The 67,143-nt window shown below is 37.3% G+C and overlaps 2 protein-coding genes, 1 long non-coding RNA gene and 3 other non-coding genes across 6 annotated transcripts; 2 read left to right on the top strand and 4 right to left on the bottom strand.

Moving 5' to 3' along the window:
• Window positions 1–4,100, bottom strand: LOC113496785 (splicing factor 3B subunit 3; the record flags this gene model as incomplete). Its single annotated transcript, XM_026876110.1, is given in 9 exon segments — window positions 1–81; window positions 387–694; window positions 1,141–1,317; window positions 1,518–1,675; window positions 1,917–2,391; window positions 2,565–2,759; window positions 2,911–3,081; window positions 3,434–3,683; window positions 3,951–4,100. Coding segments are annotated over 8 exon segments (1,791 nt in total), but the record flags the coding sequence as incomplete, so codon positions are not given.
• A 26,342-nt stretch (window positions 4,101–30,442) lies between these two features.
• Trnar-acg lies at window positions 30,443–30,515 on the bottom strand. Its single transcript has one exon. It is a non-coding gene; the product is annotated as a tRNA-Arg (tRNA).
• An 8,323-nt stretch (window positions 30,516–38,838) lies between these two features.
• Trnas-aga lies at window positions 38,839–38,920 on the bottom strand. Its single transcript has one exon. It is a non-coding gene; the product is annotated as a tRNA-Ser (tRNA).
• A 5,013-nt stretch (window positions 38,921–43,933) lies between these two features.
• On the top strand, window positions 43,934–49,047 carry LOC113496779. The gene is made up of 2 exons (XR_003400841.1): window positions 43,934–45,094; window positions 48,870–49,047. It is a non-coding gene; the product is annotated as an uncharacterized LOC113496779 (long non-coding RNA).
• A 539-nt stretch (window positions 49,048–49,586) lies between these two features.
• On the top strand, window positions 49,587–49,659 carry Trnar-acg. The gene has a single exon. It is a non-coding gene; the product is annotated as a tRNA-Arg (tRNA).
• A 1,170-nt stretch (window positions 49,660–50,829) lies between these two features.
• LOC113496769 (protein extra-macrochaetae-like) lies at window positions 50,830–55,919 on the bottom strand. The gene is made up of 2 exons (XM_026876093.1): window positions 55,444–55,919; window positions 50,830–51,661 (listed from the first exon to the last, which is right to left on the bottom strand). The coding sequence occupies exons 1-2, from the start codon at window positions 55,828–55,830 to the stop codon at window positions 51,620–51,622; spliced, it is 429 nt and encodes a 142-aa protein (XP_026731894.1). The 5' UTR covers window positions 55,831–55,919; the 3' UTR covers window positions 50,830–51,619.
• Window positions 55,920–67,143: the final 11,224 nt, after the last annotated feature.

The following is a 67,143-nucleotide window of genomic DNA, read 5'->3' as shown; positions in this document are numbered from 1 at the left end:
GGTGGCGACCGATCCCAAGGCCATACAAGATACATCAGATGATAATTTCTTTCTTTCTGTGTATTCATTGAGTTGACCAGTCTGCAATGGATGATAATGATTAGAAATTTATATCTGAAGATAGCATGTACATGTTAATAAATAGATGTGATTAGGTGTCCACGGCATGGTTTTGCCGCCTTCATCGCCTGAACGACTCCAGCTTGGCTATGGAATATGCCGAGTGCCGGTCTCTACCGCAAGCGGGAGACCGACATGCTCTGCGACGTTGTGGGCTTATCACTGCATGAGGCAGCTACGCACCACCCTCGCGTGACCACACCGGAAAGTACAGCCACGCAAACACGTCGGTATTATAATAAAAAGATAATAAGAGTTCAACTTACAGGATCCATTTCAAAGTAGACCAATTCGCCGCCTGTTAAGGCAATCACAACTTGTCTCTGATTAACGGCGCACTTAACGATAGACTTCTTCCCTGGTGCCTTCCATTCATTCACACGTTTGTCTGCACGAATGTGTCGGATACCATCGGGGTACACCTGCACTAGTGCGTCTGCACCGAGTGCGTGACAACTGAGTGTTGGTGTTGTTCCCAAGAAACCAGAATCTGTTACTTCTTCGACAGTTTCGCCGATAGACAGCACAAGTGTGGCATTTACGAATGACACAATGATGTAAGAATCATACTCCTCTGCAACCAAAAGAAAAGTTTTAAGATAAAAATGTGTCCTAACAGTCAGTGTCTATTGTAAATAGTAGTCTTCTCATGTCGGCAGCTTCCAGTTGCACATTATGGAGCCTTGGATGCCTACCTTCGAGTGTTTGTTGTAACCATCTCTATTTGTTCATCAGCCGAAAGTAGATCCTGAAAAGAAAAACCACTGGTGTTTATGTATGCAAACAACCAGGGTTTTATTAGTAACTTGTTGATAAAGAGGAGCATTCATAAGTGGTTATTTGTAACGTCACGGTATTTCAGTAACACGGACCAAAAGATTTAATCATTAAGCTCCTTTCATGTCTTCTTGTTTGAAAAGTTGCAGTTACTTTAAACTGATTTTGTGATTGAACTATTTAATTTTTACATCTGTTCAAGTAATATCAGTATTCTGAAATGTATTGGTTTGATTAGCTTACCATCCTTGTGCCTTCTAACAGTCCATACAGCATTGGGAGATCCTGGCAGCTCAGAAACAGCCATTTCAGCAACTTCTAAACCATGCCTAAGAGCTCTCAGTGATGATCTTGGCCCTCGGCCACAAGCTAGATATACTTGTGGAGTATCTTCAGCAGCCAAATCAGCTACTTTGCAAGCTAAAACAACAACTTATTTTTAGAAACTAGTTTCTATACTGTTAATAAAGATAAAGTAATTCAAGAAGCCTCAGATCTGGTTAAGTATTCGTCAATGTTTTTCAGATGAAACACGGAGCGATAAAGTTGACATCATTGGAATTTTGACATAATTGCCAAATTGAAAGTGTTCAGAAGTTAAAGTTATTGGTATATCTTACCTAATATTGGTGATAATGAGTCCAGCTCATCCACGAGGACCAGATTCCTCAATGGTCTTGGAGCAAAGAAGAAAGTGTCTCCCTCTTCTAGAGGCATGGCTGAACTGAACTCGGGTTCATCATCTTCATCACCCAAGTGAGCAATTTGGTACAGGTAGCTAAAAATAAAAGGATCCATTAATAAAACATTACTACAAGGATAATTGAGAAAGATCTTGAAGAATTATACAATTAATGTTTGTACATCTCACATCAGTGTGCATTTCCTCATAAGGAAGGAAGGACCTTGGTTCGGAGATTTCTGATCTAGCATGGTATGCTAAACAGAGAGCACTGAATGTCTCACTCCTAATATTACCATGCTTTCCAATAAATACAGTATTAATAGATGATACTTACTGGTTGCCAAATTCACAGGCCACAAACAAGAATCCAGTCTTCAACACACACATGGCAGTTGCTACAGGAACTGTATCAAAGTATTTAAGTTTGATCTCCGTGACCATGTCATCATCAGTTTCAATGGTTATCTTGAATATGTCTCCTTGCTCAGTTTGTGCTAAGAAGAAGAACATAGACTTTGTTTTGTGAGTTGCTGAACAGACAAAGATCATGCCTCTCTCTGGATCATCCAAATCATTTCTCCGTCTAGGGATTGGGCATCGGATATCATGTTGGTCTCCCAAATTCTTGTATGTAAGATAGTTTTCTGAACAAATGAGTACTCCTGAGGGACCATCGTTGCCTCCAGGTACTGTGATAAGGAAGTTGGCATGCTCTTCGAGCGGTTCTGAGTATTTTCTTACAACATGGTTCAGACCCAAATCTAATTCATAGAATGTAAGTGTTTGTTGTGTCTTTTGGGCAGCTTCACCTAAACAATAAAACACATGATTACTAAAAAGAATAGCAGTGTGATTACTATTTTAGCATTTAGCATCTGAACTCATTTAAAGAGGATTTGACGTCACTATCAATCGGAAACACGGACCTCAAAATAATCATAGTGAAAAATAGTTTACAGGTTACAAAATTGTTAAAACTTACCAGAAGGATCAGCATCAGCCTCTTCATAGTCAATTTCCAGACATGCAAACATTGGATTCTCAAAGCCAACATCTACTCCTACCATGTGGTACACCAATGTGTTGGACTTGTGAGCCTCCAGAGGGGAAGAAATTGTCAGTCTAGCTTCTGCATCTCTGTTCAAAATGTATACAAGCTTCTGCTTTTCAATGGCACCTATAAAAGAAATAAGTATTATCAACTTGAAACTAAGAAACAATTCTAGAAATTTAATTTCATGTCAATAATTGATTAAATTTTTTTAGGAAGTTTTGCTCTCAGCAAATATGGTTGAATGAGAGATACTTGAGGGAATAGGAAACCTTACCTATCATAACAGCTCTGCCTTTGGGGTCAATGGCCAAGTACTGACCCGGAACAATTCTGCGACATCCAGATTTACCAAATGTTTCTTGATGTACTTTTTCTAGAATGTTCTTCTTTGGAATATATTCTAGAATCACTATACGGCCGGAGTCTGAACCAATCACAATGTAATCTGGAATAATAAAGATAATTGTAGTTTGACTGTCCAAGACTTTATGGAACATAAAGTTACAAGTAGGTTTGAGTAATAGACTGTGCCATTGCGGTACATCTCGGTAACCATTAGTGATTACAAAGAGCGACGCATTGGCCATAGTTTATGCATCTAGTTATCCCAAGCACCCTGTGTGTTAAGTGCATGGAGCAAGACGATGCAATATGCGGCAGACATGACAATTTGTTAGGATCAACAGCAGTCTATAATAGGCAAATGTCTACATTTAGATAGGGGACCGCCGCGATGATTTAATCCCGCCCAACCTATAAAAGCACGTGGATAAGAATTATTTCATAAGTTCAATTACCTTTAGTGCCTCCCGTGAGACGAAATGACATCATAGATCTAATGACTCCGAATATTTCCACCTTCATGAGAGTGTGCACTTTGCCGGTATTTGGGTCAGGCCGCAGGAGTTCCAATGTTTTTCCACGTGATATCACTATCTCCTGCTGCTTAGTCCCGGAGAAATTGCCATGGACGGCATGCGTAATGCATGACGATCCTTGTAAAGTCAGGTTATAGAGATACATCTTGCCGGTTGAATTAACCTACACCTGAAAGTAAGAGTGTTGTTAGATCGCGCTCAGGAAGGTTATCACTGAGGTTATCCTAATAAAATGTACTTAAAAATGTAATGCTCGTAACTGACGAAAACAGAGAGTAGCTTGTGTTTTCGAATGGGTGAGCATATTTATTATAGCACAGTATAAACGACCACGATCGATATATTATCAACCGTGGAGATACCCAGTGCAAATATATCACTAAATAATAGTCTCGAACGTGAAATAAAACATTCAGTTCAATAGTTGGAAGCTTACCTTTAAGAAAATGCGGTCGATTACCGCAATGCTGATGGATATTCACAAAATATTCTTGGCCGCCACTTCTATGGCCAAGCGACACCAAAATGGCCGATGCAAGGAATGCCATTTCGTACCGGCTCGATCCACCAATCAAAAAGAAGCATTTTCCATATAGCATTCCGTTTTATATCGTCGGAGTTGCCATACCAATAAATTTAATAATTTCTTAACAGTGCCATCTGACGTCGAATAGAAGAACAATTATTACACTTTGTGTCAATAGATGGCGCTTTTTACAGTTGTTAACCAGTTAGCAGCGACATCTTACGATTAAAATTCCAAAACAGGTTGTGTACCAACTTATCTAGATGGCACTACGTTAAAGACACAACTAAAAAGTAAATAATGAAGAAGTGAGATCCAAAACAAATGAATACTTTTTTAAATTTTTTTGGATAATGTTTTAAAATATTTTCATGTTTTCTGGAAAAGGCCGATACTTATTTTCTAAGCGTAATAAGCTTTTTATGTCGCTTTAGTTCCGACTTATCTTTATAGTAGCGGACTGATTTTTAAAAGCCACTAAGCCAAATGAAATAAAAAAAAATTTTTTTGGCACATTTAATAAATTGTTGATTATATATTTTAAAACTAAAAAAAACTTTTGAAGCATGTCTCTATTTCTGCAAACCTATTTAAAACTGCAGTATGTACAAAGATATAATAGTGAATGAATGGTATCTTTACTCCTCTGAACACCTGAGGTATATTTCGCTGGGATTTAAAATTCCGATACGTATTTGTGCTTTTGAAAGGGCTCTGGTCCATTGTGGAGTGGCTTTTAATTCTATTTTCTGGCTTCGGCCGGCGCGCCGTCACAATGTATCTGTGCCGTGACGCGGCTCGGGCGCACCTGAGTATTCCAACTCGTTTCACTTTGAGACGCCGCATCTTTACGTACCTACATGATCGGTAATTCGGTTATTGTTGACCTACCTACTAAACACTGTATGTAGATTTGATTCAAGTTTTCAGCAATTCTTTGAGGGAAATTTGTTTGAGTTCTTCAATAGTGTGCCTATTGAAGAACTCAAACAAATTTCCCTCATTTTGGTAATAACTATTAATTCGGAGAAATTGAGTCTATTAAAGAAGATGAATACAGTCTAGTAAGTTTCCGAAAAAGGGTATTTTTAGAAAAATCTTTTTATCTAGTTATAAATTAATTTACTAAAGGTTCAACTGTTACTGAGAGTGCTCAACTACGAGTGTCTATAATATCGGCATCAGACAATTAAACGAGTGAGGTAAGTAGTGGACCGCGGGGGTGCGCAGGCGCAGGTCACGATCTGCGCAGGCGGCCGGCGATGTGCACGTGTGCCTTGAGATACACTCCGCAGATAAAAAACAAAACTGGTAGATAAGGTAGAATGTATGAGATTCGCTTTTAATTTTGTCTGTAAAATAAAGTGTTCTGTAAATAAAGGCTGATTTTTTTACTGATATATTATTTACTTGAAATTCGAAAGAAATCAGTGTTGTAGCCGACATGGCACTGAAAATGTTTAAATGAGTAGGCCCTATCAGAGACTAACTATTAAATCTTTCAGGCTCATTTCTCATAACTTCGTCAACGCGTTTTAGTGATCTTATGTCTCAAAGTTGTAACTGAACTCGCCGAGATAGACAAAGGAAAAGTCTATCTCACCTTAAATTAACATATTTAAGGACGTAGAAAGCTCATATTCTCACCTCCTTTAAACGAAGATTGGATAGTTAAGTAAGTTCAACGATATGCTATAAACAATTTTTATCAAAAGTTAAAAGGATTTCATGGTTATCATATTTTCTGTAAACAAAAACATAACCTAGTTTTGTGTTTATTAGCATGTGCGTCTGCCACCCACAGACGTGACTCAGATCATCAGTTATGAAACTATGCCTAAATACCTCTTTGATAGTTTATTTCCACTCTAGTTGAAAGACAAAATGCTGATCAGAAGGATATACTTAGTTAGAGATTATTCACTTATGAGACACTTGTTGAGTACTCAGTCGAAGCTGAAATTTAAAAGACGTGCTAAGTTTTATAGCTTCAGAATCCGTGTACTTAGTTCTGTCAGTAAAATTTACAGTTTTTACTACCTTAATTATGGAATGGAATAAAACAACAGGCAGGTACTATTGTAACACTCATATTAATTTGTTTACAGTTTTTGATGCATGAAAAAGTAAGAAGAGCATTTAAAAAGTAAGAATATACAAAGCACCAACGCGTCCGCGGCGGAGGCGTGATAGTGCAAGCTATCCATGAACTTGGCAACACCACAACACCACAACTCAGTCATGCGGATATCTCGGCCAATAATTTAAAAGGCGTGAACACTTTATCGATCAACCGGCAGCCGCTCGCCACGGGCACTTTATACCAATAAAAGTTTCAAGACTCTTTGTGTAAAGATTCTCTTAAGATTGCCGCCGAGCTAATACTTTGGATCTAGATTGGTCTAGCCCTGCATCTGCCGGCTGGCGGAGCTTTTGAGGTCTTACACTGAAGCCATTAATTTGAAAGCCATTAAAATTAAAACTACTATACCAAACAGTTTAGCTTGTTTTGTTCTACTTTGATTTCTTAGAAGCTGAGTTTAAAGATCTTCAACATCATGATTTCAGAATTGACGAGGTTGGTTAATATTGGAGTTATAATTTTGTGTGTCGCGCTGTCTGAGTAGGTGTGAGTCGGCCTGAGTCATTTGTGTTTGGTTACGGCGCGTGGCATTGTCTTTGTCTATAATGTTTTGTCAAACAGAGTTTCGAGGAAACTGCAGCCATTATAACAGTGACCGTGTTTATTGAACACGACTGTGGCTTGTTGATAGAGTCCACGTCGGTAATGTGTCACCGGTGCGCGGACGACGGACGGCCAGCGTTTGACAACACACCAGACATAACATATTTCATTATCGATTGTATTACGTTTAAAAAACTGTACAGGTCACCGATTTGATAAAAATCGATGAAAATAAGAAAGTAACGATGATGCTAAAATCATGAAAAAGCGAATACTTTGCCATAGATTATATTATGGGTGCGATAATGTTGAAGTTGCACCTCTGAAATAACTACTTAATAATGCACTATAGGGTAACACAGCTCGCAACTCGCAAGAAGTGGAAGTGTATGGGCCAGTGTTGCTAGATTTACAGATATGATAAGAGGATACGATGAGAGATATAATTCGAGAATAAGATGGTACAGGTTGTCAATAACAAATTGCACTAAGTGTTTCACAATCATGCACGGAGAAGTCGGGACGATTTCTCCGGGTGTGTCGGTAAAGTATAGATTGCAATCAGCCAGTTTATTCGACAGAGAGCTTGACATGCGGCCCTTGGCTGCGTATAGGAATGCAATACAGCCAGGACCAGCCCTAAATCCCAGTGTAAACATTCCACCCACACCTCGCCACCGGGTAACTCAATATATGACGCTCAGCTACTGCGTAGGGTTGCGAACTGCAAAATTTAAATTTGCAAATTAAAAGTGTTGGGTCCCTTTGACATGACATTTATTGGGTGGGTATAATATTTGTCATAACCGTCTGTGAGGGTATTTAACATAGTAATTTATCGAGTAATTTAATTCTGATTTATGTGACTACAGTTTGAGACAAACCAAAGCTTGGCTTCCAGTAGAACTGTCAAGCAACTTATTCCATGAATAAACCGTTGGATCATTTAATAATTTATCATTCCCACGATAGTTAATATAAAAATTTATTTTTTACTTGAGCTTTTACTTCTATGCAAATTTAAAAAAAACGAGCTTGCTTATGAGATAACCCTAGACAACCCTCCCAGACACCGACCCCTACTTTAATAAAACATCTCGATAATGAAAAGTCAGGCATTCGCAGAGGGTGGCGAATTAACCCTCAATCGCGAAGCCACCCCGTGCTCCGCGAAACTAGCTCCTCTGACGTCAACCCACCGCTAGAGCTAACCCATAGTTGCGTGTTCAACGTCGTGCAATAAATATCTTAATGATATGGAATCAGAAAGTATCTTCGCCTCTACTTGTTCTAAAAAGACATAAGCGTCTACAAGGGCATCGCGAATTGTGTTTTAAGTTTTTTGTCGAAGGTTCTTTATATGCGCAGTGGTAAGTGAAGTGTGTAGTGCGCTGTTCCGAACGCATTTGACATTCATTGCGTTTTATTTAAGCCGGCACGTGCGTGGGCACCTGTCGCTGATGCTGCACTTGTTCTAACTTCGCAAACTACCCGCAGCTATTAAATTTATAAATGCTAACGAAATTGCATGCGCATGGAGGACAGAGAACATTGATTAAATCTATTTGGTGGAACAGAAAGCTCTATTTCTTTATAGACATAACATATTGACATGTTTTATTTTCCATTCGGCATTTCTAGATTCGACGTCGTATCTAGATTTATATATTAACATTTTGAATAACTGATGCCGTATTGTTTGTGACTGTTTCTATGCACGTAGTTTTATTGAGGAAAGGCAAGTATAATGTAAGCTCGATTAAAAATTAATAGATTCTGTGCTCGTCTGATGCAAATGGCCGGCGCCGGATGGACCTCCCATCACTTCACCAGTGCACCGACAATCGGTGACAAATGACAATACGAATTCAAAATGGCGCCTGAATGGTTTATAGCTCAGTTGGCATGTTCGAACCTTAGGAGTGAAGACCAATAAACGCTTCCGCCCCCTACGTGATACGATTTATTTGATTGTTTAATGAGTTGAATACTTAATTAACTTTTTGTTTTGGTTGCTGCAAGGTTGGGACATGTTGCGAGCTACGTTTATCAGCAAGCTATAAAAGTCGATCTCACCATATTAACAAATCCATGATTGTTTTTGTATTGTCCTTGATGATTTATTTGGCAACATTGGGAGAGAGCATCTATTTCGTTCCACTCTGTCGATACCATAATTACAAAACAGTAGAGGTCTTTAGGTGGTGTTGTGTGAGTGAGCGTGATCAATGCTCAACCACTCGGCCTTTGCCCAGCAGTGGGACGTATATAGGCTGGTATTATTATATTTTACCTGTATATATTTATAGTCGACGAAAGAAACTATTTAAGCAACGAAAAGGCTTTGCCATAAACTATTTTTAGATCTATTCTAGATCCAAATCGCGGCAACACAGACCTAAGTATAGTTTGTGACATGCTGACGGTTGAACAATACGTAATAAGCTCGCTACGGGAGATCGTGACGCGGTCAGCTGATCAGTTAGCGCATAATCACCACTCACCGGCTTCTATGACAATCACCAGACGATCCAGTACAAGCCGGAGGAAAGTTTAAACATTTATTTAACGAAATCTAGAGGTTTCACACACATCCGTTCCTTATTCGAAAGTTAAAATTTAGAAATTAATTGTTTTTTTTTTCTTAACTGGAACCCCTAGTTTTTTTTCGGCTAGAAACTCTTTTTGTGTTTCTCGGATGAGCATGTATTTCGTTAGTAACTAGTAAAATCATAAGTTTAATAAAAACTCATTGTTTGTCAAAAAAAGAGTTTTTCGACGATGAATTCATTATTTTGTATCTGATTATGAAAGACCTTGGTAGAATCATAATTGAGGTGAGGAATTAAAGATTAGAAGAGACGGTCGAAGGCTAAAAAACAAATGCCTAAGATGAATATGAATTAATTAACTCATAAAAACTTCCAGTTAAATTATCTTCGGAATACCTGCAGAGGTAAGTTTGACGATAGAATTTTAAATGTCAGCCTAAACAGTAATTTTAATGGATTTTCTTAATTCCGATACTCAATGTATTGATTATGAGACGCTTATTAACAATTTAATTAATTATCTCATTTAACGAATAAAGTTTTTATTGGGCCACTTATAATAAATTTGATTGCCGCTTATCTATGTCTCAATTAAGGTAATGACTTATACTTGGAAATTCGAAATTGAAGGAAACAGGTGGGTCTGGTGAAATGACAGACATAGCTTACGTCGGCTAACTGAGGATGTCTACGATTCCAATAATTGCACATATCTGAGCAAACGGCAAACATTGCGCATCTAATATGGACAGCTAATGCCCACTAATGTTGTAACATTGAGTGCAAGACATTTTTCCAAGACATTTATAAACATGCTAATGGTTGACGATTAAGTTCTGACAGAATTCCATTCCGTTCTGATTCTGGATCACAGCTAGCATCACAATTTAGCGGCTCTCCGACTGATTGAAGCTATCGCTTAAGGGATTAAAGCGATCTCATTTGAATATTCCATCAAATATCCAAGGAGTGCTTTATGAATAATATCAAAATAAAATCTCGGAGATTACGAGACACCATTTCAGAATGTGAGCAACAAAGGAGCATTAAACACGTCTGTGTCCCATGGGCCGTCGGTATCGGGAATAGTAAATTAGAAGGTGAATGCACCTGTGTGGCCCGCCGACCAAAAAACTCACCCGCTACCTCTGGACTAAACGAATTTAACCACTACCTGCGACAAACACACGTGTTTCAGAGACCTTATCAAGACACGCTCGCTTTGTACCCCATCCATCGAACATTCCTTTCATACTCAAAATGAACAACTCCTGACCGACGGGCATTGTATCGAACTTCCATCGTTATAAGCACTTCACGGTGATTTGTAATAATCGAAATATTAGTCAAGTGGTCCCGCCTTCATTCTCAGGTGCATTTTTGTATTGAAGAAATGTTTTGTGCTTTTTTTCTTGTGTTTTAAAAGATCTTTTAACGTCAAGTTTCCCAAGATTTGTTAATAAGGTAATTTTTAGAGTTCTCTGTTGGTTTATTAATCGTAGAAATAACTTATCACGTCGTGCCTTTGTACTATGGAAGTAGCAAGAGGGAACAAGAAATCTTTATTCCTATTTATTTCTCTTTTTATGAAAGTAACAAGTGGCAATCTTCTTATTAAATTTTTCAGTTTCTGTTTTGTTGAAAAGAAGGTTAGGTGAATGGCGTCATTTGCTGTTATATCTAGGAAAATATGAAGCAAAAAGCTATTTATAACATTTTAATATTTCATATTTTCCCGTTGTTTACATTCATTTGACTTTATCGGACATTTTGGTTTACTGTTACTAAACTTCTACTTATTAAGTACTTTTATATGAACCCTATAGTCTAACAGAGGTCCACAATATAGATTGCACAGTTTGTCTGTTAGCATGAATAGGTTAATACTTATTACTTATCCTAACTACTGTAAATTAATTTTATATTAAAAAAAAGAATACTAGAATACTTGAAAAAGGATTATAATTTCAAACAGATTTTTTGTATGATGAGTGGTCATTTTGTTCAGGTATGCTAATACTTTTAAAATATGCTAAAGTATAAGGTGTACTTTTAAGATTGCTATTTATTGAGAACTCTAAGAATAAAGGCAACTCTAACTTGACCGTATTTCTGACTAGTCATTTCGGTCATTATAATTTTCTGGGTTGTTTCGGAATTTTTATTAGGTTAAGATAAACCATTCAGTAGTATGACTGTTTTTGTCAATACAACTTTTTCATAACCCAATTTTGGGAGTGTTTCTTAAGTTATATTGATGTTTGAATTATTCAGCACAATCACAGATGCGTCTCTATAATGTATATTGGTAAATTCCTCTCCGAAAGCTTGGTTCCTTTAAAAAAAAAAGTAGCTCCACATTTTTGTCTTGCCCTTTGACAATGATCAACAATAGCTCAAGGTGACGTCATGGGCATCGTCGGGCATTGTGTGTCGTGAGTAATGGTCGCAGTATGTGGTATGTGCAGCAGGTTGATAAGCTGCCGGCGCCGAGCTGCCGCCGCGAGCGCTGATAACCCTGCCACCGCGCGAGCCGCTGACCTGCACTCGTCGCCGCCGATCCACTATCGACTCACTGTTCATTAACGACACCCATATAACCCATGTAATACTTTCGAACAGCAACACAAATAACATCGCCTCGTAACAGGTTAACAGCAATGCTCCCAACTGCCATGTCAGCTATTGGGGTCGGAAAATTTCGTTTTTCGTAAACAGCTGCAAGTGATCGATGTCAATAAATTCTGAAGTACGCAAGACAGTTTCACCAGAAAAAAGTTTGATTGATCACTACCATTCTTTTAACGCATACTTACATATGTATTTTGGTTTTAATATAAACAAATTGTCAGGAAGAATGCCAATACAGAACATTTGTTTGTTTTTACACAACGTTTAAGGAACAGTTCCTCATTACGTAAACTCAAAAGCGGCTCTCTCAGTTCACCTGCATCCATAAGAGATTCTTATTCCTTTTATACAACAAACATAAAAATGTACATTTCCAGACCAAATACGGAGGACGGAATGGGCGATGGGAGGCTGTGATTTCTTTTAATAACGAGCCCGCTTGATTTAAGGCGATGTCAACTTTCCTTGCGGAGTTAGAAACAAAAACGAGCATCGTTTAGTGTTGCCTGCCTTACATACATGGACGACTGGATTGCGTTTAAGGTTAGCTAAGGGCACACGTCGGGGAATGGAGACCCATAACATTTCTTTGCATTAGGTAAAGTTTGCTTAACTAATGTGGCAATAGGTGCGCAGTCGCTATGCGTCATCAATGTTCGTATGCCTATGTTCTATATGTACCTCGCAAGGATATCATTATGTGCCTAATCATCGTGGTTGAAATGTAGATTTTATAGTAATTGCTCAGCGGGCTCAACAGAGTAGTTGATTATAAGATTCCTACTTAGCATACTTGAGATCAGATTTCATGATCTAAGTAGTTAAATATAAATTACGTTTACTACCGGACATGATTATTGTAATTTATTTAGCGTTTATAAGCAGGTATTGGAAAAATGTTAATAGAATCGATGAATTTATGCGCCGGCGCCGATGTCCGTATAGAGCGCGGTGTTGGTCGGTGCGGTGACGTCATCGCGGGGGGAGGCGCGCGGGCGCGGGTGCGTTGGCGAGCAGCGCGGGCGCAGGCTCGCCACCATTGGGTCGCGACCGCGACACCTGCAAATCGCGAGTCAATGATCTCGGCGTCGGTCGTCGCATCGGCGTAGGATTGCTGCACGTGTGTGGGCCCTCCACTAACTAGAAACTCGTTTTAATGTAACTGAATCTGCATAATGCGCACTCGACGTGAAGTGACAGCACAATTGTAGCAATCGTCTGTGCTGGTCTTATTGTGCATGACTATTGAGAGCCGAGCTATTGCGCCCGGTCCCTTAAATATCTATTCGATATACAGAAAGCCATTCGTACCTGACGCAAATTAAAACAATCAGTTGTCATTTATTGTAGTACAATAAAGCGTTGTTATGTAAGTAACAAATTGGCTTAGAGACAAGAGTGGGTCATTTCGACCGATTGTTTACCAGCGCATTGTTTGCCGAACTCATTTCGAGATAAGGGGCAGGTAGACGAATTTGTTTAGTTAAAAACGAATCAATTATTGTTATGATGCCTTTTGGAAAGGTAGCCTTTTTGTTTCGTTTTGTAAAAAATACTGCCATTATCAAAGTATAATTAAGCAGGAAGTTATGAAACTATACTCATACAGCTTCGAAAGTGTTTTGTGCTAAGCTTGTTCTTCAAGAGCCTTCAATTTGAAGAGTATTGCTAAGTAGTGGATTACGCATCATCTAATACTTTCAAAATGTCTCAGACTCCCACAGTCTTCAAAGACCAATTGATCCTTTATTAAGTGGCATCGACCAGTCTCAACTTATACTTGATCGTCTACAAAGGTTTTGTTATCAAAATGGACAGTGGCCATTATTTAGGGTATTTCCGCTAACACCACAGAATCATGCATTCAACATCTGTGTACGTCTGAATGCTGGACAAGAATTACTGCTACCCAATGAATGGATATTAAGAATAGTGTAGTCGGAGAGCCGGAGCAACGGTCGGTATGAATAGTGTTCGGAGTACTGTCGGCGGCGCGACGCTGCCTTATTGCCTATTGTTAGCGAACAAATGCAGGAAACTGTAAAGTCGAAAGTCCGCTGTGAGATTTCGCTGTACAGACAGGTAGGTCGCAGGTGTTTCTATTCTATGTCGACGAACACTCCGAGCAAACAACGTTATAAACAATGTTGAGCCTCTCCTCAGTAGGATGTCCATCGTATACGTAAATTACCAAAACTTTAGCATTTGAAGTACATTGTATCGCTAATTGAAATGAAAAAGAAATACCAATCGAATTGAGAACTTCCTCCTTTTAGACGTTGGTGATAGAACCTATGTGGTGAGTATATTCATATTTTAAAAAAAACATGATTCGTTTTTACCATACTGAACCACTGTTTAATTTTTCAATTTAAGTTTTTTAATTTAATTATTAATTTATAAAAAGCTTAAGACAATTTTCACAACAACTTGCAACAATTTTAAGGACGATAATAAAATCAATAGGGATATTCATTAAAATTAGCAAACAAGACCTTTTCATTTCCCAAAATGCAAAATGTCTCTAAATTCCCAAACCCATTGTCAGTCTACAGAGACTGTACAACACCGATGCGGTTTTACTTGTCAAAGGAAAGGAAGTTGTTTTGAAGAGTTTTGCGAAAGTATAAAGGGATATATCAATTAGCACAGTGTTGTGAGCATTGTGCTGCCTACAGCGGTGTTGGTACAACACTAGTAAGCTGTACACAGATACGCCTTTGACTTAAATGCACGTGCAAATATTTTACGGGTATTATTTCACGTTCACTCAAGAATGAAGATCAATAGAGAATGGAAACTTTAAGGGTATTGAGCGAATATAATGGTTGTTGAATGTTTTCACAATCACTTGTACATGTTTCATAACTGTACTTGTAAATCTTTTGAGGCTGATTTACATGGGAATGCAATTTGAAAAGGGATTAGTGTTTAGCAAATATCAGTCTTCAGACTCCAGTATCGAGAAGAAGACTGTGAACGTATTTTAAAATAAGTGAGTTGAAAAGCTTGATTGTCGGTACAATCGATACTTAAAGTTTTGACAGAGTAAATAGAAGCAATGCTTTTATATCGCTACATACGTCACTCTATTTTGCTGTTTAACTGCAATGTACATACAAATCCATTTCCAACAGTCGCCAGAAGCTCTATGTATATTAATTAATCGAAACGCATTCACACGTAGATATAACTAGTTATGTACATTCACATACCCAACATAGGTATAATTACAGCTTGCACCCTACAGTAAAACAGCACAAAACGTGTAAAAGCCTTCCCCGCGTCACTTTCCCCTTCACGGGTAGCGTGACTCGTTGCCATAGCAACCGCTTTCCATCCAGCCAGCATTGGTCGGAAAATTCAAAATGGCGGCCCGTATCGATCGCGAAGGGTGGATGGGGAGAGACGAGGTGGTAAAGAGAGGGGGGTTAGTGAAAATGATATTCACAATACGATCTATTTATAATACGGTAACTGAAATACGAGCGAATTATACATCTTAAAAACATTCGATATTGTTTATTTACGACTTTTAGGGATTTCAATTCAGTGCTTTTTGAAGTTTTGTGATGTATGGTACGTATGAAAAATATCGTAAACACAAATAATTGAAATAATGTAATATACGAAGTTAGCATTATCTTTAAAAACGACTGCCTGATAAGGTAGGATTATTTATACTTGATAACGTGAATCTTGTAATTGCGTTTGCAATGCTACAATAACTCTTAAAATCAGATAAAGATCATCACCAAACATGGTCGCTTTGTGGACTAAGAATTAGGGTACGCTAATTGTCAATTAGAAAAGTCAATATAAATAATGATTTATTGATAGGGGTCTAATAATTCATTCACCATTCAATTTGGGTGACTCAAAACTACGTCTCTGTTGTTCATTTGTAACTAGCAGAGGGTGTAGTTACGAAGAATTAAGAAAAAAGCAATTTGGAAATCTATTACATATATTTACCTAACAAAGCGAATAACAGACATAGTTACCGACTCAAACAATTAACTTCAGCCTATTATACGGCATAATACGGTACCTACATATACTTTATTTATTAGACAAAGTGAGACATAAGGAGTCATTGTCCATAAGTAAGTGCCAAGAGGCAGGGGCGACACGTGCGGTATATTTTTGAATTAGGAAGAGGCGCCCGCGCAGCGCCCGCGCGCCGCCCGCTCTCCGCCTTACTGTCGATCGCTGATTGACGAACAATGCGTGCTAAATATCACACACTGTTTAATAGTTAAACAGATCGCCTTTAACTTCGATTAAACTATAAAAATGTTTCTTAAGAAAGATGAAAAGTAGATAAATTTTAATGTAACAATTGAATACGACTGTGACTATGATTTGTTTGCAATTTCCTTTTTTATGTCTATACGTTGTAATATTAGACAGAAATGTAAGTTTAAATATCTACGTGATTTTTTTGAAAGATAGTCCAGCAGGTTTACGTATAAATTATTACAACTGTGGAAGAACGTGTTGAATAAAAAACTATTTTAATTTTCGAAATTTTATTCAAAACTTTAATTTCGAAATCACTTCACAACATTTTGTCTTCTTAAAATACTTGACCTTTTGATACTCAACAATTCCGTTTTAAATATATTCAGTAGTTACGCGATACATAATGTATTCGAGGCGCGGGTATTTGCATCGGTATGTAATCTAAGATAACATCGGTAACATAAGATCTGACATTTGAGAATATGTGATTTTCAAGTGACCATACCGAATACGGTAACTGCCTTGTTAAATGTGTTGAGAATTTAAATTTTATTGATTTCGAATTTTATCTTATTTTTAGTACCTTTTCTATAAATAGTTCATAGAATATCATCAGGACTGACCAAAACAAATAGTTGTTTTAGTATGATATTTGACCAAGACTGAGGTCGACATAGCAGTAAAATGGGGTGAATTGAAATTGACTAACTGACTTGGGTAATAGGAGAGATATAAAGAGTCGGGTTCAAGTGAAGTGTTTAGTCTTGTTGCATGTGTTTATTTTTGAATGAGCTTTCTTATCGTTTTTATTTGAAGTTGGTTTTATGGTTTTGTTATTAAAAAAATATTATCTTAAATATTAACATTTAACATTATGTTATTCATCTAGTTATTATGCATCATTTTAGATTAGATTAGATAAGAATATTACTTATTGTACACCATTCCAGCAGTGATTCTTAATACATACAGTGTTAGGGTACAATGGCGGTATTGGCGGTCTTATCATTTTGTTGCAGGGCAACGGTTTGCGGTCAGAAATTTGGTCAATGTATTTGTATGACATTTGATAAAAATTCATGAGAACTAGCTTTAACGACTGATAGTGGTTTCACGAGGGTAAAACTATGTGAAAAATACTACTTCTGTTTCTTAAGAATCTGTGGTCAAGGTAACTTGCCTATAAAACCATATCGCTATCCTACATGCAATTTGGAGGTAGTCCAAAATCGATTTACATACATTCAAATATGTTCACTGTCTGATACAACGTTTGTGCTAATATGACGATTGTTAAAACGCTTAAGGAGGTTCGTTATGTCTTAGCAGTTTGTGTCATTTAGTGACAGCCACTTGGAACTGTCAAGTAGTTATTGTAATTTAGATACAGCGACTTCGCGTAAGGAGCGGAAAGCGGAAGCATTTCGCGGCGGAAGCTCTATAGTCTTTTTGTATCGTTTTTTGCTGCGAAGACACCTCGTGGCACGTGCCGCAGTATATTTTAAATCTTAAGATGCATATTTTGATTAATATCACTTTTCCTTCAAATTTTCAATAAATCTTGGAATTTGTTTGTTGATAGTTCGTAAAATGGTAATCGTTACTGACTTTTCCAGTAAGCGAAAATGTTTACTTAGAGGTAACACGAACTGATGTGTCCACTGCCCACACATATTTTATATGTTGGCTTGTCAAAATAACACGCATATTGGCTTACAATCAAATCATTTATTAGTATATCGGAATTAGAGGAGATTTATTTACATAGCGGCTACCACACCAACATGAAAGCGAATGTTGATTGTTGTTTCGATGCGATTTGCTCTGTTCAGGAGGACTACCAACACATCTCGAAGAAATGTAAAGAGAGACACCGCTCTACTTGTTGTAGAGCATTTTCTCGCTTCCACAACTGAAAGAGTGTTATTTGAGGAGTTAATGGTAGGTCTCAGATGTTATGACACCGCAGGCTAACAAATAAACGTGGATTTTACTGTCGATATGTTTGATGTGGTGTTTTATCTGTCGGTGGGCGTGGCTTACAAGACAATGATCTATTTTTACGCGAGCGCGTAAAGAGCGGCCACGTGGCGGGCAGCTGCGCCGGCGCACGTGCCGCGTATTTATACTGCGACGCCGACGCCGGCGACGCCGCCCGCCCTTAGCGATGCGTATTCTTGACCGTCAAGTCGATGCAACAGGATAAAGGCTTGTTTAATAGCTAGCACTCTAGAATAAAGAAAAACTAATCCCATATGCATGACATAATGTGAAGTGTGAAGTTGTGAATAATCTTTAGTCTAAATATAATTATGCTTTGTTTACGTGGGACAAGTTTGTCGAGACGATAATTTATATTGGCCATTTCCTAAAAGTCAATTACTTACATCAAATAATTTTAAATAACCTCAGCCACATTTTAAGGATTTCAATAAATTAAAACGACACTTAACAGTCGCAGAATACCCACAATAATAGCGACATCTTCCATATTACATTAGCATTACTTAATATTTTTATTACAGCGTGCTCTTCGTTTAGCATATTTTTAATTTTATTACGCTTTTACTACTTAAATATAATAACATGGAGAGAACAGCTGGATCCGTGGGTGTGATATAACGAGTCGGAAGAAAGCGACTGACGGCGAAATATGAACACCCTGTGGGGTTATTAATCTGCTCAATTATTATGAAACTGACGCACACTGCGACATACGTCTTCTTTGTCGCATCCGCTCTGTGTAGGGGTGACACTACACTTTCTAAACTGAGGTATTCCAGTCACAAAGTTAGATTATTTTTCAGCTTGATAGTTTATTGAGCCAGAAGAAACAAAATAGATTTGAGTATTTATATTCAGATTGTATTTGTGTATGTGCTTTTGTATTTTTAAATAAGTCATTTAACAACAAAAGAAGATGCAAATTGAACTTGTACATCATACGAAGGGCTGTAATCTTGGTTGTTAGCTTTTTTATTATTTTTAGAAAACACCCAAGATTGAAAAGGTAATAACTATTCTCTATTATAATTACTCAATTAGTCATCCTTCAAGGCTTCAACTATCATCGTCATCCTCCAACAGCATGCGTAATTAATTACAAATTTATCAATTCTATGCATAAACCATGCATGGAATTGATGGTCTTTCTATTGTTCTTCCGTCATTTACAGTACGATCGTGTACTGAATATACGATGATCTTTCGTTAGTAATGTAGAGAAGAGTGATTTCTGCAATGGTCTGCATTTTACTATCAGATTGACAGAGCATGATAGAGCAGCCCTAGGCGTCGCGTCGGGGCGGCGGCGCGGCGAGGCGCGCTCGCCCGCGCAGCTCCAATGTACGCGGACAGGTGTGACCGGCTGCCGCGCATTTTCATACAAAACCAACGTTTCAGATATAAAAGGCACTTCCTTTCATCCCACTACCCACCGTCGGGAATGCCCATTAATTTGCCAACACAATATTTTTAGTGCGCGGCTCGCGTGTAATATATCGTGGCCACGTGTCGCCGTATGTCGCCCGCCGAACGGCTGCGTCAAATTATTTTCGTTCATGTCACAAGATACAGCGTTCATCTGGACCTTTCTCCCTTAAAAATCACACCATTTGTTTTGTTAATGTAGTTACGCGCATAATGCATCCGGTGGAAAACGCGCGCCGCCTCACTGCGCGAGGAAATTGTGGACAGGATTACCGCGTATTGCGGCCGCCTCTGTCGAGCTATGTCTGGGAGGTATAAAAACTCGTCTAGGTGCTATAAATTATTTTACATATTTACTTTCATAATTCAAAAATATTTTAGGTTAATGCGATGTTGTCTGTATAAATCGAATTGTCACGACACTAGCTGGATTTTTCCGAATACTCTGTGTCCAAACATCAGTCCTCGGTAAATCAGTGCAATTTGGTATTTAGAGTTCGTCTCGAGTGGGTAGTCGGGCACTGTAATCATTCGAGTATATCTCATGGTCGTAAGTTATATGCAAATCATCTAGCAATTTTCATGGAAACTGACCGTTTCGCTGGATGATGGATGAAGGCACGGGGGCGAGGCCGGCGCCGGCGGCGATACGCGTTTCGCGCTGCAATTTTTACATTATCGCACCATTTTATGCTTTTCTCGCCGAAACCATCCATCAAAGAGTATTATAAAATCTTGTTAATATCATTTATATTTGAGCTCTAGTCTATTTCAGAGTTTTGTTGCCACGACTTGCCGAATGTCCGTCTATAAATCTTATAATATGAGTCTGATATTTTCCACATGCCAGATAATAGTTCTTTGTGATATATGATTTAATACAATCCTTTTTATTGCCATTACGACTTATTAATGGTGACTTTATCAACACGGGATTTACTTCAAAGGTGGTCCATTTAGAGAAAGATGTAGAGCTTTCATATGAAAAATTGAAATGTAGCAGAAAATCAACTTTGTTTTTCTTCACGCTCCGCTTTATATTCAAGCTTTAAATCATGTTCAGTTTCTCAAATATGTGTTGAAAAGACTTATTACCTAGAAGGGCAAATATAAATTAGCATTACAAAAGGGTAAAGAAAAAAAAATCACGCCGATTTTAAGTGACGTATTCTAGTCTTTTACACTTATAAATAATGCGCACACGACGCTGCAATACAAGTACTAACAGACGTAAAATTGAACGTAAAGAAATACTTTTACATGTCGTGTTTAAAAAGAAAAATAGTTAAGAATGATTAATCTGGTACCGGTGGTTGGATTCGTTGCGCACGCGCAGTCGAAGACAAACGCGGTGGACAACTGTTGTCTGCTCGTCTCGACAGCTGCGCTCCACTTGCGAGCTCAGTTGAGGACATAGATCGAATATAACGCGATTCACTTAACAACTGTATCACGTAAATATTAGATACATTTTAACTACTAAGGGACCATCTCGTAATCGTACCTCCATAGCTGTTCGTCACGAATTTGACATTTCAAAATGCCATTATTTAAATGTCAGTTTAGAAGTTTTCTCTGTTGCCGAATAGAAGGTGAGATAATATTTTTAATGCAATCAGGGATCAGAGTGTTAAATAAATATTTATTTAGACATCAATAAAAGAAATGCAGACGTCCCCTAAGCTGTGTGGTCTTTGTCTATTTTGTTCACATGAAAAATTAAACTATATAGTAAAATGGTCTAGTCTTAGAAAATGGTAGTCACAAGTCCATGTTTTTCCAAGGCAAGAATTTCATTCCGAGAACTGAATACCATATTTAAGACCTCTTTATAATTATGTAACATACACAAATGGGTAAAACAGAAGACTAAACTAAAATATATAAATCAAATCGCTCCATCCAATCGATGTGTCCTCCACCTAACACGCGAAACAAGGCATAACGAGGATCAATCGTGTAACATTTCTTATTCAACTTTGAACCTTATAACTATGCAATACTTGAAATCAGTGGACATTATCAATATAAAGTAGGTATACTATTGTAATTAAATGTACCTGTCAAAGTACCACTGTTTGCATTCATCATGGAAATCGCACGGCTTTGCATGTTATATTAAACGATACATGTTTTTGCAAAAGTAAATAAAGGAGCCAAAAGAGAAATAGAGAATTTGGATGACAAGGCTGGTAATTTTTTATTGTAATTAGAAATTGAATTATCGGGATTCGGAAAATGTATCCCTATATATTTAATTTTGTTTTTTTTTTTCATGTTGTATTTTTGTGTTCGAAGGGGCTACCTCACCAATGAACCCTCGAAACTGTCCCTCTCACTCTCACCTTCCATAACGCTGCTCAGGCTGATAATAGACCATAGAAAAGCAGTGTTCGACATTCCATACGAGCATGATTCAATTTCATAGGAACAAACACTTTACCGTCAGTTAAATGAAAAACAAGTGAAAGTTTACCCAAAACATGAGTCAGCTCATAGATTCGATGGCAGGTGAACCTGAATCATGTTACGGACTAATTCTAACTATCATACACATTGTAAAGTATCCGAAGCTCGTCAGTGGTGAGCGAGTGAGTCATTTGGACGTGTCAGACGGTGTCAGCGTCGTGAGAGTGACGCCGACGCCGACGCCTGCGAGCTCCGTGATTTATTTACTTGGAACTTGCGACGTGCGCCCGCGCAGCGCATTCGTTGTTCATTACTATGAGCTATGAGTGTTCCTGTGGTAGGATATTGAAATCTTAGAACTTCAATTAGTGCGTAGGTATTTTAACTGAAGTGGTTAGCTTGGGAGGAAATTTCTTATTACTTCTAAGTATTCTATGTTTCTTTTGTTATTTTATTACCGATTTGTATCAATATAACAAAGGAGACTTGTGATTGTTGTTCGAGTTTTTCTCAAAGACAATTATTTCATAAAAAAATTATCTACCAAAATATCTCTTAGCTTCAATAAAAACTCTCAGACACAAAGGATACATAAAACACGTTTAGTAGTACTAGTAATGAAACATCTTCACAAGTTTCAGGCGCACATGCGTGCAGCGTCGCGTCGCTGGCGTCCTGCGCACGCGCCGCTGCTAGGCCGCTATTAATCACGATCCACGCGCGATCATAATCTCGCGGTCGGCGCCGCACGCCCTCAGTGTTTGGATAACCGTTTGGTACAAGCGTCTTGACTGACAGATTTAACACATATGATACTAACATATTATTATTGTAATGAGAATTGTTATACTGATCATGTTGTATAATTTGAGTCCATATTGAGACCACATATTTTCTTAGCCAATCTGAGGTAACTCGAATATCATCGTTAAAGAACTCCAGAAAAATGTTCTGTAAATCTTTAATAGGAGCTACAAAAGACATTAATTAGACTCGATCCGTTTAAAAGTCATCTTGATAAAAGACCGGTCCATAAATACCCATTTTGAGTCTACTTTTTGTTTTAGAACGTTAATTGGCAGTCTCACGTGTTGCATTCGTCATTCTTCGGACTCGATCTAATTTCGTAAACGAAATGAGTATGTAGAGTATGTGCTCTCGAGTTTTCACTTAAACCACTCGTTGATTGCACGTGTGTGTGTATATTTTCACAACATACCGAATTATTCGCTTCTCTTGCTTACGATAATAATATAAAGACTATAAAGAGTATGTTCTATGACGTGTTAAAAAGTTTCCAATGTTATTGTTTACAGTGGAGTGTATAAGCCGAGCGGCGCTGACTGAAGCTTTTAGTACGATCTAAAATGATGTAGGCGCCATGTTAACATTGCATCAGTTTTGTTATTGATTGTCTATCATGATTTTAATTGTGCCCGTTTGTTCTGATTTTGTATTTTGGTATTTGTTGATCGATAGTTAGAGAGAATACTAATGTGTAATGGATTTAGTTCACTTCCATCAACGCATTCCATTAAACTTAATTAAAGTGACAGTGAATGTATTTCGTGTAGCAAAGTAAACAGCCATGTTTTCCTATAAAAACATGGACTATTTAATTACGTGTTGTAATGTAATTTCGTTGATGGCACGGCGCTAGGGAGAGGCCTCTGATACAAATTGGCGAGCGCATGTCACGTAACTTAATCAGCACCCTTCATCAACCCACCCTAGTTTTATAGGCAAATATGCATCGATATATTAGACTAGCTTCTTCTCTTCGACCGCGTATATGAAGCTTTGACTTATCAAAAATATTGCCCTCCTTATTACGCAGGTAAAAAGTAGTGCTTTGTTGGCTTGGGTATCTTACTAAAAATAAATTATCTTCAAAATATGAAAAGTTGTTAAAACGTAAAGTTAAAATGTAACAAACAAACAAACTAGCACTTTCGTCTCTAGAATATTACTGCTTTAAAACTTGAAACTGCTCTATTTCAAAAATCGTAGTTAGAATACTTTAATATTAAATGTAGTCCTTTATATATAGGGATACTTAAGATCTAAAGACATGAGAAAATGATTGCCAAACGATCACTTACGAAGTGAATTATGACCGATTTGCACTTACACATTACACGAAGCAAGTCCACACTTCATAAAGTTTAACGAACGAATAGTATTTGGGTTATGGGTTCGTTTATGTACTTCTTATATGTATAAATTTTACTACAGTGTGTTATGTACAACTTAAATAAATATTACTAAGTACTCGGCATGTAATTCTGTTTTAGCGTAATAGTTGGTTATCATCTCAGCGAAGAGTGAAATATAAGTTATGATAGTATTTTGTCAATATATATTTTTTTCAGTTTCAGTAGAAACCTCTGAATGTTTAAAGAGATTGATTAAATGAACATGAAAATGTAATTTGTCACAGGCATAGAAATCTAAATTACCTTATTATTTAGATTTCTATGGTCACAGGATATCCGATGACTTTTCTAAGGATCATTGTAGCTCGCATTGTAGATCGTTCCTCAGTCGTTAAGATCCTTGCCTACTAATGAATCATTAAGCAAAAAGAAAGATAAAACTCATAAAAACGTATCCAACAACCTGACCTGACTTAACACCGCCATAACAATCTGTAACACACAATCGCCGCTGTTACAGCGACAAAGTGAAACCAAAGAAAGTTATATCGCGCGTTCGCGTCATCGATTGCAGTGCGCAATAACACCGCACGTGCATCACCATCGCTCATAGAGCAGAGGGGGTTACTACGAGCCTACCGAACTCTAAAGGAAACCTTTTTATTAAATTGGATCGGATAGGCTGACAGCTGGTCGACTTGTATGGGCTCGTCCCTATGATTTATGCAGTTGATTTGTTTAAATTAATTTAATTACTTGATTGACGAAACGGTACTAGTAGTAGCCGCATGTTATACTCGTACCTATATTGAGATTTTTTAGGGATCTGAAAGTGTGAGCTTAGTTCAATCCAATATTTTTACTAATTACAACAGCAAATAAAAGCATGTTTTATAAAGGAAGTTACTCGTTTAACTTGAATACATTGTAATAGGTAGAGCTATAAATGTGTTTTGGTATAATCCACGAAGGAAGGGCTGAGCGGATATTTTGTGAATTGCGAGCACGTTTCACGTAATTTTGTCGACGCGGGACGACTCGGGCCGAGTGGAAAACGTTGTAAGCATTACATGGGCCAATAATGCACGATCGCAAATACCCAAGTGTCAATTTGGAACGAAGCGGAAAATGGGTGTTGCAATCTTTATGCCTTAAGGTTACACAACTTTAAAGGCCATAAATAAATAATTCAACATTGTGTTACGATCTTTTATTATCAATTGATAATGTTATGACTTGATCTACTTTGTGATATAGTTTATTTAAGACACGCGTTTGAATGTTATATTGTTTTATGTGATGATCCTGCTGGCCTATTGTTAAGAGATAGATGTTCATCTTGAAATGTATGTAGGTCAGACAACTACTGACATGTTACATTAGTTTTGAACTTTTGATGGACTGGCAGCATTGAATATATTTTTCGGCTAGATAAACATTATTTTTTATTTATGAGTTGTTTACGTCTGCAAAAACAAACGAAGAGCGAATCTCTTATTTGTTTAGCTAACAGTTCGATTGATGTTGTATATTGTAACATTTGTTTATATTAAGCTGAATCATCAACCCTTCTGTTGCCAGGCGCATCCCGCGGGACTACGCGCCGCGCCCCGCCCGAGCCATTGCAAGCACCATTGAGTACACCGTGTTAAAGTAGGGACAAAATACTAACACGCTACTGTTATGTTTGTTTTTTTAGTTTAAGCTAGTGTTATAACACTCGTAACACATGACGTCTGTTGTTTGTACTTCGATTAGCTTTTGTTTAGATTTTGACCAATTTTAGAATATTGGATGTCGGAAAATACCTTATATTATAAGGTCAACATAATACCTTGTCCGATTGGTTTCGAGTAGATCTGGATAAGCTGTAGTATTCGATGATCCAAGTATCTTTAATTTGAGAAACTTAACTAAATTCGCTATTAGACGTTTTTAAAACAGATGCATTATCTTTATTATTTTGTTTCCGAGTGGCCGTGGTTAAAAGCATTGTTGAACTTTTTTGTAAGGTCTGATGGTTAACAAACACAATTAAATGTCTTGCAGTGGAGTGCCCAAAGCATCAGGCCAAAGCCAGTAATTCAAAAATATTTGTATAAATCACCGGGGTGACGTTTTCGACACAGAAAAAAACTATTTCAAGTACCAATCAGAAGACAGTATGAATACTTATTGAAATTATTGAAAATATCGATCGAATTAATTCACAATATATTAAAAAATGTATTTAACATTGATAAAAAATTCACCTTTACATTGCATATAATGTAAGCGGCACGTGTATGCATTACCGGATTGGAAAAGTCGATAAGCTTTTCCCACAATGTTTTACACTCCCCAAGTTCAGCGCGAGACCGGAACCACGGCCACGTGCCGGACCGGAACCAGCGCCAGTTTCCGTACAATTGTAATCAGAACGGTTATATACAGGATGTATGATATACAAGTACATATATGTATGTTTCAAGGATACATATAATAATACTGTTTGAATATAACGTTTGCGAGTTTGGAATATAAGAAGAAAACCTTTAATTTCAAATGCCTAAATATATTTTTTGTTTGTTTGTCTTGGTTAGAAAACTAAGGTAAATTTTCCGGAATTCTACTTTATAAGAATACAGTTCATATCATTGTGCGATCATTACATTACATCGTAATATTATGAGTGAAAGGCTTTATTTTTATTGGCTTTCTCATGACTAAGTATTTATTTGTTAGGTTTTTTTGTTTAAAAATAAACTATAAAATATATATTGCTATACCGAAGCTTAGGCTTGAAACAATTTCTAATTTTCATAGACTTGAGCCATCCAAACCTCCAAATATCCTATTACCGGATATACAACGCACGATTTAGGCAAGGCATATGATAATATATTTCATCCACGGACAGTTCCACCATGGCTAGTTAAGAAGCCACGTGTAAGATAAGGCGAGTCGCACGTGTCAGCGTGAGGGGTGGACTGATTGCGTGCCGACTGCCGACGCAACCCCGAACAATACGCTCGTAATGATCGCTTGATCTTCAAACTATTATATTCATACAACACTATTAGGTTATTAATCCTGGAATTACAGAGGCTTTGATTGCTCATGATGTTACTCAAAAATGACCTTGATAATTTTATGAAAAACCTAAAATATTTAAGTAAATTTTTTTACGTGCTTGTGGTATTACCAGCTTCTGGAATCTATCTTAAGTTTTTCGATAATATTATCTATGATTCGTATGTAAGATGTTGTTTGATTTTGAGTAAGATACAAATTGTGTCTGCTTGTACGAAACTTATCAATTTTCTTTTTTCTTGAGCTCTGTATTTGTCAGCCTTGTTAAATCTATAAACGACTGAAATATGAGACTAACTACTTTAAACAAATGAGAATTTCTTTCGAACTTCAAGTCAAAATAATAGAGTCGGCTTTTCATCAGGAGCTTTCCGTTTAATTTATAGCTCTTCTTAACAATGTTATACATTTTGTTACTTCTAAAACTGTTATGATGTCTTTGTTGCGCTTTATAATGATAAATGGCCGCCATAAAACCAGTCATCAAAAAGAAATCTCTGTTATACACTATGGTTTCATCCCTTTTTAATAGCGACAGATTTTCCTAGACCTGTGGTATTATATGCGGTATTCCATTATAATTATGATGGCTTTAGATTTCAGGGGTTCAGTTATGGTGGTTTATCTTCCCTCCGGTTTTCCTTTTAGCCTCCCTAGGGCGGGCGGAGCGAATCACGAGAGTGCACTGCGTATTGTGCGTAATGACGACGCGCTCGTTCAATAGTGAAAGCCAGCTTTAATTAATAATTTTACAGAGTTTCGTTATTACTTTTTTAGCTTATAGAAAGAGATAGAAAACCTACATACTTATTGAGTATTTGAAGTAGCAACTTGAAACTGTTGTTTCTATTTTTGTTGTGCTCTGTAATTTCTGTTGGTTTATAGTACTCTTACAATCTGTCCATGAAACTTAGCACGATTATTGACGCCAACAACAACCCATCTATCTACACTTTACACCACACAAAGGAATATGAATAAGTATAAGTTATCATTAGTCATGGGCATTGTTGAGTGAGCGCTTAATGCAAATCAAATGATTCGCATCACCGCTCTTGAGAGTTGAACGGCACTCAATCTGGGGTGCGTCTGCGCATGCGCGGACACTTGTCCTCCGTCAAGTCGACACGACACGACACATCTATTATATCTGGCCGCACAATGGATGATGCGTTAATTATTGACGCACTTTCTTTTGTTTGGAATTGATACTTGTCATATGTTAGAAAGTACGTAAATAGTCATATCATACGAGTACCATTGCATAATATGTAGTAGCAATAAAGTATGAGAATTTATAATTATGAGGTAAGTAATTATAGAAACTAGCAGCCTATTTAGATTTGTCCATTCCTTCCAAAAGACTCCTTAAAGTAACGTTTTAAGTTTTTGAATATCTAGGAGCAATAAATTAAGAAGGTCTATTGGGGAAGTGTCCTTTGAAGATTTCTGATGAGTGGGCTCTAAATGTACAGGTAATAAGGGATAAGATACTTGTTTAGCGCGTGTCCGCAACGTCCGCTGCGCCGTGAGTGTTGTGACAGACTGACAACTGGCGAGATGAACCAATATTGACCAGCCAGCCGCCAGGATGTTTGCGGTACATATAACGACGTCCAACTAAAAGCTAAGAAAATATTTAAGATCGGAAACTTCACGGGCAAACACACAACAAAAAACTTGATGTTCCAAACCGAATAACCACGAAAAAGTCCAATAAGTATCTTATCTTTTACAAAAAATTGTGACAGAAATACAGAATGCTCTATTATCGGGAATGTTTTTTTGTTATGGCAATAAATATGGTAGGGATGCTGTGACGATTATGGTCGTGTTTATCGGGCTGTTATCAGCCGGAAAGCGCGCTCTTGACCCCGAACTGATAAAGCTCACACCGAAATAGCTCGCAGATGATAACGTGGCTCACGTCCGTTTGTTACGAACCGAGTAAAAATGAATGTACCGTTTATTAGTATTGCTCATATATTCATGTATTTGGAAGTTTCAAACATCGGTTTTACGAATTCATTCACAGATTGTCATTGATAGCGGACTTCTAGATAATAAATAATGTTTTGGGCTAAACGTAGACATTGTATAAATTAAATCTGTAAATAGATAATATTTTCCTTTAAGAATAAAAACGACAACATTTGAGACAGTCGAGTAGCTAAATACCAGAAAATAATAGCGCAAAAACAATTGCTCGCGTAAATCAAAATAGACTCAAGTAGGTTATATTTGAACCTCGACTGTTTAGCACTATAGAGCATATTTAGAGCCCATCAAATATTTTGACACTTGGCTGTCGTCAAGATAAAGTGTCGCAGTAAAGTCATCGTCGGCTTCGCTCGTGACACTTGTGACTTTTATCGCTCTTAACTTTTTGCGCGACGTCGTATTATTTCTTCTTCGCATTTCCAATATATTATGTTATTTTCGTTCTGTTCAGTGTACATTCTCGCTATAAAACGTGCAGGTGTTGCGTTATCGTTAAGTGGTAATTTAATGTATGTTTTCCCAAGTTTAGAGCCAGCAAATTGTGTTGATAGTAAACTGTAATGAAAATATTCCTTCCTTGTGTCGATAATTTGATTTTGTTAAGCGAAAATCTTTTATGGTTATTTTATAATGTCATGGAAAATGAATAAATCATACTTTTAAACTGTATTCCTTATCGATTTATGGTTTCAATAAAGTTAATGGCTTCTACATAAATCTAAAGTGTTTTTATTTAAATAGGTTTTGTGTAGGTAGTTGGAAAAAAATCTTGGATGTAGTTTCATTATAGCAAAAAAAAAATGTTGTTTTCATTTCTCGACCGGTTGTTTGATGTTTTAGCTATAAAATTGTTCAACAAGTGAACAACTTGAAGCTCATTACGAGATACAGAGCGGGGATAGGCTCGCCGGAGAAAGGGACGCGACGGACGCCGATCAATAAGTCAAGACGCCATACAAAGCTACACCAAACATACCTATGGATAGACAGACGGTATATTTTTTCGTCTATTGAACGATGTTTCGATAAAACCATGTTTATTGGTAGTACCTACAATAGTCAAATCAAAGGGTGTTTTGCTTCATGGATGGTCTATAATTTTTGAAAATAAATAGCAAATTAGGCTCCAAAATCGTTACTTAAGTAGCTTATATACATAAAAAGCTTTAAATGATTCAAATAAAGATGAAAGTGAATGGAAAAAGAATAAAAGAGAATGTGCGACCCTGCCAGGATTCGAACCTGGAATCTTCTGATCCGTAGTCAGACGCGTTATCCGTTGCGCCACAGGGCCTATATATGTGTTTACAAAATTATACATTACGTGGTATAGATAAATTATACAAAAAAGCTTTGGTATTTTTTGTCATATAATTGTTATAAAAATATGCTTCTTAAGTATTTTTTACAAAAAAAAGTGCGAGAGAATTATGTATTCAATTTATTTCGGCTATCATTGTATTTCGATCCAATTAAATGTATTTCTTTGATCGTTACATAATGGGGTTCATTAGATAGCGGGCACGTGAACATTTTACTAATTAACGCTAACAGTGAGGTCGTGTGCGAGCCGCGTGCGCTCTAGTACCCACAGCGGCCGCGGGGCGGCGCGCGACGCCATCAACGCGGTCATTTGAGTTTTATTCTAATTTGACAGCGCATAAGCTTAGAAACAAGGTTGTTTGCCTGCTCGTAATATATTGACTTAACACCGATACACAATATTGAACATGTCTAGAACATAATGTTCATCTCAACATTATTATTTACAAAAGAACATTTCTATTAAAATTAACAGGAAAATCTGAACTCAATAAAAACACATTTTATGTTCGCATAAATCATCGCGAAAATATACATAACATCACTTCAAACTCAGAAATGGACCTTAAAAAAAGATTTTAATATCATTTCATTTTACGATTTCCCTTGTCGTTTCACGTGTTGAACGACTTCGGACTATTTTTCATACTATAAAACATTTCAAGAGGAACATTATGCACATAAATTAGTGTGACAAGGTTCCTATGGCTATCAACACTTCATCGGGTGGTCTGTCGCAATGGCGCACACCACAATTTCCACTTCCCTCATAAAAACACCGTATTATGAAATTTTATTACACAAATAAAACTAAATAAAAATACACGTGTACACCAATAGAGTAAGAGACGTAATTGGAATAATGAATATCGAAACGAGTATTTCAAAAACGCATGAATATTAATGATATGCAGAGCGGTAGACGAGCTTAACATTGCATAACTTGGAATTGTATTTTACGTAAGAGTTTATGTACATTTCTAATGAAGGTAGCATGGTGAGATATTGGAGTTACATGAGCAATTTGTTTAAATTTCGTAACAAAGTATTTAAAGATTAGTGAGAACTGTGAAGTGTCAATAGAGAGGTGACAACGAATGTGTTATGAGAGGTGATTTCAACACCCGTGAGGGCTTAAGTGTGGACTTCTTATCTCAGTGAACCACTTCAATGGTGACGTCATGGTATGCATGATGCAGATGGTTCTACTTAAGGTACATTTGCTAATATGTAGCGTATAATCCAGGAATGTTATCTGTTTAACGGTGTTTAAGTTGATATGTTGTAAGAAGTTGTAAGAAGTGGGTTAAGAATATGAAGTAGGTTTGGGACTAACTCAAAAATAAAACTTCGTTCGCTTTAATCATAATCAAATATAAAGACCAAGAAGACAAATTGTAAGTGCTCATGTTATGTTTGTAACCTCTTCGCGCCTAGATGGCGATGATCCAATTTTGGTAAAAAATATGGAAGTATCTGACACCTTGGAGTCTCGAGTAACACAGGTTTTCATCTGCGAGTAACAACGGTGCGGTTATTTATTAGGCGAGATATGTGTTTTACATTTGATGCCGTCCTAAGCACAATACAGTAAAGATTTACCGAAATTCGTTCTTAAAGTTTGCATTAATCAAGCACATACCTTTATAACCTATACAATGTTATAAATGCCACTCGACCTACAGGACGATGACATTTCTCGCCTGTTCACCTCTTGCACAGGAAACAACCGAGGTCAAGGATATTAAAGGCATTAAATAACTTACACGATCAATATACAAGGTGTTGTCTGCCTTTTATGGAAATTACTGCAGCGAATTTCTTCAATAAACTACTATAAGTTAAGTATTTAATTTCTTATTTAACTATTATTCATTACTGATGCTGTAGAGTGCTAATTGTTAGAAAAGATAATATTTTGTTTACGCTTACAACATTTGGGATAGCAAGTCTACTAAAGGTTTATTTATTCACAACTTTCTAAAACTATGGTTGTCAGTTTCATAACTTTAGCACCTCTTTCCTAGTTTGGAGTTAAACAAAACGACATTTGTTAGTTTTGAGCATCGGTGGCACAAGGGTCGGCATGCGGCATGACCACCACAATGGTCAAAAGTACATGAATAATAAAAAGAAAACTAAAAAAAAATCCAACATAATTTTGTAGGACTCAAATACATAGAATAGGCTAAAAGAAGGAAGTGCAACTGTTTCGAGAGTTGCCTACAAACTTACTGATTCGTCGTCTGATTCATGGAGCTTATGCCGTCTATCAAATGCACTGCAAAGTAAGATATACGCGTCGCTTTTCAGACTTTACATCGAAAAAGGTATTAAAAAAAAAACGTAGCTTATCTTATTGTAAGGTTGATCGTCAACTCCTAATAGTGGCACGCTTGCAATCAGTCCTACCTTCTTTTATTTGTCTACATTCCATGTTCAAGTATAACCGGGTACGTCGGGGCGCGAGTAAATCCCATACATCAGCGAGGCCGATTCGCTTCCGTTCAAATAAACAAGTTTCATAAAGCTCGCTCGATGACGTCTATATCTGCTTCGCACTCACCAATCGCTCTTTATAACCCGCTATAAATACTACGTATACAAATATGTAGCACATATTTGTATACAGGGTGTAAGGAACACCGTGACTTTTCCGTGGGACCTGAGTTCTAGACATGATTCCAGACCCCCCTGCGTTGGAATTTTTCATCGGTCTTTTCATGAAAATTGCATTTTTTTTTCGCGTTTTTTTAATTTTATGTGTCATAAAATCATTTTTCCTACGTATTTCAATAATATTTTCATAACGAAAGTAATTATTAAGCCGATTTCACGAAAAAAGGCAATGTAAATGAAACACTAAAAACTGCTCCCGATCAGCTGATTCGTAAAGGTACTCGTCGGTCATCGCTCTCTCGCAAATCTAACCGAAAGTGACGTCAAAACCGAACCAATACATGAGCGTCAACCGTAAGAGATAGCGCAACTATTGCGCGCGCACTCGCACTCATTATTCGTAATCCTGCCTACTATTCCTTTAAAAAAGCCGCGCGCTTTGTAGGCACCGCTAGCCGCCTTTGTTGACACCGCCAGCGCGCCGACAAACACCTACAGCGGTATCGGCGAGTGACGTACCTGTGACACTGGATAAAATAGTACATCGATTTTTGTTACACGGGTTCCATGTTATAAAATAAAAAATCACTTTCTCAGCGTTTATCAACTTATCGTACTACGAAATTTATTAAAACCTTTTATTATTAACAGTTTGTTATTGTTTAGAATTCTGTAGTTCTAAAACATGTTGTTATAAACAATAATTTATTTTTTCTAAAATTAAACTCTGTTTTGTTACTAATATCCATCATCTCCTAATGAAATTCCTGCTTAAAAATTTTTATTTTTTTTTTTGCTACGAACTGCTGAATAATTATTCCAGTCACATAAAACAATTATGTTCTTACACAAAAGTACATTTTGTGATTAATCAATTTTAAAGGTTTAAGTTAAGTACTTTATTGTCAAGAATAATTTTACGATATTCACTTCGACCTCATGTAATTTATCGATAAAGAATCATAGGTACCTAGGTCCAACACTACTCAAAGGTAAAACCGAAAGTTCGGCTTTTTTCAAAATAGTACCTATTTTTACTCAGTTTGTTCCTTACGCTAATCGAATGTGCATGTGCAATCGGGTAATTCGCGGACTAATTATCGTGTAGGCAGACAATTTTATTGTGTTAAGTGATATAAGTGCGTGTGTTGTGTGTGTATTATTTAAATTACGATCCTAGTAGCTCGATAGGTTATTTTACCGCCCGGGAGAATGGCAACATGCTAATGTGTTATGGCGAAGCACGTGGCAATGCAAGTCTCGCGATGAACATTTACTGGACGCGGTACTTTTTGCCCTGGGTTCAGCAGCAGATTTATCTGGTTAGAAGTGAGCGAGATTAAGGTAAGAGTAGGTTTGATTTAATAATACACAAGACACAGATTGAAGTCAGAATAGTGTAAATTGATTGGTATTTTTTTGTGATTGTTTTTCGTTACATCACAACATTTTTATAAAATGCGCGCGCGTTTCGAATGTTTCGATCGTGTCGCCGAGTGTCGCCCTCCTACCACATTACAGTTCGTGTAAGTACGTACGCTGAGCGTAAGGATCGCGCGGTAATTAATTCATTGCGTGCTCAAAAATGACTAAATCTATAAATATTAATCTCCGACGGTAGCGACTTCTTTAATATTAATTAACACGTTATTTTAAAGTCATTATGCGACTTTGGTGGTACGGTGTTCCTTACACCCTGTATTACCGTGAAATTGTTTGTGTTTTATGAGAATTATTGGGTTTTGTGGTTGGTATTATGAGAAGTATATTTTTTTCCATTTATCTATGGGAGAAAATGAAACTGTACATAAAACGATTCTATTTCTAAATAAAAATGGAAATAGGTTTTAGCATTAACTCAGTTTCATAACATTACCGTGATATATTTCTCAAACAAACCTAAGTCGTAACTCGAATACTTTGAATGTCTGTATATTTCTCACAGCACTCGTTTATCCACAAGTAATCGATTCTGTAATGCGATGCGTCTAGAAAAAGTGGAATCTGCCTTCGCATTGCTCAATACTTGTATGACGTTTGTTTTTGTTTTACCTGGACAAGCTCATGTAGTAATGTCTTACTAAGGTGATGTGTGTGTCTTGTGTTTGTAGTGAGGTGCTAACAGCGGCCTGTCCGTGGGAACTGCAAACACGGCATTTTACTTAGATACCTCATTCAGCTCTTTAAAGTTACAAGAACGTTCATTCACGTTTCGAGTGCCTTAATTTGTTCCGTTCCTTGTAGTAAACTATTACTTACGTCTCTTATGTGTCAAAGAATTTTGGAATATACAGAGTGTTGTCAGAAAGTTGTCTATTTCCGTGCTTAGAAGCGATGTTTAAAACATCATCGGGCTTCGTCAAATCATGTGTATATGAGTTTTTTATGACATTATCATGAATGTAAAGTAGTTCCAACATAATGCTACATTAAACATTCAAAAGCTTTTTTAAATATTCCCAACTTCGCCGTCTACGTAACGTTTCTCAGCCGTTTCCAAGAAGATCGCATTGCATTGTTTATCACACGATTATTTAATACACGGAACAGATTTATAAAAGGAAGTGACACTTTTATTAAGCGTGTGACATTTGTATTAGATGATGATCAACCATATTAACACAGATATAAAACCTGTTTTACTTTATAACTAAACAAAACATATACTTTCCTTTCTAAACTACTTTTTTAATTCTGAAACTGAACAATTTAGACGACAAGCATTGTTGAAATAAGCTTTACCAAACAGGTCTACTGTTGACCTGTTTGGTAAAGCTTAAGGCACTTCCCTCTACTATTATATTCCGTGATTTAAATCGTTTGACATAAGTAGGTGACACCAGTGAAGTCGTGAATAGTGCCGAGTGGCCGAAGCTGCGAAGGTGTCACCTGACCGGCGCCAGACCGACGCTGGTATATGAGACCGTCACACGAGAACATGAACGTTTAAGAATTTAATGCTTGATGAGCAAACTCTGTTATTGCAGTTATTATTCAAATACGGGGAATTGGATGGTCGGGTTTGTTAAATGTACAAATAAGTGCTGAGCTTGGTTGCTTAGGCTTATGTTTATGAGTCTGGATTTTGTAAAGTAACAGTTATTTAGAAAAAAAAAAACAAATGTTTATTAGTATCTAGCATTACACGAACGGAAAGTCTAAGTTAAAACTATGGCAAAATTTCGCTTTGATATTTAGAGTACTAACTCCGAAAGGTCCATATATTGTATCCTTTTTTAAATCAAACTTAATCTTGTAGTTTTCAGAATAACAATAAAGTTTTAAACAGACAAACAATTATTATGTTCTTAAATATAGCAGACAATTTGTAGATTATACACATTATCCACGGCACATAAAACAAAACTAGCAGTTGTACAAATTAAGTGAGTGAACTACTAATGTCGGAATTGTCTCATCATACCTAATGCATGCATATGTCGTTGCATCAGTTTTTCCGCCCCAAACTACTAACGATAATAGACAACTATAACCAGACCTACCCCGCCCCCTCGCACCCCTTTAAACTAAAAGATGAAATGGGGGTTTGTATGAATTCTCAGGGGTCTTGATTGTTTGGTTGTTTATGAATTGCGCATGGTGTTACGCCATATGGAGTATTAGCGGGACACTTGGGACCTGCTGGATGCGGGATTGCTTCGAATGGTAACAACTGGCTACATTCGCGATCTAATAATGTTTTATGATCTCTCATATGAATAAACACCCGGTCAACAAATGTACATAATAGAACGACAGTGTAGGAAAAGTCGAGGTTATGTTATACACAAACAAGTATAAATTAACAGGCAAAACAATGTATTTCATTACTTTATACATAGTTGTACCTACAGCTGAAGTATCCTCATACAAATACATAATTAAACTAGCGATTGTCTCAGCCAATCATGCATAATTACTTTACAATGTAGCATGAATAAAAGACTATTTATAGATAGAATAATTAACTAGAAATAAAGATATAATCCATCAATTCATGTCGTCGTCACGAAATTCTGCCATAAATTCATATGACGGGGTGACTTAATCAAAACGTGCACTTGTACCACTTGCACAGCCCTCGGAGGGCGCACAATGTCGAATATATTCATTTCCTCCGCAATATTTGTACATTAGAGGTCTCGCCTCGCTACGCTCCCCATTGCTCTTGAGTTTGACTCTATAGCTTCAGTTTTCTATAGGGGAAAACTGCCCCTACTAACGGTGCGTCTTCTATCATTCGACTTTAATCAAAAGAAAATTGTTCAATGATTTTTCACAAATTTTCTTTTCTGGATTTTCAGCATAACAGAAACAGTGCCAAAAAAGGTGAGGTCCGTAATACCCAATAGCGGATGATTGCATGCAGATATGATCATAATAGTATTTAAGGTTTACTTCGCTTCAACTGAAATTAAAGACAAATAAAAGCCTATTGTTAAAGCTCACGTGATACTGTAAAAATGTGTCATACTTACAACCAATGGTTATTGATGTCAAGGATATTTGAATTACCATTATCGTGTTCAATGTTCACTCTATATTTAGCATGTCTTATCAACTTCACACAGTGTTACAATTCTCACATTTTCGACTCGAGTTTCCCGAGTAGGGGTATGAAGGCATGAGACAAGGGAGACGGCCGCAGCCGAGTAATGAAACCTTAAATCCCTGGTACGGACTCGTAATCCCATGACGAGAAGTTAGTGTAGGGGTGTCCCGCGCCAGTTGGCCGCACCTAATGCGGTTTAGTGTTTCATTTCCAGCGCAAATTGTGTTTTTATACAATCATCGTGTTGTTTTTTTATCTAAATCTCTTTCGCAACTGTTATCGGACTTGCACTTCGCTGAGTTAAATGACAAAAACTCGGGAAGTGATTTACGAGCTCATGTAAAATCGTACTTCCTCTGCCTACAAAAAGTATATTATAAAGCAAACAAAATTAACGCCTTGCTTGGTGTGTTTATACGAAGAAATAAATTACTTACCTAATAGGGACTATTCACTTGACATATAAGATTTAATTTATAGTGCTCATTTATTTATAGATGATCGCCATAGAATTGGTTGTAAATGTCATTGTTTACGTGGGTAAATGATCTTGAGAATGACTATTTATATCGCTAGTTCCAACTTAAACTGTATCACATAACCTTGATGAAGCCGATTGACATTGATTCAATATTTTCCTTATAATTTAAACCTTCAACATTTATGGCAACGTTTGTTCAGTGTTAATGCAACATTTACATTGTATGTTCTTGATTTAACGCAAGCTTTGTGATACAATCGGTAAGATCTGCTTTTACTGCGAGTGTCGAGTATAAAGTATCGCGATAGTGCGATGGTGTCGCAAGCCGCAGCCCTGGCGCGATCGGGCCGGCATCGCTCGGTCGCTCCGCCGTCGGCGACGCACGTGCACACGGCTTAATGAGACCCTGCCAGCCATCTTCCGATCGATGTTTACGCTCGTTACTTTCCACGATGCTGGATACTGATTTAAAATAATGACTGCGTTAATTAGGGAGGGGATAACACAAGCTTTTTCAGTACCTTTTATTTTCCGCTTCTGATAAATATCGGCCATTGTTATTTTTGTAAAGAATGGAAAAATACAGTTTGCTATAAAATTCTTTAAATTACTTGTGGCATATCATAAAAATACAAAAAAGTCCGCAGTCGGTAGGATTCGAACCTACGCTCCCAGAGGGAATCTGATTTCTAGTCAGACGCCTTAACCGCTCGGCCACGACTGCCTTGTGGAGAGTGTCGAAATTATGTATCTTGTGTGTAGTGACGTTATATTTAAGAAAAACTAGATTAGATAGCGCAAAAGTTGTAGTCATTAAGCTTTTGCAGCTGCTTTTAATTATACAATTAAGTATTGATTACTCCGGTTCTTATCGCTGTTTAAGATCGCGTAGTTTGACGCGCTGCTCTTAGAATAGCAAGAAGAGAGTGTTCGACGCGTAGACTTACTCCATCGGAACTGTAATTAAACAAAGATAAACTGATTATAAATTGAAAGCTTAAATCGGAAGCGATGGCAATAAGTATTGGTTATTTGTGGAATGATTGTACTTACAACAGTGACCGCCTATTTACTCAGCTGTAAGTCAGGCACTAAAACATAATAAATGGAGCGAGAAATCCCCGGTCTGTTCTCAACACAAGTGCGGTTTTATGATTATGAGATGCGCACGCGCCTGTAAAACAGCACGAATTAATCATTGCCCTGAACATCGGCTTAACTATTTCAGATGGTTTGAGAATAAAGAGTTTTAGTTTATTATCATTTAAATTAGGAACGTTTTCTTGCACGGCTGTCTTTTGTTTGCGATTGCTTTTTGTTTTTTGCCTAACTTCTCTTTATTATTTTGCTAAAGGTAAGATAGATCCAAATATAGCCTCAAATACGTCATTGTACGCCATAAAATCGTTATCCCTTGTTCACTAATCCGCCTCGTTCACGATTTTACATTATCATTGTAATCTCGTTGTTTGGTCGTTTGCTAATTGGGAATTCCTATAAAGCGTTTAACAGCGAACTACTAAAGTTGGAAATGTAAATACGAATATGTTCGGTAATTGTCATTCGACATTTGTATTGCCTTTTTTGGTAGACAATGTAGAGTATGCGGTATTGATTTGCGATGGAAAGTTTATTATTTTATTTCTGTGTCAGTCAGAAAGATAAAGAAAAATAAAGAAAGATAATAAGAAAAGTGTTTAAACCTCGAAAGTTCTTCTTTCGAGGTTTAAACACCTTCATGCAGGTGACGCTGACGAAATATATACCACTAAATATTGTCTTTCTTATTTCGTAGTAATGTAGTCACACGCTTTACTCCAAGCAGACTAATCTTTCCTTGTTTTTGTAGAGTTCCGAGTACGAGTTGTTGATTTTTTGAGCTTATGAATAAAACATAAAAAAGCAAAAACATGTAAATGTAATCCATCACAAATATACCACAGTGACGTGGTTTCAGTATCGTGCATACAGCGTGACGTAAACAAAACAACGCTAAACCGGTGTGAACCGGTATAGGGCCGCCATACTCATTGAGGAAAATGGCGGCTAATTATTTGTACATTGAAATTAATGACGGATTTAAATTATTTTTTTAATGAATACTTAAGCGATGCATCTGTTTTATAGCGTGTTTTGAAAATTTGTTAATGTTTAAATTAAGAATTTTTATTGACATATATTTTATTGTGTGCCAGGATAGAAGTTTTAAGACAGATTTGTATTTTGGTATCCAAAAAAGGCTGTAAAATATCGTGAATATTACGAGTGAACTGGCTCCAATCGTGTCGGATTATCGAAGCGAGAGCACACCTGTGTTTGTACATAATTAGAAAGATAACCTTATTCTGTTACACTGAGTGGGTAATCCTCATGGAAATCCTACTAATATAGTCGCTAAACACCATTGGACAACAGATAGTAATTTAATAAAAAAGGTAAACTAATTTTACCAACGAATACAGTGCAACATGTCACAACCTTTTAGAATTCAGAATTTCAACTAAAAAATCGTTTTTGTTGGAGTAGGTACTGAAGACTGAACAAAGATGTCTGCCAAGCCATATCTTCATAACAAACGGGTCCCAGTAACAGAATATGATTGTAGCTATGACTAGCGCACTAGTTTGACATTGACACGCGTTGAATGCGCCTATTAAGTACTGCGTGGCAACCCTAGAATACAAATTCACTTTACTAGACAGTTGCATTCTTTTGCATGCGTATTTTAAACAGTGCTGCATTGTGAGGAGACAATGCTAAAGCGTGAACTAAGCGTTTTATATTTAGAACGAGCGGTGAGACGCCACATACACAATTACACATTGTCATTACATTTTCACGTTTAGTCGCGATTTGTCTCCATTGGCGGCGTCTCACAGTATTCACATTGAAATATGTTACAGTTTGGGTGTTAATAGATGACATGTATTACATGCAGGTTTACATGCATGGTTTACATGCAGTCTGTCTTGTATGAAATGTTGCTACTGGTTGAATGGTAGTTACATTTTCTGGGTAGGGCTTGTGAGGAAATATTATTCCATTATTTAAATAGTGTCGTAAATAATATAGTACATATTTAAAATAATTATTTATTTAACAATGGTTTATCCCGAGAATTACTGAGTAAACCGTTTTTTAATAAATAATCATGAATCTATCTCACGTTACCGAAGGTTATTTCAACAGAATATTTTTTTTTTCAATTGTCTTTAAAATTAATTGTAAGTATAAAAAATACTATGCAAAATAAAAATTAATAATTTATATACAAAAGGTATTAAGTAATTTTCTAGCAGAATTCAATTCAGAACTTGTAATTTCGCAACGACGAGTGGTATATAACAAGCAAATTATCACGAGTGGAGCACACTTGTATGTTCCAAAGTGCTTAGTCCGCAGCCAAGTACTGAGGAAAACGAAGCAAATAACAATTTAATTGTTTTAAAACCGTTCTCTTTCTAACATCTTTTTATGTTGAATAGCTAAGGTAACCGACACATTAAAAAGAGACGAAAGGCTTTGAACTGTCTTTACAACTTCCTCCGTAAATCCGAACTATATAATTAGTTGATTTTATTGTTATTTAAACGACAATTTTATAGTCAGATTACAAAATCACCTACAGCAATTGATTAGTTAATCTGACGTCATCATTCAGTATTCACTGAGCACCAAGTACAAACCCAGCGCAAAGCTTGTTGAATAGAATAACAAATTGCATTTAGCATTATCGTGAATAGGCTAAAAATAGAATACTATGTCAGAGTCAGTGTAGGCATCTAGTGTTTCTCTGTGGGACTGTGGGTGCTTATTTCGTATACAATGCACGAGGTGACCGGGCCATCGCTTCCGGTGCAGCTAACGCAACGACAGATACGCTGTATGCGTTTGTGCGGCAATGTATGTAATACACACCTATTAACTGTTACTTCTACTGCAAGTGACATTAGTGCAATCGGTAACGTTAGAAAAACCGCTCAAATGTATGGAAATTCCATTTTGTTTCGATTAATCACGTGACTTAGACCTGTCATTTTCATACGTTTGTGCGTTTTTTGTTGACGTTAGCTATTGTAGCCGCTTGGTTAGAGGTTTTTTTTACTTATTGTACATATATAGTAGGTAACTGGTCGTACATATAGTCTTGTAAGAGAACATTCAAAGAAAACAATGAAGGTATGATTGTAAAGGGAGAAAGGAGACAAGTTATTTCCGTTAGATACAGAATTGTAGAGACAGAAAGTGTTATGCGAGATTTTTGCTTCACATATCAATAATTAAGTGCTATTATGTAAATAAACAACTGCTAAAATCACGGTCCATAGTTTAACGGAACGTAGAAAAGTTCAAATAAGTTACCATATGTTAAAATAGACAGTCGTAAAGTAATCGGGTATGGAAATGTCAGCAAACTTATGAAATGAAAATGAGTTGTAGGGGTACGGAGGCTCAGGGGAAATATGCGCAGTGTTGCCCTTTACACCCGATGAATATTTAACTGAGGCCCTACCACCACTATATAAAGAAAAAAGGTTACAGTTGTTAAACAGAGAGGCTGCTCTACGCGTTGAAGAGTGCTGTCTCTTTTCACAACTATAAAGGCGGTCCTATTTGGCAATGGTGGCAACCTTTTGTCCTAGTGTTAGTACGTCAGTTTCACTCACGTTTGACCCGGGGGACTCACGGTACATTATTGTTTTGTTAGAAAATTCTATTTACTCGGAAATGTTTTATGAAAGACGGTGTAATGTTTGTTTTTGCATTTCGGCGTAAGGTTATTGACCTGTAGTTCATGTCACATTCAGTACGTACTTCTAATGAATAAAAATTAATGCAAATTCAGTGTAAATTGTTTTCTTTACGTATTTTCAGACTTATGCCTAAACAAATTACAGGTAAATTAAGTTAAGCTTAACGCTTAGGACCTTATCGAAAATATAACATTTGCTGGAAATGGGTAATACCTGAGATTTATTTGTTATTCTGCACATTTGTCCGCTGAAGTCAGCAAACTAGTGGAATTTGAAAACATTAATCAGCGAAATGTGGCTTTTAGTCTGATTTGATTTCTGTAGGTTAAAGAATACCATTCCTAAAACTACGTAATTTTAACTGAGATTTCTTTGAGGCATTATTCAAATAAAAAACCTATTGTATCAGAATAAAAACTAAACTATAAGATTTGTGAATAAAGCATTAAGATAAACTGATATATATTTATCAGTCTGCCAGATGTTGCTTGAAATTCTACGCATACATTGTCCCAAAACTGTTTACTTTTGCGTTCAGAATTTCAATTTCTTATGAAAATTTAATGCGATCACACAAAAAAACTGTTGTTCCGATTTACTATTATTGTAATATATGATAATACACTTCCCATTATCCTAGGTGAATGTTCCACAAACACCTGTATTCTATGGGCTTACGATGCTTTGATGGTAATCGGGTATTTTGAAGAATTCGTCAGTTTCTTTCAATTATGGCATGAATAATATATCACGTTGAGTGTTCGTGAAAGGTTAACTAGTCACCGTGCCCTCGTACTTTGTGCTCCACCAACATTTTATACGGATACACGAATTTATAGGTATAGACTTGCGGTATTTCATACTAGCTGTTGCCTACGGCTCCTCCCGCTATAAATCGAAAACGATGTGACAGGAATATAAAAATCCATGTTATGAACTATCTGTGTACTAAATTTCGTCCACATTCGGCTTGTGGTTTTTGAGCGAAAGGGTTACAAAAAGCCTTCCGTATAAACAAACTTTATCAACAATATTCGTAGAACTACGTAGCTTATAGATAGGTAAGCATTTGTGATATTTAGTACTACGCAGTTCCGCTTCTGTTTTTGTTGGTAATGTAATCAATTACTTAACGTTAATCCGATTTTAATCGATTTAGCACATTGACTTATATTGATAAACTTATTTGTGGTACGCGTACCTAACATTAATTGCATTGAGGAAAGCTGTATCTATTTAAACATTTTTTGTCCACGTCACTTCGAATATAAGAAGATCAGAAAACGTGAAAGCATGAGGTTTTTTTTAAAGTTTTCTTATGCGTTCTTTTAACGAAGAAAAGGTGTATTACACCGGCCCAAACGATTTTTTGTTTTAGAACAAAATACGCACCACGCGTTTATTGCTGATTTGTCCGTTTTTTGGATGCCTGATATAGGTACTAAGACTGTTATAGGCAAAGTTTTAACGTGCCTATTTTAAAGTTATAATGAACATATGTTTTTAATTATTCTAAGATACCACTGAAATACGGTTAATACATCGTGTGAAAAACTGAATTTCACATATTGTACCTCAAAATCGCCAACCTGCAACGACCTAGCGTGATGAAGAAGTTTTGCCAGCAATGGAACATGTAGGGACTGGTTTTATTTTACAAACCACACTGACTCATTTCCCGACAATCGTAAAACAACAGGATTATGAATTTACGCCGAAATTTATAGATGTGAAGGAGATAAGAGTACTTACAAGTGTCCACATCCAGTGCATTCAGTACAAACTCAGTTCAAACACCTGTGCACTGATAACTCTTATCATGTGGACTTTGTAGAAGTATTTTAAGTGCTATCACATCGTACGATAAAAATAAATTCAACGGTAATCGTTGTATCAGTGATTTAATTTTGTTTACGACGTTACGAATTGATATACAGGTGCCGCAGAAAATACGTCAAATCGGGACACGTGCATATTTTTGTAGATATTCATAGGTGTATTTTACCTATCAAAAGTTATTAGTTACCACAGTATGGTGCGTAATGAATTGCATTGCATTGCCTCGCAAAGATTAAATGTGGGAGATGTTTGCATAGGTTTTGGTCAGTAAGAGTTCTGACACTACCCGCATCTTAACCGAGAAGGTGAGTAGCCTTGAGGATTCCTCTGCTTAACTAAATACAAAAAAAAAAAACGTACTGCAGCGTAGGTTATACCATGGAAAATTTTATCAACATCGAGTTTCCCTTCTATACTTACATCTAAACAGTTCTTACGTACTGAATGTTGCTACTTGTATAAAAAGTATAAAAACTACTGAGATCTAAAACATCGTCTCAATAAATATTAAATCATTTATAGAAGTTAGAGAAAGCTTTTGTGGCACGGCAACATGCAATTCAATTAGAAATTCAAATACAATTTATCTTTCAGAATAGTTTGTGTAAAAAAATATCTTTCTTATAAATGTGGAATAATGTAAGTACGTTTAATGATGTTCAGTTTATCACGTATCTCAAATATGTCGTTTTACTAAAGGAAAACAAACACAGGACGTGTGCGAAGTGTTTATCTAGTTGTGTAAGCTGTAACACTCGACTGAGGAAAATTACTTGTGGTTTTGTACATGATAGCTATGCTATATACTTCTGAAACTGTGTGTGTTGTGAAGCTGCTATATTATTTCGAAATACATAGTAGTTGGTCAAGAGAATAGCTATGTTTGACATTAACTTAAGGATAAAATGTCTGCAAAGGTTGTTTGAAAGGATATAAGAGCATGATACACTGAGTGATACATTTGGCTCATGTTAAATCTTTGTACTATATTGCACAGGATCACGGGAAAACGAGAATGTAGCTATTGTAGCTAATTGTTCTTTGAAGCGTTGGAATTTCAGTTGTAAACCATATTTTGGCGGCCGCGCACAGCATTCAAACAAGTGAAAGAAGCAAATGCGCAGTAATGGCTGCCTGCGGTGTGTTACCTCGAGGTCGATACGAATTGATGAGCTACTTTGACACTGATGTATAAACTGGACAATCAAGTTCTTTGTTCTTCTAAGACGTGTGGGACGTAAATTTTACGTTGTAAATCAACATTGTGCAAGTTGTTTGGCCGTTACGAAGCAGAGTTGGTATTACGGAGTATTGTTTAGCCACAGATTGCGTGTGTAAACTTATGTAGCCGACCGTATCGTCGGCTAACAACGGCTTATTGTTATGGTTAGCATAACCGCGTTGCCTAGTTACGCCTCTTGTTGCAATAATTCGCGGTTCGTGCGGTATTTTGCTTACAGCAGACCTCGGACCTTATTCATTATGAAACAACTTTATGTCTCTGTAATAAGAGCTATTTTTCGTTGAGTTTCTGTTTATATTGATTTGTAAAAGCAAATACCTAAAACAATTTGACGCGACAAGCAGTCTTTGTGTTGACTTGTTTACACCGCTAGGTACACTGTAGAATTTCATTTCAATAGTCAGACAACGCAGCCGAGTCAATAAATGTTTGTATATAATGCGTATTATGTTAAATTTCTGCAAGACTGTCGGTGTTTTGAAACCTTACTGCAAGTTGCTAAGCGCTGAATACTGTACCTGCTGCCTACGTAAGATACTGAAATGTTATGACTGTTCAGCAACTCAAAAATGCGGCTTTTATTTCAAATAGTCACTCGATTTTAAAACAGGTGGAATAAGTTTAAATACAATATATTTATTATACTCAATAGTAAAAGCAGTTTTACTTCTATATGCTACGAAACCCTAAAAACCGCACACAATATCACTATCCTTGAAGAAAACGTACGTTTACTGATAAGACGAGCAAACTGTATGAAATAAATAGCGAAGTCTTAGTACATTAGTACTCAACGTTACGGTGCTTCAGCGTGATTAAGTGTGTTATCGTAATCTTATCAGTGAGGTGCGGGCACACCGAGTCGGTGCAAACACCTGCCTCGCCCACCTGTCCGTACACTATCGCTATCACGCCGATTGTGATACCCTGATACCTATCAGATTATCCGCACATATATCAATTACCTTATTTCCGTGAAGCGTTATACGTATTTTAATTATTCAATGTATTTGTGAATGTAGAGTTAGGTAAAGGTAGGTGTTATAAGACCTCTTTGATTTGATGTTTTATGGCAAGAGACATCGATAAAAATAAATAATACACCGTTTTTATGATACTACACTGCTAATTCTATACAATTCTTTAGGAATGTCTGTGGTTATTCGATTCTAAACTCTAATAAATTAGTCGTTAATGAGGAATTTCGCATTTTAATTACATTCTTTATCGACTTTGATAACATTACTTATTATATGAGTACGTTTTCGATTCAAACTTTTTCTATTTGCATTTTTGCAAAAAAAATCCAAGTAGAGTCGCTTGTTTAAACGCATTCAATGTTCATAAAATTGAATTTAGCGAAGAGGTCTTATTTGCCTAGATTAGACTGTTATCCTCTTATAAAGGACATATTCGAATCTACGTAAGTTGGAAACTGTATGTATTAAACTTACTTAAGTATTATTGACCAATTACTTGTTATCATACAGTGAACTTGTGCTGAGCAACACATAATCTTGTACGCAGAAAGATTGGCGAAAATTTCAAATTGGGTAAAATTACTCATCGCTTACCTATATCCTGTTACACTTTCTTAGATCCTCCGCAGACCACTTTTAGCAACCGAATTAGTGATATCATAAATTAAGATCATCAAAATTATAATTTTTGGCGTGTACTTTGTTAAAGGTTCTTACAGATTATATAAATTTAGTCGACCGATAAAGTCTATCTGACGGGCTCTAGTCATGACATCCAGTAAAAACGTTACATTTTTAACAAGTAACAGTATAACTAAAGAGTAAATGGCTGGCAATCTGCGCAATTCTCGGGTCGTTATCTGAGCCAGACTCGGGTTTCGCACGGTAGATTCTTGACGTTAATGCGTGTAACACCATTTGCCACGGCTCTCAAACACCTGCAAACCAATCAACAAACTACAATATCCACTATACATACATGTAGTGTTCCGATGCTATTTTCATACGATTCGGAAGTTGTTGTTGAGTAATAACAGCAATACATGAGAATTGTATTTTTGTTTTCTTTTTTTAAGGTAGAGTCTTGTGGAGTTTGAGTTTATTCTGTTGAAACAGATTTTGGTACTCAATTTTGTTTTAATGTAATAAGATTTCGCGTGGTTGTTTATATTTGTATTATATAATTGGTACCCTTCAAAGAATTGATACTTTTAATTACCTTTATGTCGTAGGTAGAGTACGCGCCTGTAAGGAAATGGTTAGATAATAGAATAATCTAATTGCGAAATTTCAATAAAAATGATGTACGAATTTCTAACAATGCTAGCAAAATGAACATAATGCTTAAAATTCCTATTTGAATGGCTTAGGAAACCATATTTGGAATCGAGGTAGCAGCTGGTTCTGCTTAAAACAATTACTTATTTGAATAGTTATGAGAACTTACCTCACAAAATGTTATCAACGTAACAGTAATCGAAAATGATGAGGTGCTTTTTTCGTAAAATAAAACGACTCCCGCACTACGAAAGTTTATACTTGAGTTGAGGGGATTTCCACGAACATTCAAGTCACATGCACAAAGACACACAGATTCAGGCGCTAAAATACATATATAGGTACGCAAATAAATAATTCGTACAGGCATAATATAAGAATACATATATGATAAATTTCACAGGAACGAAACAATCACCTCTTCGAAATAAAGTACCAACGAATTGTATTCAATCAGAATGGGGAATGGTAAAAAATATGGTAAAATAAACATTATGCTTTGCTGAATCCTTTACAAACTGGTTGGTTTCAGGCCTGCTTTTCCTTCCAAGATATGAGTCATTCTTTTTGCTCTGACAGGTAACACAGAGATATCTTTTTGTCGTGGAGTGAAGACAATACACGTGCACCGAGCGAAGGTCGTCGTCGCCGGCGCAGGCGCACCTGCGTGAATAATCGCCGCTTGTTTATCGGTGTGATAGCGAGCCTGAAAAACCAAGTAACGGGACCGACTATTTAAATTCTTGATAACTATAAACGTATTGTTTTCTTACTTCTCTTTTTTGTAGGCTGAAATGAGAAGGGTTACGTTCGTTTTGGAAAATATTTTTCCTATTGTGATTTTGTCATTTTACTTTAGGGTTATGGGTATGAGTCATTTTCAGGTAGAAAAAATTAAAAAAATAATTCTACCTTTTTTAGGAATGTAGAGGAAATAAGTCATAAGTTCGGTATTTTACTCAACGTTTATTACATGGAACTAGCAAGTTTTAAATAGTAAAATATCGAATTTAAACTAGGTGTTAAACGTTTCACGCTAGCTGTCGGGTTAGCGATCCTCGGCCCGTCTCGTTACGTAGCTAACAACCTGTCACGGTGTGCTGTGTGTGATCCCTGACCTTACGACCCGCCAACACGCCTGAACATACTGCAAGAATGTTGCTCTACCTTATATAAACTAAACATTATTTAGTAAAATATTTTCATGCATTTTAATGCAAAGTAGAGCAACTCACAGGCAAAATACTTGTAAAAGAGATAGCTACACAATAATCTATTTCGGTCAATCCTACAACTGGCCCTGTGGCGCAACGGATAACGCGTCTGACTACGGATCAGAAGATTCCAGGTTCGAATCCTGGCAGGGTCGCGATAATCTTTTGCTTGTTATTTTTGCATGTTTACCTCATATTGGTAATTAGTCGCATTGTTCGTATGACGGCATCGAACTAATGTTTGCGAACCAACGCTCACCATACCAATTATGTATTGTGTTTTCAATTTACCGTATTCGACTTACTGCTATCGTATCACGGTATAAATTGGCTTGTTAATATCGTAGGCGTGTTGGTAAAGGAATTTGAGCTTTATGCTTGAGTGGTAAAGTGGAATGTAATTTATGCATCGTTTGTTGTTGTAGTTCATTATGTACGCAGCTGACCAAATATTGTAGTTGCGATAATTGCTCGTGATGCAATCGCGTGATCTTGCCGGATTTGTGACGGAATGAAATTAAAAAAAAAATGGTATAAGATTTTTCATTTTTTTTAATATCATTTATATTTGAGAACCCAAGCAATTACATACTTTTTTTTTCTTCGTTTGAGGTTAAGGCTAAATGGAAAATGTAATATAATTTGTGTTAAATACATGTACTCATTTAGAAATCAACATGCTTCTATAAAATTATTATTGTATTTGATTGAATAGGAATACTTTCTGCCAGTTAAAACCAAATTAGCGTGTAACCCAATTTGTTTATGACTTTATAAAAAAATATTTTGGTCCTTTTCTTTGGTTATATGATTATGCAGTAAATATGTAAATTTATTGCATAATCATTATTTTATTGTACTTTTTATTAGTCTGGTATTTTCATAAACTTTTTTGTTATTTTGTTTTCAGTGAGTGATGATTATTAATCATCTGTAAATAGGTAAATAAAAGAGATCATATAGACTTAATATTTTTTTAATTTTCTGTTTCATTGTACTGGTACTTAATAAAAATCAGTGCACAATTTATAAAACTAAATAATAAAGGAAAAAAGTGGGTGATTAACATTGTGAAATGCAATCAAGACGTACAATTTGTGACACAGAGTTGGAACTTTAGCTGCCTGAGTGCGGAGGCACCACCACACCCGTCTCGTGGTACACGGTCACCACGGACCCACCAACAACGCAATATTTGATCATTATTAACGCACCTCAACTAAAACTATAACAGTCTATTTAAAATTATAATACACCATAAGTAATTATGTATATAAAGATAATTAAAGCATCTTCACCTTATAATCAAAATAAAATGTATCAAATCGATAATTTTCAGTATTTTTATATTCATTTAGTTTTTTACTTACATTATTTACATAAAGTAATGTGCTAAACACAAATCATAAGTTAATAATAGAAAATTTGCGTGAAGCACTCACATAATAATATTTGAACATTTATTAGAAACAAAATCGCCATGCAAAATCACACTCATGAAATAACTTAAAATAATATAATTATATACGTGAACCGACTTTCAACCGGTTCACTTCTTTGATATAAATGGAAGCATTAGTTTTATAACTAAAAGATAGGATTGTCATTCTCTAACAAAAAAAGATTTACAAAGAAATGAAATACTACGGCAATTTGTACGTGAAGTGTTCTGAATAGTAATAAGTATCTATTTATTACAAAATATATAATTTGATGTTCGACAGATCGTCTCCTGGATGTACCACAAAACCACTCAACATACTTATTTACAAACATGGAAAATTTACATTTATTACACTACTAACTACCTAGTAAAGCTTTTTACACAAAACATTATAACAAAACAAGCCGCGGCTCTCCAGGCGAGCGCGGGGGATTGCATTGCAATGCTCAAGTCTTCTGCGTGTAATGCCACAAAACAATTACATTAAAGTAGTTTACTGATCGTAACGAGATCGTGCATAGGATATCATCGTCGCTGATGATGTTCACTGGAACTGGGGCGCGGGGCGCGGGGCTCCCGGCCGGGGCCCGGGGCCCGGGGTGCGGCGCGGCCCTCTCGAGGTATATAAACATTACCATAAATTATATTGTCTCTCTTATTCTAGTCAACACTTAGCACGAGGGCCTGTCCGGTTGGTTTTGCTTTTCAGGCGTCTGTAACAAAGAGGAAAAGTACATAAGTAAAGTTTGCCAATACATTAAATGCGTGTAAATACTATTCGATAACGTTTTGATAAGAAAAGGAGAGCCCGGGGACTTAATGCGAGGGTGCAGCTACCAATCATTGCACAGATGCGCGCGCATATTCAACCCTAGTTTCTGTCAGGATTACAGCATTATTATGATCGACTGCTATTAAATGTAAGCGATATGATGTCTTCTATTAGTATGTTCAATTGTCTTGTGTACTTATGATTTGTGACTTATATATCTTTAAAACGCTTGATTTAAGGTGTGGGATTATGCAGTAGCTGCTGATGCAGTAACGACGGCCACGTAACAGGAATTAGTGATTGTGACAAATAGCATCGTGTGGCATATGCGCATCTCGGCCGCGCCCGCGTCCGGCCATCTGTCAGCGCATATGCGCTCGTTTAAACACTGTTTTAATTCATTATTGCCCGGACAATGGGCCTTCTGTTGTTTTGGTAGTTTATTATGTATAATTCTGGATAGCTTATTTGATTTTTCGGAGCATTTGCAGCTACCGAATACAGTTTTGGAAATGCATCTCGCGTTTCGTTTTTTTGCTATTAGATAAAGGTCGGTAGCAGTTTCAGTGTAACTTGTGGGTATCAGCGAGTGTTAGATTACGGCTTCCCGTCCGGGCACATCCGCGACACAGCTGAACGGCCGCACGTGGCCACACCCTATTTACGGATACATACCGAAGGGAGAGCACACATGTCCCGAACGGATCGGGACTTTGCGAGTGCGCACACGTGAAATCCCTTTATGAGACGAGCATTGTCGGCCGGATAATGAATAGGTATGTTGGTATGTTCAGTGTTCGTCGCATTTATTTAGCTATCCGGCCACCGGCGCCGTCACGTGTGTTCACACGCAGCTGCGAGCGACCGTTACCCGCACAATGCCCTCGATCGATCCATCGTCGATGGATTCCAAGCGATCGGCGAAATCGCTGCACGTGTGCATGGCGCTGTCGAGACATTTCGCGGTGAGGTTGCATTGTCTACTCGCCGACGCTGTGCGGTTTATTAGTTCGGAGAAGCGTAAAGGTGCTCGTAAAACTTTCACGTGCGCGATTTATGCGCGAGGTGCGCGGAGACAAAGATATTCGGAGGAGCGGGCGAGCGTGGGCGAGAGCCGCGGACACCTGGCGGCTCGTTAGTGTCGCCTGTCCGCGCCAGCGGAGCCCGGCCGCGCGCCGAGCGTGGGCGACGCCTACCGCACTGCCTGCATCTACGTGTATGTACTGTCCTCACAGAGAACACCTCTCTTCTCAATAAGTATTTATTTTAATTGAATGTAGATTGACGGGTACTAGACAAAAACTGTGACTGATTATATCGAGTTTCCGTCGGATAACCGTAGGTAGGGGTTCTTAAATTGGTATCAAAAGGCAACATGCGGGCCTGTAATTGAATGATTAAGTGATATTGACAAACTATAGTTCAGAAGAGACAGATATGCCTTTCTATTGTAAACAAGGAATGAAAACGAACTATTTGTAATTGTTCCTACATGAAGTATTAAAGATATGATTATGAATAGGGTTGCGCCCTTTATGTGCAATAGAGTGAGGGTGCTACCGCAGCGGATTACACGCCTAACAATTGTCATTACGGTACTTAGCAGCTTATTATGGGTGAAGTGAAAAGTCAAACAAGAATAAAAGGCCATTGGGGTAAGTGGGCAGAGGGAAAACCAGGAAAAAAACCACGGAGATTTTAAAGAGCAGTCGTTTTAAAGAGCGGAGTAGATTGATCTCACGGCCTTTCGAATGCCGGCGGCTGGCAGCTGTAAGCAACAATTACGGTCGCCGTGGCAGTGTGGCGTATGCTCGTGACCGGAGGTTTGTGGCACACGGCGCCCGATGGCTCACGAGATACTGTCGTGAAATGCCGCCTCACGACGAGCACGATGGAGATACGAATTCCAACACGATCGCCCCCAGCCCGAGACTCTCTTTCTAGGCCTTATGAACAACCATTTCATCTTTGGGAAAACAAAGATCGAACATTTCGTGTTTTATGTCCTTGTGCGAATGTATAATTTGATATTCAAGAATGCGGCGCGATTGGTCCACATTCCAATATTATAGTAGGTAGGCGGTATATTAGTAAATATCTTTGGATATCGCGACACTGCCGGCGCCCGGCTCTAATTAATCGATGTTTGTTGTTCAGCTGATAAGTTGTTTACTGGTGTTTAATGGCAAACGTTTTATCTTATGAATTCAAATTTTATGCCGTCATCAATCGGTTAGATTTGTTTCTATAGAAAGTATTATGTTTACTTATTGCGGTAAGTGTGTAGCCGGCGCCAAGACTATTATGGTATGTTAGTTCCGCCAGAAAGTTACATAATAAGATATTGTGTAGCTAATCACGAAAAATTACATAGTTCCACGGAAAAGTCATAGACAAAGAACGTAATCGTCAAAAAGACACGCCAAATGGTTTTCGAAGTTTTTATCACGCTTTGATACCACCTCAGTTGAGCGGTAACAATTTAAAACTGTATCGCAAGTGAGTTGTACGTGGCACTTGCGTCGCCTCTCTGTAAATACAGCACGGCACGTTGCGTCTCTTAAATCACGCTTGTTTTGAACATTTCCCTCGGTTCCAACAACTGGCAGTGATTAAAATTTACGTGGCGCGACCAAGTATTAACGAGCGCGCATTGCGCCTGAGGCTCGTAATCGCACAGCGCTCGAATAAATCCTGCAAGATGCACCTGCCGCGAGCGGACGCACACAACTATCTCTCTGCGACCTGCAGCATTTTTAGTTGTTCTAGAGCTTCGCGGACGTCTAATTGTGTACCTACAGACGGTACCAGTGAGCTACCGAGTCACCGACCAACGATTTAATTCTCCGTCGTGGTAAATGGGAATGACGAAATGGCAATCACACACAGGTGTCAGACGGAATGTTAAACGAGCAAGATAAATATGTGTTGAATATTCAGATTGTGTGTCAGTACATGGTCGTTTACGCGGCGCCGGCGCAGGTGGCCGCGCTTCAAGGCTGAAATTCAAAACAGCAGTCACGCATGCGTGAACAGCGGTTTACACTGAGACTGCTTATTTACCGAATCTATGATTTCATCACGAGTCTGACGCGCTCGTCATTGTACAGTAGATGTTTATGTTTACGTGACGATTTTAATTGAAAGTGGATTATTATTGCCTCGAGCAATAAACATCGAAAATATTTCACATTGTTAAGAGATGACGTATTTAAGTAAGTTCAGTACAGTTACGGGGCTACACTCCAATCTTTGAAAATTCTATGATAGTAAGTTGATCTATAAAATAATTTTCATGGTGATGCGTGTGTCGGGTTGTGAAACTCTGCATCTCCGCTTTTACCTTCCCGCGCTTGCGAAACACGCAGGTGCGCGCGCGCCGCAAAAACACCGACACGGCCGATTTCATATACTTTTTATGCAATAGTAGGTATCTCTTACTAACTAGTGCAACGGCTACATTATCTCTACTGAAAGCCACTAATGGTCTTTGCACGTGTTGTTTGACTTAGATGCATTTGTTATTGGTGAGTAAACTTTCTACTCGGAAATTAATGATCCACATAAGCGTTAGTAGTCAGTTAGTTTTAATAGCGCGGTCTATTTATAAGATCTAAGGCTGTAATGGATTATTACGGTACTTTATTTGTTAATAACTAGCTAGGGCAAGTAAATAATTTGTTGAGGAGAAAAAGTAGAGTTGGTAAAAATATAGACACTTACAATTTGATTTCTGTGCTCCTGGCTAGGGGTTGTCTGGCGCAGGAAGGTGTTGGGCGCGGCGCGGGGCCCGAGCGGGCGCCGGTGCGCGCGAGGCTGCGGCGCCGCGGCGCACGGCGGAGCCGCCAAAGCGCCCTCTGCGTCGAACTGCTCCATGGCGGGGTGGTTCTCCAGCGCCGACTGAAGGTCGCAGATGTAGTCGATCACGTGCTGGATCACCTCCAACTTGGAGATCTTTCTGTTCTTGGGCATGAAGGGCACCAGATCCTGCAGCTTGGAGAGGTACATCTGGATCTCGGCATTCTCGCCGTCGCGGTGCCGCTGCACTCGGCCGCTGGCGATTGCCGGGACGGAGGCGCCGGTCGCGCACACTGCTGTTATCGCTTTCATTGTGACTATCACTGAACACGAACACTGGGTTGGAACAAACACAAACGCGGGACGTGCGTTGGGCGCGAGTAGCGAGCGAGGAATGAGGAGATGCGCGTAGCGCCGTAGTATTTATGCGCGCTGGTGGGGCGCGGGGCGGCGCCGGGCGGTCCAATGGGCGCGCGGGGCGGGGGCGGGGGCGGCGAAGCCTGATTTTTCCCATGGCGGGCGGTGGGCGCCGCGTCTGCCGCGCTGGGCGGCCCTGAGTAAGGCCGTTGCGCTCGTGACATGCACTTTGTCCTGACTTTAATCTTGTTTATTTCTGGGTTTTAATTGTAATGTTGATAGTTTACATTAGTGAAGGCCCTAAAATAAAGTCAATAAAACATGTACCAATGAAGCATTAAACATGCGATTTTTATTAAGTAGCTACCCAAGTCATTTATATATACCTAATGGACTGTTATATAAGTATTTGCAATGGTAAATTCAATCTCATTTTTTAGGACGAGGGGGTGTTTACGACTGAGACGTGAATCGAAGGCGAGAGGGGGGGTATAGGCTGCAGGGGTGACGAACAATGGGAGAACGTGAAGGCATCCACTTGTCGCGCTCCCACGGCGACAGGTCCCGGAGGCTGCGTCTGCGGGGAAAAAAACAACAGAAAAACACCTTTTGAGCTCTACAATTTGAATTGTAAAAACATAACTCTTAATATGATATAAATGTCCTTCAAAAATTTAAGTCAGGCGTGAACGGGATATTATACTGAGACAATTGATAAAAGTGTAGGCATAAAAGACGTTATTTTTTAAATAGGTCGTTGGCGACAAAAGATTTACATTTACACAAGTGATATTTAGTTTGTTACTTGAAGAAATTTGAACGTACCAAACAAATCAGATCCTGTTTGACAAGATTCCTTACAGCCACGTGTATTATTAATCACACAACCTTTATAATTAACGACTAGCAACGTTAAATGGATTGTGCTATCAATAGCTTAAAACAAATGATACATCTTTGATGTTGATCGTCCATTGTTTGAGTCCGATCGCTAGTGATGTTTTATGTGTCAGGTTTTAACTGTCAAATTACAGCATTGATAGATTGATTTTTATAAACATAAGGTGCATCATAAGTGCATTCGTGATATTAACTAATATCACTATTGATTGCCAAGAATTTAAAAAAATACGATCTATTATTGAAATGAAACTACAGAAATGTTACTTCTGTTAAACGCCATGGACTAAGTAGGTAAGACCTACAAAAATAATGGTAGGAACGAAATCAAAACATTTGAATTCTAACAACGGTAAATGATAGTCATAGAAAAGACATAGACGCAAAAACTATTAATCTTATTGATTAGATAAACTTATCATTTCCGTTCTGTTCAATAGCATGTAATTCAAGTCTTTATAAAATAAAAACTTAGAGTTTGGCTTTTGAAACGTTTTCTGAAAACTGCAATATGCTCTACTTTTTAATGTAGGTACAGGTGTAGTTATTCAATGTACGATACAATAGATAAGAAAAATTCTAGTCACGTATTTTTTACCTATTAGCTAAGAACATATAATGTAAGTTTTTTATTACTTTATCACTAGCGACAAGTGACGAACAAGATTTATGTTATACTACGAATTAATTAACCTACGGCGCTATAAATGGCTAAGGTATTTATATAACTGCTTTATCGCGGCGACCACACGGAGGTCCGAATCGCAATAACACTGGGTATAAAAAACTTAGCGGCAAAAAGTCACGAGTCACCTTGGAGGCGGGAGTAAGGAACTCAGGTAGTGAATTGCTTCATTTTGAGTTATTTGGTCGGCCATTTAAACGTTATAATGTAATTCGATAAATTGGAGCGTTTGTGGCGGTGCAGCGTGAATTGAACGGACGTGACGGTAGTTGATGATTGGATGTTGCCGCGTTTTATAACAATTGTGTGTGTTTGTAAACTGTCATCAAGTAAAACTTGTAAACGTGGGTTTGTGGGTGTTATTAGCTTAAAGTAGAGCTGATGTCATTGTTGTATTGCAACACTTTCAGGACGATAATGTTTATTACCACAAAAGAGGCATTGTCATTTTACGTCTAGATCTACATTACGTCATAAACAAATTTTACTATCGGTAATACCAAATTTATGAAAACTCTTTGTGATATCAAATCTTTCGAATCTTTTTTTTCATGCGTTAATGAATTTGTTTACAACAACACAATTTTAATCAGGAAATTGAGTTCACAAACATCCTATATAAATCAGATATAATCAGGTAGAGTACTTGTGTACTGACAAGTACAAATGCACTGTGCGCTGATTAGCTCAAGACTTGTAGACACGTAGATTATAATGCTTCAGAAAAACAAGTTATTTTAGGATAATCAATAGCGCGTAAACGTGTCGTCACGGCTACCTGTGAAATTAAGCGTCTCGTCGAAGAAATTTATTTGTGCCGGTAAGAGCATTGTGTCCTCACGTACAAGAACTATTGTCCGACAACCAATTTGCATTAGGCACCTTGCTGTGCAATTGACAGAATATTGTTTTAAGAACGACAGGTATATTTCGAAAAAAAAGTGTCTGAGTTTTGTGTTTTGGGTTCTCTACATTTTTCAATTGGATTTTTAAATGTTGATGACTCAAATTTTTCACTTATTTGATTTATTAAAAAATATATTATATTATTCGTCATGAACTCTGTTTTTAAGTTCAACCATATGCTATTAGTTATACGTGTTTTTCACAATCCTACTTGTTGAAGAAGTAGGTGTTTAAACTATAGATTATATCTGTTTAGTTCTTTTTCTATAAAAGAAGTAACTTAATAAACTCCCTTCAATTTTAAATAACTTATATTCAGCCAAAGCAAATTATTACGGAATCCAAAATTCAAGATGACCAAAAAAAAATGGTACACCGACATAAACACCTCGAGTCCGAAACGATGACAATGCGTAAAGAGTTTTTATGTCTGCGTAAATATTAAGTGTATGAGACAAAAAATATTCGTCAACTCGCTTTGTTCCTGCAGGTGTTGTATTGTCATGTACGTCCTTTAAATATTGAGGTGTGAAATTTGTAATAACGGAAATGCATGGTCTTGTAATTGCACGTCAGTTTGTGTTTTTGGAACGAAAATCGCATCAACAATGGATAACAAAGACTGTTTGTGCGTTTTAGGTTTACCTAGAGATTGAAAAAGCAAACACGGAACACTGCACGGAAACCAGTGACCCCCCGGGATTTGGTTCCCATAACTAACATTGTACATCTTATTACAATGTGAACGGTAGAGGTGTTTCCGAAGAAACAGAAATTGTCTTTGACAAAATGTCTTCAAAGAAGTTTTGTTAGTTCAGCGTTTAAAAAATTGCCATCATAAAGGTGCTAACAAATTTGGTTGGTCAATCATGGATTGCATTGTTTTCTTAACCAACTCAGAAGCCGGCTGCCCAATTCATGCGTTTGGGCTCAAATTCCCAGGAAAATTGACATTCTATCCAGTGCAGTAGAAACCAATTTCGATATTTCATAATAAACGTCAATCAATTCTGCAATTTTATTTATTGTAATATCATTTGAGCATTTCGTATGAAGTGTATCTAGTTCCATGGTGTAGTATGAAGGTCTTAAGCCCGGGTCGGGGTGGAGCGTTTACCCTCGCGCGTGCCGTGGGAGTGCCGGACGCGTGCCGCTCCCATCGCGCGACCCACCCTGATTGATCAGGGTTATTTGTTGCATTATTACTGATATTAGTGTAGTCATTGTATATGCGGTTAAGTGCCCTTTGAAACAATCGTTTTGGACTATCATTAAGCCTTTTGGTGGGTTGCGATTTGCGGTTAGCGCGATTTGGTTGAAAAAATAGGACTAGGTTAAAACTGTACTCTAAAGTTTCTTGTTTTGTTTTATAAGATTACCGACACTTTCACAATTGGGGCTTGAACCGATATCACGTAATGAAAGCCACACGAGCTCTATGTCTTAGCCAGAGGCCATAATAAGCCCCCAAACAACATTGGCAAGCCGATATTGTTCCTCTGTGTGTGCTTATTGACAGAACAAACAGTTCGATTCGTGTAATAAACTCGCTCCCACGGGAGGGCGCGAGAAATCCCTTAATTCGGTCAGTGCAGGTGCGGGCTCATTACGCAGTTTTTGGCCACGTGGCGACGCGTGCACAGAGTATACATCGACCTTTGTTTTGGATAGAATTCGTGACGCATTAAGTATATTGCTTCGATCGAAGTAGATAAAGTTTGATGTAGTATATTATGTAGCAAAGCGTTAGCTTAGTTACTTTCTTGACAATGTTTATATATTTGCAACTTTTTAAAGTTAAAATGTTTAGGCATTTGTTGCAATGGTTTTCTTCCGAGTGTTTTTTCTGACTTACTTTTGTCCCCCTGCAAAATGTACAGAAACGCTTGATGTATGTGATGGTAGACGAGAATTTGGAGGTATTTTGCCCAAATATAAGGAATAAGGCGACAAATTTCTATTTTATTTATCCCGTTTCTCACGCTGCCACAAAAATACGATGGAGGTTGGAAAATTCTTGGTTCCGATGAGAAGCGGTGATTTCTCGTGTGAACAGTGCGGCGTGGGAAGCGCTGCCCGGGTCACAGGTCGGGATAATTACGAGCGAGCCGAGCCGGCGCACGCGCAAGCTACGGGGTGCAAGGACTCACCACCGATTGATATTGCATTGATACCAGATAATTATTCAGCTTTGTTTTTGAACGCAAGTTCATTAAAAATAGGCCTTTTTTATGTTTTCGTAGAGAGGTTTTTAGAATTTGAGTTTTTGAATGGATGCCACTTTAAAAGGTGGTGATTTGACGTGTTTTCTTGTCAAATGAAGGTAATGTTAAGGTAAACACTACTTTGTAATGTGTATTTTAAACATACGTAGTCTTGTAACCTGTAATAAAATAAATTATCATATATTATAATGTCAGACACTCAGTATGCATTATACTATTAAACGAGGATTACATAGGTATGCAGCAGTCGTGAGAGTCAGTGTTCCCAAAGTAAATCGCGGCATAATTTAGTTTGATGCGCCTGCGCAGAGCCCGTGTGCCGTGAGATTCGAGGTGTTCCTGTGTGAACCGACCCGTGAGACCTTACAGACGCACTGAGGTCACGAAGACGCAACATTATGAACACGAGTAAAATATATCAAGTTAATATTAGTAATGAGCCAAGAACTACGAGCTGTCCGACTTTAATGCCCATTAACACGCATCTAATCCTTGTAGCATGTTGTTCAGGTAGAAAGTACACGAACTCAAGGCTTTTAAATTGTAGTGTCGCAAGACGGTGGGAATTATGAAAGTATGTAGAGTCAATTTATTTGTTCAGATACTCATAATATTGTAATCTTAGTTTGCAACCCTAAATAGCAGTTATAACCGTCTTTCACAAACTGCTCTTTTAGTTTTTGTAAATAGTTATATCAGTTTAATATCTCTCTTTTTACAACCCTGTTTAGAGATTAATAACATTACTGCCATATAGGCGAGGGGGTTTTAATTCGCAATAAGCGTAAAAGGCATTTAATAATGCAGACGTCCGTCCACGTGCGTGCATAGTGAACAAATACCTAGCAATCGAAGTAATGAAGGCGCGGGGGTGGGGGCGGCGCCGTCGGGGGGGGTGACACGCGGCAGTCACGTGACTCGTTTTACATTACCGCCCGCCGCTCGGGGTGATTTACGTACAGTTTTTTGTAACATTTTCACTGATTAAAAGACAACATAAAATAGTGAAAGTTATTAAATTATAGTCTCGTTCATCAATGTTCTTGCTAACTGCGACTTTTATGTCGATATTGCTAAAGGTAAATAACGATATCAGACTTTCCTTACTGGTTGTATATATCAACGATTTTACAGGCGTTGCGAAACCTAAACGTGACGTTTAAAAGTATTGATTGGTAGTTTACGCAATATCATGAACTCGTAATTTTTATGGAATGTAAAACTTGACTTTTGTCTTTACGTTTGATATGCATTGATTATGAAAACAATAGTGTATGTAACGTTCATTTGTATGATGTGTAAATATGATGTGAATATTTACGTGCCTACCCTAGGAAACTCAATTGTTCAATACTGTGAAATAATAACTGCACGAGGACGTGAACCATTAAACAAAGACCTCTTATTGCAATGTCAAAATGAAACTCCCACAGATTTATAACAAAAACTGTGTCCATTTTCCCACAATCGTTGTTCTCGTGAATGTTGGGGATCAAACGGATTGGATCACCCTGAGCGCGTGGATGACGTCACCCTGACTGTATAAACCAATTTAACTAAATCTCTTCATACGTACAAAGGGTCTTTACGAAACAGGACCAGCGAGAGGTCTCGTTTGAATGGTGAGGCTGCAGTATTCGTATGGGGTGTTTTGACATGGCGTGGGAGCCGCCTCTATTGTGAAGGTACTTAACTCTGATAAAGGAACTATAGTACCATTAGCCGGATTCGTTTTGCTCATTCGTTGTCGCTGATGAATGGACATTGGATTATGATACGTAAAGAGATTTCGATAGAGGCACGAATCTGGAACGAATGCGAAACGACTGGGAAAGATTAATGTTAGCGAATTTGATAAATAAGTTTGTTATTTATTTATTTAATTATCAAACTAATCTACCATTACAGGTTACTTAACCTAATGCGGTAGCTAGGGCTAAACAAAGGTCTAAGTATTTATGGGAACTAGGGTTTCAAAGATTGAATTATTATGCACATAGTTGCAGGTCTAAATTCCAGCAACTGTTTGAATATGTAATTTTCTGATAATTCTGATATGCAAAAGCAATAAGTTAGCCTGATACACATGTCCATCATTGCTCCTCCTGGAATTGCTTGTTGCTTCATCCACTTTTCTTCTAGATATGAAATCCTTACTATTTACGATTCCCATGTTTAAAATTTCTGTCATTTCGCGATTTCCTGGAGTTCTCTGAATAAATTGGTTTGAAATACTTTCAAAATCTTTGATTGATTTGTATCTTCTATAACTTTAAGTCCATTGAATTAGATGCATTTTGTACTTTTATTTTTATTATTTATTTCATATTATTTTGGTTATCAGTTTGGTTTTGGTTATTGACATTGACACTATCGCAGAATTATCTAATTTGCTGAAGAAGCGATTGCTATATCACTGTCGTATATGAAATAATTTATTTGTTCAAGTGTCATTTCGGATAGCGAAAACCATGTTGTTGTTCTTGTTTATCGATTGCTGTGGTAATAAATGGAATAACACACCCGTATGAGAGTTGAGTCGACTGATCGAATGTTTACAACGAACGTTTTTTATTGCAATCGATAAGATTTTAAATAGATTGCGTTGTAGAGGTTCTAACAAAACAATCGAAGATCGCTATCAGTACACATATTGTTGCGGTAACAATTAAAAATTCGCAGTACAAGTCCTGTTCGCAAACTATTAATAACTATTCACGAACCCAATGAGCCGTGGAAAGTATTATTGAATGTCGAGCACCTTTGAACGCGATAATAAAATAGGGCAGTACCGGGGTGAAAGCCAGGTGTATCGGGGTTCGATATCTTGATTTACTTATGAGGGCCTTATGAATGTCGGTTTTTTTTCGGCAAAAGAAACGCCCTTAAACCTTTGGCGTCAATTATTCGTGACCCTAATTGCAGATGATGTGATATGACCGTATTGTGATGTAGTTGACGGCGCTATTGCATTATTTGTGTAGTTCTTTCAACAGTGGCTGCTGCATAAAGCAATTGTTCAGGGTTTTTAACTTTGTTTTCAATTGTTGGGTTTCTTAGATGCGACCCTTGTTGAGGTAACGGTGTTTCTTCATATTGGTATATTGAACAGATGTGTTTAATAGTCTTAAGATCCCGATTAAGACTGATATAAAACTACTTTGGGTTTGCCTGTTTTACAATATTATCTGAAGGAAAGTGGCATGCATTTACCAGAATTCGCAGCACCACTTCAAATGAATTTATCACGGATAATTACGATAAACGATTTGTTTGCCTCGCTCTTACTAAACAGTCTCTGTGGGATGACGCCTACGACTATTAGTAGAGTATTGTCATTCTAGCTATTCTAGCCTTTAGCTGTACTCATTAATATAGATAGGTATTTCTTTACCCATTGTGGCTTTACCAGCCGTTTTGGGTCAGATAGTCACGCGTCGTGAATCATGGCAACACGTTACCATATGATGTATGATGCTACGAGATTCGATGGTGCATCAGTTATTATCTGTTAATAAAATTACGTGTCAGAAAGTTCTGAACGTCTGGCGACTAGACGCCCTCTAAAATAAGGCTCTATTAGATCCATTTCCTTATTCTGTAGGAATGACATCATAGGTACGAAATCATTTAGTTAACCTACAAATTGGCCAGCAGTTGTGAGCTAAAAATAGTGTTCAACTCAATTGTCTTCGTTATTGCGTGAATCATCAATTTATCAAGTTTTGGGTATGATTAACCATAATTATAATGGAATGACATAACTGCTCAATTGTTATAAGAATCGCAGTATTATCTAATTTGTTGAAGTAACGCGATTGCTATATCACTGTGGTAAATGAAATACTAATTTATTTGTGCAAGTGTCATTTTGGATAGCGAAAACCACGTTCGGGACCATGTTCTTTTGTTTTCGTTAATGACAAACTTATATTGGAGAGCATAATACGTAATAGTATTAGATGTCATGAAATCGATTATTATTTAGCACGATGAATGATGCATTGGATACAAATACTGACAAAAAACTTAATCGTTTCAGTCCTCTCGAATTCGTGTTCTAAGGGTTGCAAGTTCTTCGTTATTTGACTCTTTATTCTCTCCTTTTTCTCAGAAATATTAATTTTTAAATGTTTAATTCTCAAGTTGAAATTTTCAATATGAAAATAAATGTAAATTTTTATTTTGACTCAATAGAAAACCGCCAAATTTAGTCTGCTGCGTTCTGCTTGTTCTAGGCAAGGTGTTAGCGTAACTCCCCTATAAAATCACGAGCCAGTTGGTCCGTATGTGAATCGCGGTACGGCGCTTTCACACCGCGGGCCGCGCGGCAAATCGCAGCTGCGACGGACAGTCGCAAGTACAGCTGCCGTCTGTATGCAAACGCCCTAATAAACTAACACTTTTTATTACTTATTCCGCACACTATGGGCGGGTTATGATGACGTAGATTAAGGTAATCCCGATAGATAAGACTCTTGAAGCTCACAGAATGAAAGTGAATGTCAATGGTCGGGTCTTTACGATGTTCTCACGGCATTGTGCTCGTAAGATACAAATATAAGGAATGGAATAGGAAGAAGTCTAGACCGCCCCTTTCCTTTCTTTTTCAACCGTAGACATCTAAAGCAAACTTTTGTTGCGGGTATGTAATAAAATCTTCAGATATGTATGTTTTTATGTTCAGATAATATATATTTCCAAATTCTTTCAGTGAAGGTGTTGCTCATAAGGAAAGCAAGTCAAAACAATTTGAAACTGGCTAAATAAAACCAAATGTAAAAGCCAGTACTGAAACTGCTTATGTCATGTCGTATAATAAGATGTTAAAGGATGGTAGCTATCTGGCGAACGGTTCCAGCTGGTGGGCATGTGCGCATGTCTTGGAGGTCCACATGGCCGGCACAGAGCACCGTTGTTACTCGCTGAGCTATATCTGGGCTCGCACGTGGCCTGCGCCTGCGCAGGGCGGCCCGCCCTTGTCTATTCATACTCCTAAGATGCTGCTTTGTTTTAATTTCGTGTTGATTTTAGTCGTTTACTGAATTTGTGAAGATTTTTTAATAATATTCCAACAGCTGTAAGTGAGAAGTAGTTTTATGATGGCACGTGAGGTCGAGAGAGACTGTCTAGCAGTTAATTGTGATGGGCTGATGATGATGTCGCCAAGTAATATAGGACGGGCTATTTAGAAATATTTTTTAACCTATTTTGAATCATTATTGTTAAAGTTCTTGACACCTTTAAGAAAAAATGAACAACAGTTATACAATTTTAACAATAATGATATGCAATGTATTATAACTACTATTGTTAATAATAAAGATATTTTATTTTAAAATAACACTTTGTCTTTCATATTGACAGAAAGATTATTTGTAATCACTATAACATTTGGTTCACGCTGCAATGGACATTTCACTAAACACAAGCCGGCAGTAACAGATGTAAATCTGCGACACACATGCTGACTCCTCGAAGTTTTTTTATATATATAATCCGTAAATATTGTGATTCGTTTGTTTAAGTACTGCTTGTTAGTTACTGTAGCAAGAATTTTGTTTCTAACAAGAAGTAAGGATTCAAGTACCTATGGAAAATGAAATGTTTTCGGAATCTTATTTATTTGTGTATTCTTTTTGTTTCAAAAATACAAATTTTGATAATTATTTCAATTAATTAGGAACTATTAAATACTATTGTTAGTGTTAATTTCTTTAAGAAAAGCTTTGGAAGATGTTGATAAGGAAAAAGAGATAAAATTACTCAAAACATGTTTTCCTTGTACATTTTTTATTTTGTGTCTATAAACTAATAAATAAATAAATATTAGATAATCATTACATTTACAATTTGTGAAGAGATAGCAGTACAGTTAGGCGTAAAATGTTTCAGAATATGAGTGTAATAAAACGTATGGATGACAACTAACAACAGACTTGATTGATCACGGAACAAAGTACACACGTGGAGTTAACATCTGGGCATTCAGTACTTATTGTCGGACCCCCGGCATTTCGCCTGATTAATGATAGCAACACTGTGTCAATATTTGCATAAGAAACGGACAAGAAAGGAACTTATCATCCCGCAGATCTGCCGCGTACTCTGATGACTTTCGTGTTTAGTTACGTTTTAACTTCAGCAAACACAATTTAAATTCTATTCTGATAGCAATAACAAACATTTTTACTTACAAAGGAAGATTTTTAGAACTATATGCAATAATAAACCGTAAAGTAGAGGTGTAAGATTTAAATCCGATTGTATATCAGACATTCAAGATGCGACGCAGACGTCAAGATCCGATGTAAACTCGTCAGGCGCGTCAATAAAAATATTCATTGGCTCACACTCTATTTAACAGTTGATGAGACAACCCTGCAAGATTTATCAAGGATGTGCCAGATTGCGTTTCTTGAAACTCACGACATGACACACGTACGTACAGTTTTACTGGGTCTACGTGGAGATGCTATCTAACCGCATCGTGTCTTGTTTGTATAATTTTGGTTTTATACTTTTGTGTGTTGTCCTTTCTTACGTGTTAGA

The sequence above is a fragment of the Trichoplusia ni genome, chromosome 1, assembly GCF_003590095.1.
Source record: "Trichoplusia ni isolate ovarian cell line Hi5 chromosome 1, tn1, whole genome shotgun sequence".
Lineage (NCBI taxonomy): Eukaryota > Metazoa > Arthropoda > Insecta > Lepidoptera > Noctuidae > Trichoplusia > Trichoplusia ni.
The sequence above is the reverse complement of the archived record's forward strand: the minus strand, read 5'-3'. Positions and strand labels throughout refer to the sequence as shown.

What these genes read in the sequence shown, in the direction of transcription:
- LOC113496769 (XM_026876093.1), bottom strand. Translation starts at nt 55,830, where the DNA reads ATGAAAGCGATAACAGCAGTGTGCGCGACCGGCGCCTCCGTCCCGGCA. An exon ending in AGGAGCACAGAAATCAAATT is followed by an intron (nt 51,662 to 55,443) that starts GTAAGTGTCTAT and finishes TCTTTGTTACAG; the next exon opens with ACGCCTGAAAAGCAAAACCA.